The following is a 72,089-nucleotide window of genomic DNA, read 5'->3' on the forward strand; positions in this document are numbered from 1 at the left end:
ACGCAAGTATTAACACCATGGGACAATGCAGCCGTCATAACGCTCACGAAGGAGACGCGTTCTGTCTCCTAGAGATGAACGTACTTTGGTGCAAAAAGTGCAAATCAATCCCAGAACAACAGCAAAGGACCTTGTGAAGATGCTGGAGTAAACAGGTACAAAAGTATCTATCTCCACAGAAAAAAGAGTCCTATATTGACATAACCTGAAAGGTTCGGTTTACACCACTCCAGCTTGGCATTGCGTATGGGGATCTTAGGCTTGTGTGCGGCTGCTCAGCCATGGAAATCCATTTCATGAAGCTCCCAACGAACAGCTCTTATGCTGATGTTGCTTCCAGAGGCAGCGCTACGTGCTTCAGCACTCGGCGGTCCCGTTCTGTGAGATTGTGTGACCTTTTACTTCGCGGCTAAGCAGTTGTTGCTCCTTGACGTTTCCACTTCACAATAACAACAGTTACAGTTGACCGGGGTTGCACTAGCAGGGCAGAAATTTTGCGATCTGACTTGTTGGAAAGGTGGCATCCTATGACAATGCCACGTTGAAAGTCATTGATCTCTTCAGTACGGCCGTTCTTCTGCCAATGTTTGTCTATGGAGATTGCATAGCAGTTTTCTCAATTTTACAGGTGTTGCTGAAATTGCCGAATCCACTAATTTGAAGAGGTGTCCACGTACACTACCGTTGAAAAGTTTGGGGTCACTTAGAAATGTCCTTGTTTTTGAAAGAAAATCACATTTTTGGTCCATTAAATTGACAACAAATTGATCAGAAATACAATGTAGACTTTGTTAATGTTGTAAATGACTATTGTAGCTGGAAACGGCAGATTTTTTATGGAATATCTACAGAGGCCCATTATCAGCAACCATCACTCCTGTGTTCCAATGGCACGTTGTGTTAGCTAATCCAAGTGTATCAATTTTAAAAGGCTAATTGATCATTAGAAAACGCTTTTGCAATTATGTTAACACAGCTGAAAACTGTTGTCCTGATTAAAGAAGCAATAAAACTGGCCTTCTTTAGACTAGTTGAGTATCTGTAGCATCAGCATTTGGGGGTTCGATTACAGGCTCAAAATGGCCAGAAACAAATTTCTTCTGAAACTCTACAGTCTATTCTTGTTTTGAGAAATGAAGGCTATTCCATGCGAGAAATTGCCAAGAAATGGAAGATCTGCTACAACGCTGTTTACGACTCCCTTCACAGAACAGCGCAAACTGGCTCTAACCAGAATAGAAAGAGGAGTTGGAGGCCCCGGTGCACAAATGAGCAAGAGGACAAGTACATTAGAGTGTCTAGTTTGAGAAACAGACGCCTTAAAAGTCCTCAACTGGCAGCTTCATTAAATATTACCCGCAAAACACCAGTCTCAACGTCAACAGTGAAGAGGCAACTCCCAGATGCCGACCTTCTTCTTTGTTCTTTTGCCCATCTTAATCTTTTCTTTTTATTGGCTAGTCTGAGATATGGCTTTTTCTTTACAACTCTGCCTAGAAGGCCAGCATCCCGGAGTCGCCTCTTCACTGTTGAATGAAAGTTAACTGGCTAGCGCATCATTCTTTGACATTATGTTAGCTAGCTATCCCCAGTTCACTTTTTAGGTCTGCATGCTGCTTGTTGCGTTCTACTTGGTGCACTCGTTCGTGAGCTGGCTGCTTGTTCTAAATACTATAATCTAATCTTTTCAAAACAGTGGTATCATCTGTAGCAGTGATCATTTGGTTTTTGACATGGAAAAGTGAAATAGGTGTAGGGCCTATTTATGGTGTTGTTTAAATGCACAGATCGCTTTATATATCTTCTCAAAGAAATTACCGGTAATTTGAAAACTTTGCATCATATTTCTGTCATGCTGCTTTGTTGACAACTCCAACCACCTCGCCCCCCTGGGTATTCAGCCAATCAGTAACAGTCACTGTTAACATGTCATGTCCCTCTCTCAGGTTGTTTGAATGTTTATTTACTTACCATTTTCCCAGGGCAAAACATTTTTCTTGAGGTAATAAAAACTAGTTCCCTCAGTGCCTAAGTTTGAATTGGATTTACTTAATTTCACAGGACCATTTTACAATTCATCATCTTCCAATATGCCCGCCATGCGGAAGGTGCATTCAGGGTTAATTGTTGTTAATTGACAGAAAAATGTAGCGTGCCAAATTCAAATATATTACTATAACAAATCAATCTTTCATGAAATCACACATGAAAGACACCAAATTAAAGCTACACATGTTGTGAATCCAGCCAACATGTATGATTTCAAAAAGGATTTACGGGGAAAGCACACCAAACAATTATGTTAGCTCAGTACATAGCCACAGAAAAACACAGCCATTTTCCCAGCAAAAGAAAGTAGTCACAAAAAGCAGAAATAGAGATAAAATTAATCACTAACCTTTGATGATCTTCATCAGATGACACTCATCATGTTACACAATACATTTATGTTTTGTTCGATAATGTGCAATTTTATATCCACAAATCTCGGTTTACATTAGCGCCATGTTCAGAAATGCCTCAAATATCCGGAGAAATTGCAGAGAGCCACGTCAAATAACAGAAATACTCATCATAAACTTTGATGAAAGATACATGTTTTACATATAATTAAAGATACACTTGCTCTTAATGCAACCGCTGTGTCAGATTTCCAAAAAACTTTACGTAAAAAGCACACCATGCAATAATCTGAGACGGCGCTCAGATAGAAACAACATTTCTCCGCCATGTTGGAGTCAACAGAAATACCAAATTACATCATAAATATTCCATTACCTTTGATTATCTTCATCAGAATGCACTCCCAGGAATCCTAGTTCCACAATAAATCGTTGTTTTGTTCGATAATGTCCATTACTTATGTCTAAGTATTTACTTTTGCTACCATGTTTAGTGCACATGTCCAAACGCTCGCGCAGATGCAGGCAAACTCGGACGAAAACTTCAAAAAGTTATATAACAGGTCGAATAAACTGGTCAAACTAAGTAGAGAATCAATCTTCAGGATGTTGTTATCATATATATCCAATAACGTTCCAACCGGAGCATTCCTTCATGTCTGTAGAAGTTATGGAACGCAAGGCAATATCATGAGGAAAGTGCGTGACCAGGAACTGGCATTCTGCCAGACCAATGACTGAAACACCTCCCATCTGGCCCCACATCACACTAGGGGCTGTTCCACGTTCTACAGACTGTTGACATCTAGTGGAAGGCGTAGGAAGTGCAAACAGATCCATATCTTACAGCGAATTGAATCGGCGATGAGTTGAACATTGACCAGTCTCAGAATTCTCACTTCCTGTTTGGATTTTTTCTCAGGTTTTTGCCTGCCATATGAGTTCTGTTATACTCACAGACATCATTCAAACAGTTTTAGAAACATCAGAGTGTTTTATATCAAATAGTAATAATAATATGCATATATTAGCATCTGGGACAGAGTAGGAGGCAGTTCACTATGGGCACGCTATTCATCCAAAAGTGAAAATGCTGCCCCCTATCATAAAGAAGTTAATGGAGAATAAAAAAACATGTATTCAAATGTGATTTTGATTATTCAATGGCGGAAAAACAAATGTACGACATTGAAAGCTTATAACACACCTTCTGGCACTCCCACTGAGAGGATCAATGATGACTCATGTGGATAGTGTACTGGAAATGATGGTATCAAAGTTCAGTAGAATGTTTTATCTAATAATTAGCATTTCATTGTCCTATGGATTTGTTAATTCATTTAATTGATACGTTTTCTGAAACTGGTCCATCTTTTGCATATTTTGGTATATAAACTGATGAAAATGAACTGGAAATGTATGGGAATCTTCTGTACTTTTGTTTGATGCATGATACAGTTTTGTTGTAAAAGGGCAGCATACATTGCTTGGATCAAATCCCCGAGCTGACGAGGTAAAAATCTGTCGTTCTGCCCCTGAGCATGGCAGTTAACCCACTATTCCCCGAACGCCGTTGGGTTAAATACGGAAGACACATTTCAATTGAATGAATTCAGTTGTACAACTGACTAGGTATAACATGATGCAGCCACCACTATGCTTGAAAATATGAAGAGTGGTACTCAGTAATGTGATGTATGGGATTTGCCCCAAACATAACACTTTGTATTTAGGATAAAAAGTGAATTGCGGCCTCCCGGGTGGTGCAGTGGTCTAGGGCACTGCATCGCAGTGCTAGCTGCGCCACTCCGGGTTAGGGAGGGTTTGGCCGGTAGGGATATCCTTGTCTCATCGCGCTCCAGCGACTCCTGTGGCGGGCCGGGCGCAGTGCGCGCTAACCGAGGGGGCCAGGTGCATGGTGTTTCCTCCGACACATTGGTGCGGCTGGCTTCCGGGTTGGAGACGCGCTGTGTTAAGAAGCAGTGCGGCTTGGTTGGGTTGTGCTTCGGAGGACGCATGGCTTTCAACCTTCGTCTCTCCCGAGCCCGTACGGGAGTTGTAGCGATGAGACAAGATAGCAATTACTAGCGATTCGATACCACGAAAATTGGGGAGAAAAGGGGATAAAATTATTATTTTTTTAAATAAAACAAAGTGAATTGCTTTGCCACATTTATTTAAGCATTACTTTAGTGCCTTGTTGCAAACAGGATGCTTGTTTTGGAATATTTTTTATTCTTTACAGGCTTCCTTCTTTTCACTATGTCAATTAGGTTAATATTGTGGAGTAACTACAATGTTGTTGATCCATCCTCAGTTTTCACAACCAAAGTCACCATTGGGTTCATGGTGAAATCCCTGAGCGCTGTCCTTCCACTCCTGCAACTGAGTTAGGAAGGACGCCTGTATCTTTTGTAGAGACTGTGTGTATTGATACACCATACAAAGTGTAATTAATAACTTTACCATGCTTAAAGAGATATTCAGGGTCTGCTTATTTTAATAGGTGCCCTTCTTTGTGAGGCATTGAAAAACCTCCCTGGTCTTTGTGGTTGAATCTGTGTTTGAAATTCACCGCTCGACTGGGGGACCTTACAGATAATTGCATGTGTGGGGTACAGAGATGAGGTAGTCATTCAAAAAATGTCAAACGCTATTGCACACAGAGTGAGTCCATGCAACTTATTATGTGACTTTTTTAAACTTATTGACTCAAGACATTTCAGCTTTTCATTTGTAATTAATTTGTAAAGACTTCTAAAAACAATGACAAAAAATCATAATTTACTCCATTTCAAATGCACATGCTCCATTAGCGTTGCTACAAAATCTGAATGAAAACGGTTGATGGTGGGGTAGAAAGGAATCAGGACATCTATGATGATTATTCTTCTTATTCTGATCCTCAGCCTGAACCTACACCTCCGAGGCCTAGGTGCAAATAGGCCAGAATGGTGTGCACTGAGCAGGTGCCCGCGCTACTACCAAATGAAACAGTGAGACAGGAAAGAGGAAGGGATGGCACCGTTTAGATAGAATAAACCAGTGACAATGCTACGGGCTGGTTATCAGCACAAAATGTAATCACAGAGAGCAGGACCCTACATCTCAAGCAAAAAAAACATCAGCAAGGCACTCACCAGCTTTCGTTGTTTATGTAACATGGACATGCTACAGCATTCAGGGACTCACTGACTGAGATCTGGCTGTTGATGAGCTGGAAGCATTAATTTCAATCCTGTATGTCCTTGCAGCATTCGGTGGAAAGAGCATGTATATGGAGAGCTTCTTGTCAGACCTGTATGGGATACTTTTCTTTGGAGAAACCATGTCATGGGATTGCTTCAGAGAGATCATGCATTACCTCCATTTGATGACAACAGACACATTCGCCAAGGTATCCGGCTTATAAATATTTGACTATTTTTGACTGCTGTCATATCGACACTTATATTCATTATAATGCCGTTATTGCTTTTGAGCTGATTTTCACTATTTATCAAGCACACTTGGCGCTTATAATGATGTTTAGTAGATGTTTTCATGACCTTGCATCTTGCTGACCGTGCGTCTTGGTGGTTGGGGTATTTGTTTTTATTTTATCGTTAAAAAAAGAAGCTGTTACTGTGTTCCAACAAAGGCACTCCACAAATAAAATTGATTGAACACTTGGATTTTTTGTGTTTTTTTGTTAAAGCCTACAGTAACATAAACTAATAAATGCTATTGTGCTTTTTGAAATAAAAATGGTATTCTAATGTTACCTTAGAAATTCATAAACACAAACTATTATTTTTGTGATAGCATATATGAAATGTATTAATTATTTTATGGGTTGAAAACGAAGTCCCTAAAAACAGACACCCCTTTATTATTATTATTTCTTTAAACCAATTTGTTTATGTATTTGTCTTTTGTGCATTTCTCTGGACATGCTAGACTGACTAGAAATTGACTTGACTATAGGCAGACAAACAAATAGATGCTAGGAGTCATCAAAAAGAGGAGGGGAGAGTGTAATGGGTTGAAAACAAAGTCACAAAAAACAGACACCCCTTTATTATTATTATTTTTTTAAACCAATTGGTTTATGTATTTGTCTTAATTAATCTAAATTGTATATTTTACATACTTTAGCATTAGCAGTCCATCAGGCCAATAGGTTGGTGCTGTGATAGTAGGAGAAACAGCAACTTCTGGCCAAGCGCGCACACCATTCTTTAGAATAAAGAAAGTGACATAACTTTGCAGATATTAACTTCTCGGTTATTTTTACTATTTCAGGTATGTAACATAACTTCTAAACTTTCTAATATCGAAAGAATATGTAATAACATGTTATCTTTTACCGCCTCTCAACCCCGTATCCGGGATCACCCCCCACCCCCCCCCACACTGATTAGCATCGCTAGCATAGCTTCACAAGTAAATAGTAGCATCTAAATATCATTAAATCACAAGTCCAAGACACCAGATGAAAGATACAGATCTTGTGAATAAACCCATCATTTCTGTTTTTTAAAATGTTTTACAGGGAAGACACAATATGTAAATCTATTAGCTAACCACGTTAGCAAAATACACCATCTTTCTTTGTCCACCATTTTCTCTCTCCACCACTAGCTATCACCAATTCGGCTAAACTAAGATATTGATAGCCACAAACCAAGAGAAAAACTCATCAGATGACAGTCTGATAACATATTTATGGTATAGGATAGGTGTTGTTAGAAAAAAGTGCATATTTCAGGTAGAAATCACAGTTTACAATTGCACCGACCATCACAAATCGACTAGAATTACTAGATAGAGCAACGTGTATGACCAATTTACTCATCATAAAACATTTCATAAAAATAGACAAAGCATAGCAATGGAAAGACACAGTTCTTGTGATTTCAGACCATATTTCAGATTTTCTAAGCGTTTTTCAGCGAAAACACAATAAATCGATAAGTTAGCATACCACATGTGCAAACGTTAGTAGAGCATGAATTCAAGGCAAAGGGAGCTATAACGTTATCATCGCCAAAATATATTAATTTTCACTAACCTTCTCAGAATTCTTCCGATGACACTCCTGTAACATCATTTTACAACATACATATACAGTTTGTTCGAAAATGTGCATATTTAGCCATACAAAACCGTGGTTATACAATGGAAATAGTCACAACTCAAGCATCAAAATGAGGGAAGTCAGCTTTCAGAGTGATCTAGTTTAATCGAAAGCTAATCATATACTTGACTAAAAAATACAGAGTTGACAGGAATCGAAAGACAAATTAGTTCTTAATGCAACCGCTGACTTACATTTTTAAAATTATCCTTACTTTTCAATACAGGGTTCGCCAAGTGAAGCTATACCAAACAAAATGGCGAAATATGCGTTTAAAATATTTCGACAGAACAACGATTTATCATATTAAATATTGCTTACTTTGAGCTGTTCTTCCATCAGATTCTTGGGCAATGTATCCTTTCTATGTTATAAATTTCTTTTGGTCGATAGATGTCCTCTGTCCTTCGAAATGTCCACTACCAACGACCGAGACCCCCGAAACGTTCCCAAAGCTAAAAAGTGCACGACAAAGAAATTCCTCAGAATCGCACTAAACGGATATAAATTGCTATAAAACGGTTCAAATTAACTACATTATGATGTTTTTAACAACTATAACGAGTAAAAACATGACCAGAGAAATATTACTGGTTAAACAACGATTTGGAATGAGGCAAGTCCGATGTCCATCCCGCTTGTGACGCGCGAACAAAAGAGAGTGTACTCCCACGTTTTGTGGTTTTATATGGGCTGGGATTGTGCAATCGATTCCATTCAAAACGTGATGACGTACAGACACCCAGAGGAAGACGTAGGCAGTGTCGGTTTCTTCATAGCATTCACTGTCGCCTTAAAAACAGACTCCAGATCAGAGGTAAAAATTTCTGAAATCTGACCCCTGTCATGAAAAGTGCTGTAGATATTGTTCTGTACCACTCAGAGACAAAATTCCAACGGCTATAGAAACTATAAAGTGTTTTCTATCCAATAATAACAATAATATGCATATTGTACGATCAAGAATTTAGCACGAGGCAGTTTAATTTGGAGACCCAAATATGCTAATGCGGAACAGCACCCCCTATAGTTCCAAGAGTTAATTAACAAATTTGTCAAGGTATTATCACATTAGGAAAGGTTTTGTGTTGTTTTTGCATCGAACTGAGTGAGAGAAGAATGTGATTTACAATGAGCGAGAGTATATGTTAGCTTGGTGCTAGATGAGGAAAAAACGATTTACAAGTCACAGAGACTATGTTCACTGAGTAGCTTACTTGTACTGGATTTTGTCTAGGAGACTTTATTCTCAGTTTGTTTTACATGTTATTGGTTTTGTGTAAAATTGTGCTCACGAGCTGGTAAACTGGCCGCACACGCTCAGCATGGAGCATAGACTTTTAGTGCAGACAGTGAGTGTGCATGAGAGAGGGACAATTTTACGGAGGTGCTACGATCTTAAAGCTGAATGTATTGTTGTCAGTTTTCTATATTGGTAGCGGTATATAGAAAAACATTAAGTTATGTTTCTATTCTATGAATGTGAAATACACTGCTCAAAAAAATAAAGGGAACACTAAAATAACACATGCTAGATCTGAATGAATGAAATATTCTTATTAAATACTTTTTTCTTTACATAGTTGAATGTGCTGACAACAAAATCACACAAAAATGATCAATGGAAATCAAATTTATCAACCCATGGAGGTCTGGATTTGTAGTCACACTCAAAACTAAAGTGGAAAACCACACTACAGGCTGATCCAACTTTGATGTAATGTCCTTAAAACAAGTCAAAATGAGGCTCAGTAGTGTGTGTGGCCTCCACGTGCCTGTATGACCTCCCTACAACGCCTGGGCATGCTCCTGATGAGGTGGCGGATGGTCTCCTGAGGGATCTCCTCCCAGACCTGGACTAAAGCATCCGCCAACTCCTGGACAGTCTGTGGTGCAACGTGGCGTTGGTGGATGGAGCGAGACATGATGTCCCAGATGTGCTCAATTGGATTCAGGTCTGGGGAACGGGCGGGCCAGTCCATAGCATCAATGCCTTCCTCTTGCAGGAACTGCTGACACACTCCAGCCACATGAGGTCTAGCATTGTCTTGCATTAGGAGGAACCCAGAGCCAACCGCACCAGCATATGGTCTCACAAGGGGTCTGAGGATCTCATCTCGGTACCTAATGGCAGTCAGGCTACCTCTGGCGAGCACATGGAGGGCTGTGCGGCCCCCCAAAGAAATGCCACCCCACACCATGACTGACCCACCGCCAAACCGGTCATGCTGGAGGATGTTGCAGGCAGCAGAACGTTCTCCACGGCGTCTCCAGACTCATGTGCTCAGTGTGAACCTGCTTTCATCTGTGAAGAGCACAGGGCGCCAGTGGCGAATTTGCCAATCTTGGTGTTCTCTGGCAAATGCCAAACGTCCTGCACGGTGTTGGGCTGTAAGCACAACCCCCACCTGTGGACGTCGGGCCCTCATACCACCCTCATGGAGTCTGTTTCTGACCGTTTGAGCAGACACATGCACATTTGTGGCCTGCTGGAGGTCATTTTGCAGGGCTCTGGCAGTGCTCCACCTGCTCCTCCTTGCACAAAGGCGGAGGTAGCGGTCCTGCTGCTGGGTTGTTGCCCTCCTACGGCCTCCTCCACGTCTCCTGATGTACTGGCCTGTCTCCTGGTAGCGCCTCCATGCTCTGGACACTACGCTGACAGACACAGCAAACCTTCTTGCCACAGCTCGCATTGATGTGCCATCCTGGATGAGCTGCACTACCTGAGCCACTTGTGTGGGTTGTAGACTCCGTCTCATGCTACCACTAGAGTGAAAGCACCGCCAGCATTCAAAAGTGACCAAAACATCAGCCAGGAAGCATAGGAACTGAGAAGTGGTCTGTGGTCACCACCTGCAGAACCAGTCCTTTATTGGGGGTGTCTTGCTAATTGCCTATAATTTCCACCTTTTGTCTATTCCATTTGCACAACAGCATGTGAAATTTATTGTCAATCAGTGTTGCTTCCTAAGTGGACAGTTTGACTTGGAGTTACATTGTGTTGTTTAAGTGTTCCCTTTATTTTTTGAGCAGTGTACATTTTGGTTTTCATGTGAAATCATACAGTAAGACAGGGTTCTTGTGGAATTGTTTTAAATTCTGCTTTAGGTAAAGTGCATTCATATTGTGTAATTTAAAGTGTGCACTTGTTTGATGTGAATGTTTTAAAAGTACGAACAAGAAAATAGACAATTTAACAAGAGAAAAAAAAACATTCTTCAGAATAAAGAAAGCGCTAAAACTTTGCAGACGTAAACTTGTGTCGGTTCTTTTTACTATTACAGGCCACCTCAGCTACAGACTGAGGCTGGTAACAATTACACTTTTAGAATGTTGCAGTCAAAATGACTGCTCGTTAGCTTGAAGGGGGGATCCCTCGAGGCCCGTCGGTTCTAGTCTTAAACAGGAAAATAGTCAGAAAATAAAAAACTTCCGTACCAGCTATAATGTCAAGTTTATATAATAAGAATAAACTCATACAATGCAATGACAATGATACTTGAAGTGCTGGTACTGCTTGATCTGTGGCAGCGGCTTGAAGTATGGAGTCAGGTGTTGTTGCCGGCCATGTCCTTCACCAGCACCGTACCGTCTACCAGTCCAACCAGCTGTGGGATGTTGACCCCTGTCACAGTGCTGCCCTTTACCACGCCAGCAATCTCTGACAAGGTTTTCACTCTGGCCTTTCTGAAGTGCTGCTTGATGAGGCCGAAACACCAGTCGGGTACAAGCTTCTAAAAGTGTCTGAAACCCTATTGGAGGGATGTGACACCTTTCTTCCACGAGAAATTCCATAATTGAGTGTTTTGTTGATGGTGGTGGAAAACGCTGTCTCAGGCACTTCTCCAGAATCTCCCATATGTGTTTAATTGGGTTGAAAACTGGTGACTGGGACACTGAGACACATTTCTCAATTTCCGCCTGACACACCCTAGGCTCCTTTGAGACCCCTCTTTCAAAGTCACTGATCTTTTTTCTGGCTATGGTTGCCAAAATAATGGGCAATTGGGTATTTTTATACATGACCCTAAGCATGATGGGATGTTAAAACTACTTAATTAACTCAGGAACCACACCTGTGTGGAAGCACCTGCTTTCAATATACTTTGTATCCCTCATTTACTCAAGTATCCCTCATTTACTCATTTACTCAAGTGTTTCCATTATTTTGGCAGTTACCTGTATATTGGCATGGATGTTCTCAGAATAAAGCAAAGACTTCATAAATAAACACCAAATCATAAGGAATTTTCATGGTCATGCACACTGACTCCGTACTGCTCAACGGTGCTTATTACAGTTGATATCACATGAGATTTTTACAAACATCTATACAAACCTCAACTTTGGACTAGGCCCCTTTTTTCTCAATTTCCGCCTGACTGATATTCCCAAAGTAAACTGCCTGTTGCTCAGGCCTTGAAGCCAGGATATGCATATAATTGGTAGCATTGGAAACAAAACATTTTGAAGTTTATGGAAATGTTATAATAATGTAGGAGAATATAACACAATAGATAAGGTGGGAGAAAATCAACAAACAATGTTTTTGAGAGAGAACATGGTCTTACAATGGAAAGTATAGGGGCATACTGAATTCTAGCTCCCAGGATGCAATTCCTATGTCTTCCATAGGGTGTCAGCAGTCTATGTTCAAGGTTTCAGGCTTCTAACTTCCAAAATGAATAAGAAATATCAGTTTTAGTACAGGGACTCAGTCTTGAAATTCCTGTTTGGGAGCGCCCTGAAGACAAGACGCACCTGCTAAAATCGGTTTCCCATTGAACATACTTTTTTCCATAAGAAATATTATAGTTTGATTACAGTTTAGGGTATCTGAGGAGTAAATATAAATGTATTTTGACTTGTTGAAACAAAGTTTAGGGGTAGATTTTCGGATTATTTTCTCTGCACGTTGAACGAGTGGATTACTCAAATCGATGGTGCCATCTAAACAGACTTGTTGGGATATAAAGAAGGATTTTACCTAACAAAACGACACTACATGTTATAGCTGGGACCCTTTGGATGACAAATCAGAGGAAGATTTTCAAAAAGTAAGTGAATATTTAATCGCTATTTGTGAATTTATGAAACCTGTGCCGGTGGAGAAATATTTTGATGTGGGGCATCGTCCTCAAACAATTGCATGGCATGCTTTCGCAGTAATAGCTACTGTAAATCGGACAGTGCAGTTAGATTAACAAGAATTTAAGCTTTCAACTGATATAAGACACTTGTATGTACCTAAATGTTTAATATGTATAATTTGTATGATTATTTAATTGAATTGCGCACCCTTCAGTTTCACCGGAAGTTGTCCCGCTTGCGGGACGCCTAGCCCTAAGGGATCAGACCCTTTTTTTTAATTTTTGCCTAAAATTACATACCCAAATCTAACTGCCTGAAGCTCAGGACCTGAAGCAAGGATATGCATATTATTGACACAATTTGAAAGGAAACACTTTGAAGTTTGTGTAAATATGAAATTAATGTAGGAGAATATAACACAAACATAAAAACATGCATTTTCTACTCTTTTCTTTTTGGTTCCATCTTTGAAATGCAAGAGAAAGGCAATACATTGATAGGATCCTATTTGTAATTTAGATGTTGTCCACAAGATGGCAGAAGTGTGTGTGCAAAGTTTCAGACTGATCCAGTGAATAATTACATCACTACACAGTATTTTGTATAAAGTCTGCCAGGAGTTTGCCCAAATGTGCCAAATTGGTCAATTTGTACATTTTCAAGTACATAACTATAGACAACATACAAAAATGCTATGGTAATAAAAAATGTAAGTTTGTCATACATGATGGATCATTAGCTTCCCTACAGAAAATACACTAACCTTCACACATCTAGATGGCCGTGCAGGGTGGGTGTGGAGCCAGAGACAGCAGTGGGGTCAAACTGTAGAACCCAGTTCCTACATTTGAATATAACAAAACTACACTACATTTTATCTCTGGGTCCCTCAGGATGACAAATCAGAGCAAGATTACAGAATGTAAGGTCATTATGTACCTTCAGAAGTGAATGTATCAAACCAGTTGCCGTGATAAAAGTGTTTTGTTGTTGTGAACTATCCCTTTTTGCTGTAACAGCTACTGTAAATTGGACACTGCAGTTAGATTAACAATAATTTAAGCTTTCTTCCCATATAAGACATGTCTATGTCCCGGAAAGTTGGCTGTTGTTTACAACGTTTTCCAGTCACATTATCGCATTTTGAGCTGGTTTAGGGCCACCGATCCCGTAGAGGATAACTTGATACTCTCATACTTTTCTTTTAACCTTTCTGGCGCAGGCGTTCCACTAGCGACCCACCTCGACAACATCCGGTAAAATTGCAGAGCGCCAAATTCAAAATACAGATATAGTCATAATAAACATTCATAAAAAATACAAGTGTTATACATCGGCTTAAAGATTAACTTCTTGTTAATCCAGCTGCTTTGTCAGATTTCAAAAAGGCTTTACGGCGAAAGCATACCATGTGATTATCTGAGGACAGCGCCCCGCTTACAAAAGCATACAAACATTTTACAACCAAGTAAAGGAATTACAGAAGTCAGAAATAGCTATAAAATGTATCACTTACCTTTTAAGATCTTCATATGGTTGCAGTCACAAGAGTCCCAGCTACACAATAAATGTTTGTTTTGTTCGATAAAGTCCCTCTTTATATCCCAAAAACTCTGTTTTGTTAGCGCGTTATGTTCAGTAATCCACTGGCTCAAAGGCGGTCAAAACATGCAGACGAATACATCCTAATAGTACCGGTAAAGTTCGTCAAAACATGTCAAACGATGTTTATAATTAACCTCTCTGGGATATGTGGGATGCATCTTTCAACATGATAATAAATGGCCCTTTGTCGCAAGGATCTGTACACAATTCCTGGAAGCTGAAATGTCCCAGTTCTTCCATGGCCTGCATACTCACCAGCATGTCACCCATTGAGCATGTTTGGGATGCTCTGAATCGACGTGCATGACAGTGTGTTCCAGTTCCCACCAATATCCAGCAACTTCGCACAGCCATTGAAGAGGAGTGGGACAACATTCCACAGGCCACAATCGACAGCCTGATCAACTCTATGGGAAGGAGATGTGTTACGCTACATGAGGCAAAATGGTGGTCACACCAGATAGGGACTCTTTTTTCTGATCTGTGCCCTACCTTTTTTAAGGTATCTGGAACCAACATATGCATATCTGTATTCCCAGTCATGTGAAATCCATAGATTATTGCCGAATTAATGTATTTCAATTGACTGATTTCCTTATATGAACTGTAACTCTGTAAAATCTTTAAAATTGTTTCATGTAACATATTTTTATTCAGTGTACAATACTTTACATCTACTTTCCCAACATGCAAGTGGATCTGTATTGTAGATCATGTGCTATTTACAGAACAGATGGTGGCTTTGCTCTAACCCACCTTTGATTGGAATGCATAGAATCCGCCCAACGTCAGCCTCCAATTTTTCAAAGAACAGTCTGAAACTCCTTGATTCATTAGATTGTACTGTCAGCCGGTCAGTCTTCCTGCCCTCCCTCTGGACCCAGATTCACAGATACAAAAAGTGAATAGATAAATACCCTCTTGCTTGTAATATATGACTCTTGGTTTGATTATGTGTCTGTGGGTTCAATGCCTGGTCAGGCTGTAATGTCCCACCTGTCATCTCCCTATTCAAGCTCATCCTACAGTGCATGACAGTTAATCCACAGGGATGGGCCACAGAGGCAGAAGAACAAACTAGCCTTAGCATTGGAATTCGGCTGGGCTGAGAGGATAGTCTCCTTATTTGCATTACAGTCAGTGCTTGGGCAATTTACATCATGAAACATCCTCAAGCTAGAAGTTTCTTTCAAGAGAGGCAGAGAAAGCGTTGAGAGGTCTTGTGAGGTGGCTCATAACTTGTACTTAACCATCAGTGACTGGCTATTCCTTTCAATAGGAATGGTACTACAATCCTAAGGCATTTACCTACCCTTGACTGGAAATTAATATTTATGGTGGCTGCTCAAGCACTGATTTATGTTGTTTTTCTTGCAACAGCTAAAAATAATGCGTTAGCTCCACCATAGGCAGGTCTCTCCTCCCCTTGCTTCAGAGATGGATTTGCATACAAGAACACACACACACACACACACACACACACACACGTACAAACACATGTCTATACAGAAAAACACATGATGTAGACAAAAACAGCACATTAACAGAAACCGCAGAAGAGATACATGTAATCTGGTGAAGGAGGGTGAGTTAATGAGTTGCTTGTTAGCTGATATATTTTCAGAGGTTCGGGGAGAAAAAGGTCTAAGAGGACGTGCCATGACAAGGTGTGAGGCGAGCAAAATAAAGGTAATAGGCACTTTGTCACCAAGCAGACCTCAGAGTGGGGCCCAGCCTCTGTGGCCTATTTAACAAATAAGAGCAAGGAGAAAAGTGTTTGCTTCAGTGTAATCAGTGGTTATACAGCGTTGAGTCAGGCTGATTTGGCAAGGGGAAGGTAGTAAGAGAGCACAGATGAATGGGAGCACAATTAGGGTACAAGGAGGGATGAATTCTCGCCTACTGTACCAGAATAAATGTGAATGAAATTAATAATGTGATAATAACCTACCACATTAGGGACCCATCCAGGAAATCTACTTGAAATTCCCACCCAGGACATCTACTTGAAACGGTGCCTGAGAAAGTCCTGCATCATCAAACCCCACACACCCCAGCCACGTGGTGTTCACTCCCTTACTGTCGGGCAGACGGTATCGGAGCATGAGTTCTAAAACCAATGGGCTCAGAGACAGTTTCTATCTACAAGCCATCAGACTGCTGAACACTTGAACTGGACTGACCACCTGCACTGACTCTCCTCACCTTAGCAAGCAAGCAAGCAAGCACACACACACACACACACACCCACACACACACACACACAGTGACTTCAGAAAGTATTCGCACCCCTTGACTTTTTCCACATTTTATTGTGTTACAAAGTGGGATTCAAATGGGTTTAATTGTCATTTTCAGTCAATGTCAAAATAAAGCGCTAATACATATTGGTTAGATAAGTATTCACCCACTGACACAAAAGAGCTTCGAAACACTTTGGCAGCAATTACAACTGTAAGTCTTTCTTTCTAAGTGCTTTCTACACCTGGTTTGTACAGTATTTGCCTATTATTCTTTTTACAATTCTTCAGGCTCTGTCAAGTTGGTTGTTGATCGTTGCTAGAAAGCCATTTTCAACTCTTGCCATAGATTTTCCTGAAAATTTAAGTCAGAACTGTAACTTGGCCACTCAGGAACATTTAATGTCTTCTTGGTAAGCAACACCAGTGTAGATTTGACCATGTGTTTTAGGTTATTGTCCTGCTGAAAGGTGAATTTGTCTCCCAGTGACTGTTAGAAAGCAGACTGAACCAGGTTTTCCTCTAGGATTTTGCCTGTGCTGAGCTCTATTCCGTTTCTTTGTCTTAAAAAACTCCCAAGTCCTTGCCGATGACAAGAATACCCATAACATGATGCAGCCACCACCATGCTTGAAAATATAAAGACTAGTACTCAGTGATGTGTTAGATTTCCCCCAAAATTAACACTTTGTATTCAGGACAAAATGTTAATTTCTTTGCCACATTATTTGCAGTATTACTTAAGTGCCTTGTTGCAAACAGGATGCATGTTTAGAATATTGTTTATTCTGTACAGGCTTCCTTCTTGTCACTGTCATTTAGGTTAGTGTTCTGGAGTAACTACAATGTTGTTGATCCATCCTAAGTTCTCTCATATGACAACCATTATACTCTGTTTTAAAATCACCATTGGCCTCACGGTGAATCCCTGAGCAGTTTCCTTCCTCTCCGGCAACTGAGTTAGGAAGGATGCCTGTATCTTTGTGGTGACTGGGTGTGTTGATACACCATCCAAAGTGTAATTAATAACTTCACCATGCTTAAAAGGATGTTCCGCGGCAGCTTTTTTTTATTTTATTTTTTTACACATCTACCAATCGGTGCCTTTCTTTGCGAGGCACTGAAAAACTTCTCTGGTCTTTGTGGTTGAATCTGTGCTTGAAATTCACTGCTTGACTGAGGTACCTTACAGATAATTGCATATGTGGGGTACAGAGATGGGGTACTCATTCAAAATTCATGAGTCAGATTCCATGCAACTTATTATGTGATTTGTAAAGCACATTTTTACTTCTGAACTTATTTAGGCTTGCCATAACAAAGGGGTTGTAAACGTATTGATTGACTTATTAATTTCAAAAATGTTCTACAAACAAAATTCCACTTGACACAAAATCTCAATTGAATCAATTGTAAATTCAGGCTGTAACAAAACAAAATGTGGAAACATTAAAAGGGTGTGAATACTTTCATGCTACACACATCACAATTGCTGCTACCAGACTCCTATTTACCATTGCTAATACTGCACAATTTTAACACTTGCCCCCCATTCCCTCCTTTCCCTCATACATGTGTAAATATTGTACTATAAATTGTCACCCTCCTGTATTATACTTATGCTAAAAATTTGATTCTAGTCTACTGAGTCATTTATTTTATGTTCGTATTCTTATTTTTTATTATTTCCTATTGTTGCTGCATTGTCAAGAAAGAACCTGCAAGTAAGCATTTTGTTTGACGGTGTATATCATGTGTATCGTGTACATATGAGTAATAAAACTTGAAACTTAAAACTAGATATTCGGAGGCAAGCATAATTCTGGTAACATATCTGGACACATAATAATGTATATAATAATGTATATCAAATGAAAGTCAAAGAGAAATCCATACACCAGTAAGGATACAATGTCATTAAAGCATTACGATACAATTCCGTCTCCCACCATTCATATTGTATTTGACTTCATAGTGGCTCAGCCCCCAGGCATGTAACATTAACTCCCTATAGTTGAATAATTGTCACAGTAGGTGAGCTTCGAGCTACATTAGGACAAAGTTATCAGGTTGCCGTCTTCCAGTGTGATCATTACCAAAGGAGGGATATGCCCACGTTTTCCGCTCTCTCTCTTCCCCATCTCTCTTCCCTTCCACAAGACAAGAGACATATGGAAGTGAGACGACGTGGATTATAGATAACATATAGGAAGACCTCTGCTCTTCGCAATACTAGCTAGAATTTACTGCTGGTGGCAACTGTGTGTAGTAATGAAATGAAATGTCTAATTCTGAAAAGAATGCAGTGTCTTTGCAGAGATGGGAAGGCAATTTAAATTACCAAGCGAAGGACAGAAGCCATTTTAATATGCAAATGAGAAGACAAGTGTATTTATCAAGTACATTTTCTCTGACCGAAGGTTGTCTTTTCTGCATCGTAGGGGGGAAGTTGCAAGAGGATTTTCCATTTAAAAACCGGGATATGAGTTAGAAATCTTGTTAAAAGTTATTGGCACCAACATATCTCTCCGGTGAAGAAAATGGCTATGAAATGACCTCGCTTTTGATTTAGAAGGGGAAGCAGCTCGGTTACAAGCTCAATTCTAGGCAATCACACATAACACAATAAGAATCCAGTGTGGCTCCCTCCTTCTTCATTACAATTTTTTTCATTTGCTCAGAAACAAAGACATCTCACAGGAAGAGATAAAGACTGATGCCAGTCAAACTACTGAATACTCCCACATGGAAAAAATACTATAGTATATTATGGTATAAATACTGTAGTATTCACTGTAGTGTTGTGTGGACTAAAGTCTGAAAAAGCACTACTGTGAATACAGTATTATTTATTGTAGTATACTGTAGTATTTACAGTTAACTATAGTATAAATACTGTAGTAAAATACATTTGTAGTATACTGCACAAAAATGTAAATGCAACATGCAACAATTTCAAAGATTTTACTGAGTTGCAGTTCCTATAAGGAAATCTGTCAACTGAAATAAATAAATTAGGCCCTAATCTATGGATATCACATTACTGGGAATACAAATATGCATCTGTTGGTCACAGATACCTTAAAATAAAAAGGTAGGGCGTGGATCAGAAAACCAGTCAGTATCTGGTGTGACCACCAATTGCCTCATGCAGTGCGACACATTTCCATCGCATAGAGTTGTTTAGGCTGTTGATTGTGGCCTGTGGAATGTTGTCCCACTCCTCTTCAATGGCTGTGTAAAGTTGCTGGATATTGTCAGGAAGTGGAACACGCTGTCTTACACATGTCTGGTGAGTATGCAGGCCATGGAAGAACTGATTAATGTTCAGCTTCCAGGAATTGTGTACAGATTCTTGCGAATTGCAATTGTTTCCGTTGTCCATATCTTATGTCTGCCCATACCATAACACCCCACTGCCACCATTGGGAACTATGTTCATAATGTTGACATCAGCAAACTGCTCGTCCACACAACGCCATACACGTGGTCTGCGGTTGTGAGGCTGGTTGATGTACTGCTTGTGGACTAAGGAAAAGGAGGACCGAGCACGCCCCCATTCTCATCGATGGGGCTGTAGTGGAGCAGGTTAAGAGCTTCAAGTTCCTTGGTGTCCATATCACCAACAAACTAACATGGTCCAAGCACACCAAGAAAGTCGTGAAGAAGGCACGACAAAACCAAATCCTTTTATGTCTCTATTTGGTTTGGTCAGGGTGTGATTTGGGGTGGGTATTCTATGTTCTATTATTTGTATTTCTATGTTTTGGCCGGGTAGGGTTCTCAATCAGGGACAGCTGATTGAGAACCATACTTAGGTAGCCCTTTTCCCCACCTGTCTTTGTGGGAAGTTGACTTTGTGTGGCACATAGCCTTAAGCTTCACGGTTTGTTTTGTATTGTTTATTGTTTTGTCGGCGTCATTTCTAATAAAAATAAAATGTACGCTTACAACGCTGCACCTTGGTCCACTTCATTCAACAGCCGTGACACCACCCTAGTCATAGACTGTTCTCTCTGCTACCATATTGCAAGCGGTACCGGAGCGCCAAGTTTAGGCCCAAGAGGCTTCTAAACAGCTTCTAACCCCAAGCCATAAAACTCCTGAACATCTAATCAAATGCCTACCGAGACTATTTGCATTGCCCCCCCCCCCCCCCCACACACACACACACTTTTACGTTGCTGCTACTCTCTGTTATTATTTATGCATAGTCACTTTAATAACTCTACCTACATGTACATATTACCTCAATTACCTCGACTAAACGGTGCCCCTGCACATTGACTTGGTACCGGTACCCCCTGTATATAGCCTGCTATTGTTATTTTACTGCTGCTCTTTAATTGTATTTCTTATTCTTATTTTTTGGGGGGTATATTTTTTTACTGCAATGTTGGTTAAGGGCTTGTAGGTAAGCATTTCACAGTAAGGTATACAAATACCTGTTGTATTCGGCGCATGTGACAAATACAATTTTACCAAATTCTCTAAAATGACGTTGTTCACGTAATAAAGATGATGAACCCAAACCACGCCGCATTTTGGTCCGATTCTTACAACAACGACCGTGACAGTTTGGTCATTTGGTACTGCCACAGAATGAATTGTGAGCAAGGCCTCAAAAAAGCTTTATACAAAAAACAATAAAGAACCAGCGAACGTGAAGCTTTGCAGTGCTCAAGGCAACTATACACAAACAAACAAGATCCCACAAAAACCCAGTGGGAAAAGGCTGCCTTAAATATGATCCCCAATCAGAGACAACGATAGACAGCTGCCTCTGATTGGGAACCATACCAGGCCAACATAGAAATAACAAAACTAGAGTACCCACCCTAGTCACACCCCGACCTAACCCAATTTGAGAATAAAAGGCTCTCTAAGGTCAGGGCGTGACACAAACAATATACTGTATGTGAGGCTCTTGATCATATCTTTGATCATGACACTGGTGAGGAGGAGGGAGTCCTTGTTAAACTTTGACACAAAGTAGTCTTTGATAAATAGCACAATATGTTTCATCTGAGTATTTGTTATAGTCAAAATAATCCATACATTATGCTTTTTTTACTCAAACGAGTTGTATGAGCTAAGGTCAATGAGGCCTACAGGCCATAAATAGCAAATAGAAGTTCACAATAACTTAACTTGATAAAAAGATCTAACACAACATTAGCTGATAATATATGGATTATTATGGATTTATAATCAGCTATAATGGGGCGGTCATTTTGGACTGGGAACATAGAATTAATTAACATTAATTAACAAACACAACAGGAGGGTTAAGTATGTTGTTAGTTTTTTTGAGTAAATTTCAATTCACCCCAGAATTTTTTTTTACAGTATAGTATTGACTTTAGGTTTTTCCAGTCAAGTTCTTCCACACTGATATCGACAAACCATTTCTGTATGGATCTCGCTTTGTGCACGGGGGAATTGTCATGCTGAAACAGGAAAGGGCCTTCCCCAAACTGTTGCCACAAAGTTGGAAGCACAGAATCATCTAGAATGTCATTGTATGCTGTAGTGTTAAGATTTCCCTTCACCGGAACTAAGGGAGGGGCCTAGCGTGAACCATGAATAACAGCTTCCTCATCCACCAAACTTTACAGTTGGCACTATGCATTCGGGCAGGTAGCATTCTCCTGGCAACTGCCAAACCCAGATGTTGAGTTTATATTTTTGTTCAGTGTAGCTTCATTATGGCCAATGAAAGATATTGTTTTTATTAAAATCAATTATAGAAATAGAAAGATGAACTCCAGTCCTCCTTCTCCTATTCACGCTCTCCCTCTCAAGCTGAACAGGACATCAGTAGGCCTAGTCCGCATGCACAGATATTGCATTTTTTTAACAAATTGACTCGCCTCCTGAAGTGCCACCGTACACAGCACAGTCATTGGTTAGGCAGCACAAAAGGGTTAACATCAGCAAGAGCAGGGTAGGTCAGAGCTCATGATTGTGAAAACCTAGCAATTGCAGTGTGTAAAGCAGTGTAGTCTATTTTATATACACCATCCCAAAAGCACAAAAACATCTCGGGAAGGAACTACATTTTCTTAGAAATAAAACTCTGCTTCTCCGAGCATGCTCTTCGTATAGCCTAAAGCCATATCCTGGATTCTACACGCGGCAGTGTCATTGGAAAGTGGGATTTCACTGATTTGTGTAGGAGTAGCTGGGCCTAAAACCTCTGGGCAAGCATCCATGACTGAGGGCATTACCAGCTTTTCAACTATAGTGAAAGGAGCCTGGCACTTGGAAATGTTATTAGAGAGTAAGTATGACAACTTCAGTATAACCTATTTGTCTGTGAAATTATTGTGCAGCATTTTTGTTTGGTTGGTCATCTCTTTTTTGTAAAAAAAATTATCGTCAGGTTTATTCTTGAAATGTGGATGCTGTTATTTGAAACACGTGTGTTTGTGTGTTTGGTGTAGCTATACTCAGGCATGGCAGCACAATTTGTTTACTGCGGCATGCATAGTTCAGCGCATTGCGCAAGTAGGCCTAAGGCAAGTATTTATTCAAGTCAAATATGCCGAAGACCACAAAAAAAAACTAATCATATTCAAGACAAATATGCTGCAGATCGGCAAGCATTCCTCCAAGGACTGGTGCCAGTCCACAGACTGGGGTTTGAGAAAGGCTGGTGTAGGCTATGGATAATTATATTGTAGCATGGTCTCATTGACTAGACGTAACATAGTACATGTAAATCTAGGACAGGGATATTAGTATGGTATGTTATGTTTGGTATGGTTACATAAGACAAATGGTTACTTAAGGTAAAAAACAAAAGTACAGTGGTTGGTTGGGCTAATGATGTCTAGCAACCAACGTTAGCATTTTAACTAATTAGCAACTTTATCTACTTACTACTTTTTCCTACTTTGCAACTACTTATCATGTTAGCTAACCCTTTCCCTAACCTTAACCCTTTTAGCTAACCCATTCACTAACTCTAACCTTAACCCTTTAACCTAACTCCTAAACTTAACCCTGACCTTAATCCCTAGCTAACGTTAGCCACTTAGCTAGAATTCGTAACATATTTTACATTTTGCAAATTCGGAACATGTAATCGGAATTGTAATTTGTAACGTAACATACGAAATGAGTGATGGACATCCACAAATAATACATACCATACGAAACGTAACATATCATACTAAAACTGAGTGTGTCGGATTTACGTACGGAATAATACGAAGTGCTCTGAGACCAGGTTGTTTATTCAGACAACACTAGGTGCACTTGATATTGCACCCAGCAGTTAATCAGGGATGAGGGATATCGGGGACACATGAAATACTATAATAAGCAACTAATTTTCAAACCCTGAGCAATATGATATTTAATTGATTACAAAAAAAATACTAAACCCTCCCCCTGACTAAAATTGAAAATGCATGACCCTCTCCCATTTTCCTCCGGGTAACTATTGTGTAAATTTCGACCTCTCCCTAATAGAGATAGATTTATTAAGTTAAAATGTTTTGTAGGCACTCTTGTCTATCATAATCACCGAACTGAAACAGTTGTTTTATATCATCAGAGCAGCACAGTAGACAGGTCTTAAGTATTTTCAGACACAAAGTAGATGTTTTTCTTGCACACAGTGAGGCATAAAGTCTGCCTCTACCAAACCCAATTACTATTTTTAATTAGCTCTATGCATCTTTGTCTGTTTTGTTGCCTCTCTGACATGCTTGTATCATTCTGCTGAAGTTATTCTACATCGGAAATGTTCCCAATTAGTCCTTGCTGTTTTGACTGGAGACTAGTTTTCATATTTCACTTTCGGGTTCTACATTTCAACACAATCAGCAGGAGTTCACCATCCCCGACCATTTGATCTGCAGCTCTGAGAGAGTGAGGTTCCCAGTGGTCATGCTGGCTGGAGTTGAGGGGAAGACTTAAGTAGAGCACTGACCACAGCAACACGAAATAGGAATCTGAGAAATGTCCATTCTCTCTAGTGGTTAGGAGTGTGAGATTGATGGTTATAGCCTCATCCCTAATTCCTTATAATAATTAACCTGTCCCTTTAATACCATCTGTGAGAATGTTGTTCATTGACTACAGCTCAGCGTTCAACACCATTGTGCCCTCCAAGCTCATCATCAAGCTTAGGACCCTGGGACTGAACACCTCCCTCTGCAACTGAATCCCTGGACTTCCTGACTGGCTGAGCCCAAGTGGTGAGTGTAGGCAACATCACCTCCGCCACGCTGACCATGAACACGTGGGCCCCACAGGGGTGTTTGCTTTGTCCCCTCCTGTACTCGCTGTTCACCCACGACTGCGTGGGCACGCACGACTACAAAACCATGGTGGTAGGCCTGATCACCGGAGATGATGAGATAGCCTACAGGGATGAGGTCAGTGACCTGGCAGTGTTGTGCCCGGGACAACAACCTCCACCTCAACATCAGAAAGACCCCATCATAGCACTGAGACTGCACTTGTGAAGGTGGTAAATGACCTTTTAATGGCGTCAGACCGAGGCTCTGCATCTGTCCTCGTGCTACTAGACCTTAGTGCTGCCTTTGACACCATCGATCACCACATTCTTTTGGAGAGACTGGAAACCCAAATTGGTCTACACGGACAAGTTCTGGCCTGGTTTAGATCTTACCTGTCGGAAAGATATCAGTTTGTCTCTGTGAATGGTTTGTCCTCTGACAAATCCACTGTACATTTCGGTGTTCCTCAAGATTCCGTTTTAGGACCACTATTGTTTTCACTATATATTTTACCTCTTGGGGATGTTATTCGAAAACATAATATTAACTTTCACTGCTATGCGGATGACACACAGCTGTACATTTCAATGAAACATGGTGAAGCCCCAAAATTGCCCTCGCTAGAAGCCTGTGTTTCAGACATATGGAAGTGGATGGCTGAAAACTTTCTACTTTTAAACTCGGACAAAACAGAGATGCTTGTTCTAGGTCCCAAGAAACAAAGAGATCTTCTGTTAAATCTGACAATTCATCTTGATGGTTGTAAAGTCGTCTCAAATAAAACTGTGAAGGACCTCGGCGTTACTCTTGACCCTGATCTCTCTTTTGACGAACATATCAAGACTGTTTCAAGGACAGCTTTTTTCCATCTACGTAACATTGCAAAAATCAGAAATTTTCTGTCCAAAAATGATGCAGAAAAATTAATCCATGCATTTGTTACTTCTAGGTTAGACTACTGCAATGCTCTACTTTCCGGCTACCCGGATAAAGCACTAAATAAACTTCAGTTAGTGCTAAATACGGCTGCTAGAATCCTGACTAGAACCAAGAAATTTGATTATATTACTCCAGTGCTAGCTTCCCTACACTGGCTTCCTGTTAAGGCAAGGGCTGATTTCAAGGTTTTACTGTTAACCTATAAAGCGTTACATGGGCTTGCTCCTACCTATCTTTCCGAGTTGGTCCTGCCGTACATACCTATACGTACGCTACGGTCACAAGACGCAGGCCTCCTAATTGTCCCTAGAATTTCTAAGCAAACAGCGGGAGGCAGGGCTTTCTCCTATAGATCTCCATTTTTATGGAACAGTCTGCCTACCCATGTGAGAGGGGGGCTAGGGTCAGTTGGTTATACCTGGAGTACTTCTCCTGTCTTATCCAGTGTCCTGTGTGAATTTAAGTATGCTCTCTCTAATTCTCTCGTTCTCTCTTTCTTTCTCTCTCTCTGAGAACCTGAGCCCTAGGACCATACGTCAGGACTACCGGGCATGATGACTCCTTGCTGTCCCCAGTCCGCCTGGCCTTGCTGCTATTCCAGTTTCAACTGTTCTGCCTGCGGTTACGGAACCCCTACCTGTCCCAGACCTGCTGTTTTCAACTCTTAATGATCGGCTATGAAAAGCCAACTGACATTTATTCCTGATTATTATTTGACCATGCTTGTCATTTATGAACATTTTGAAAATCTTGGCTCTCTCTAATTTTCTCCTTCTCTCTTTCTTTCTCTCGGAGGACCTGAGCCCTAGGACCATACGTCGGGACTACCGGGCGTGGTGACTCCTTGCTGTCCCCAGTCCACCTGGCCTTGCTGCTATTCCAGTTTCAACTGTTCTGCCTGCGGTTATGGAACCGCCACCTGTCCCAGACCTGCTGTTTTCAACTCTTAATGATCGGCTATGAAAAGCCAACTGACATTTATTCATGATTATTATTTGACCATGCTTGTCACTTATGAACATTTTTGAACATCTTGGCATAGTTCTGTTATAATCTCCACCCGGCACAGCCAGAAGAGGACTGGCCACCCCTCATAGCCTGGTTCCTCTCTAGGTTTCTTCCTAGGTTTTGGCCTTTCTAGGGAGTTTTTCCTAGCCACCGTGCTTCTACACCTGCATTACTAGCTGTTTGGGGTTTTAGGCTGGGTTTCTGTACAGCACTTCGAGATATTAGCTGATGTACGAAGGGCTATATAAAATAAACTTGATTGATTGAACTTGATTGACCAAGGAGTCGATCGTGGACTACAGGAAACGGGGGCGAGCACGCCGCCATCCACATCGACGGGGATGCAGTGGAGTGGGTTGAGAGATTCAAGTTCCTCGTTGTCCACATCACTAGGCCTTAAAATGGTCTACACACAGGTGCACAGTTGTGACTAAGGAGTGAAGAAGGATGAAAAGGTTTGGAATGGGCCCTCAAATCCTCAAAATGTTGTGCAGCTGCACCCTTGAGAGCATCTTGACTGGCTGCATCACTGCTTGGTATGGCAACGGCAATGGCGAGCTCCCTGCCATCCAGGACCTTTATATCAGGCGGTGTGAAAGGAAGGCCCAAAAATTGTTAAAGACTCCAGCCATAGACTGTTTTCTCTGCTACCACATGGGAAATCCTGAACAGCTTTGACCTCCAAGCCATAAGACTGCTAAATAGCTAACAAAATGGCTACACGGACTATCTGAGTTGACCCTTGTATTTTATTTTTGCACACTCACCGGACTCTACACACTCAAGTACACTGACACTCCAACACACACGCACACACACACACACACACTTCATTTGCTCTCACACACAACATGCATACACATTTATACTGACTCTAAAAACCTGCAAACACACTCACACACAATCATCATATACACTGCTGCTACTCTGTTTATCATATATCCTGATGCCTGTCACTTTAACCATTTACATATCTACTTAAATCACTCCAGTATCCCTGCACATTGTAAATATGGTATTGGAACTGACCCTGTATATAGCTTACTTACTTCTCCTGTTCTTCGTAAATCTTAATTTTATTTATTGTGTGTTTCTGTTCTATCTTGTGTTATTTTTAGTACTACATTGATATTGATTACTGCATTTTTGGGGTTTAGAATTTTCTTAGAACTTGCACAAGTGACATTAAAACTTGACACCATCAGATTTTAAAGAATCATTATTCACACCAAGGCTAGCACTCATAGAACCTGCATAGAAGAGGGACATGTTCTGCTATGAGCTGGCAGTCTAGTGTATGCTGCCGCTGTCTGTTTCCTTTAGAGTGAATTGCCCATATGGGTATATGGCTCGTTTTTTTTAGTACCTCATGCTCGCTCTTTGGCCTGCCACAGTACTTTCCATAGGGCCAAATTGCATTCCAAAAACTATTTTTACAGCTGAATTGAATTTGTTAAGGCTGGTCGAGAGTGCGACAGCATGTAAGATTAATGTGTCAGGTAGGAACCTCCATGCAAGCCAATCAATATTTTATGGGGGTGTATATTAAGTGTTCCTCAATGGGCGCTGGAGTATGGCTCCTACTTAGATCAATGGCCGCTGGAGTATGGATCCTACTTAGATCAATGGGTGCTGGAGTATGGGCGCTGGAGTAATACTTAGAGCAATCGGCGCAGGAGTATGGATCCTACTGAGATCAGAATCAGCTTCTCTTACTACTCTCCCGTATTCCTGGTCTCTATTGCAAAATAGATATCATCTCAATGACACTAACCTAGATAGAATGGTTACAGAATTATCACGTGGAAAGTAAATGCAATGCAGACATGGCCACTATCTGTCCAGCTTTCAGAAATCTACTACCACATGGGTAATTATAACTTGGCAAAAGACAGCAATGATGTAAGCAAAAGCCCTGTCAAATATGTTGCATTCAAGCAGTAATTGTGGTAATATCTGATGACTCTAAAGCTCATTCTTCCTTCTATGTTAAACTCAGGGTTTTTCTAACCTTCTGATAACCTTACATTGGAGACTTCTCACACATAACACTGCCAAAACCAATGCATGCCACTAAATTTAATATTTCACTGATATCATATATGTTTCAAGTACCATACACGCTATCTTTTTGTGAATATATAAGATGTGGTATGACAGGATAAGAAAATACTTGCACGTTTGTGAGCTCAGGGATTTTACTAGGAACAAAAGCACATAGGTGTATATACATATTTCAGACTTAACAATATGTACAGTATGACATGGGACAATCTAAAGCATAGCATAAGTAAATACATACAGTACATTCGGAAAGTATTCAGACCCCTTCCCTTTTTTCACATTTTGTTACCTTAAGTTAAAATTGATTAAATAAATGTTTTCCTTATCAATACCCCATAATAACAAAGCAAAAACACGTTTTTAGATTTCTTTGCACATTTATTAAATATAAAAAACTGAAATACCTTATTTACATAAGTATTCAGACCCTTTGCTATGAGACTCGAAACTGAGCTCAGGTGCATCCTGTTTCCATTGATCATCCTTACTTAAGATAGATGTTTCTACAACTTGATTGGAGTCCACCTGTGGTAAATTCAATTGACTGACATGATTTGGAAAGGCGCACACATGTCTATATAAGGTCCCACAGTTGACGTTGCATGTCAGAGCAAAAACCAAGCCATGAGGTTGAAGGAATTGTCCTTAGAGCTCCGAGACAGGATTATGTCGAGGAACAAACATTTTCTGCAGCATTTAAGGTCCCCAAAAACACAGTGGCCTCCATTATTCTTAAATGGAAGAAGTTTAGAACCACCAAGACTCTTGCTAGAGCTGGCAGCCCACACAAGCTGACCAATCGGGGGAGAAAGGCCTTGGTCCGGGAGGTGACCAAGAACCTGATGGTCACTCTGATAGAGCTCCGGAGTTCCCCTGTGGAGATGGGAGAACCTTCCAGATTGACAACCATCTCTGCAGTACTTCACCAATCATGCCTTTACGGTAAATTAGCCAGACGGAAGACTAGTCAGGATCAAGGGAAAGATGAACGGAGCAAAGTACAGACAGATCCTTGTTGAAAACCTGCTCCAGAGTGCTTAGGAACTCAGACTGGGGCGAAGGTCCACCTTCCAACAGGACAACAACCCTATGCACACAGCCAAGACAACGCAAGAGTGGCTTCCGGACAAGTCTCTGAATGTCCTTGAGTGGCCCAGCCAGAGCGCGGACCTGAACCCGATCGAACATCTCTGGAGAGACCTCAAAAATAGCTGTGTAGCGACACTCCCTATTGAACCTGACAGAGCTTGAGAGGATCTGCAGAGAAGAATGGGAGAAACTCCGCAAATACAGGTGTGTCAGGCTTGTAGCGTCATACCCAAGAAGATTCGAGGCTGTAATCACAGCCAAAGGAGCTTCCATAAAGTACTGAGAAAATGGTCTGAATGCTTACGTAAATGTGATATTTCCGTTTTTATACAATTCCAGGCATTTCTAAAAAGCTGTTTTTGCTTTGTCATTATAGGGTATTGTGTATAGATTGATGAGGGGAAAAAAACAATTTAATCAGTTTTAGAACAAGGCTGTAACACAACAACATTTGGAACAAGTCAAGGGGTCTGTGTACTTTACAAATGCACTGTACATACAGTACCAGTCAAAAGTTTTAGAAAACCTACTCATTCAAGGGTTTTTCTTAATGTTTACTATTTTCTACATTGTAGAATAATAGTGAAGACATCACAACTATGAAATAACACATATGGAATCATGTAGTAACCAGAAAAGTGTTAAACAAATCAAAATATATTTCATATTTGAGATTCTTTATAGTGCCTTGATGGCGGCTTTGCACACTCTTGGCATTGTCTCAACCAGCTTCACCTGGAATGCTTTTCCAACCGTCTTGAAGGAGTTCCCACATATACTGAGCACTTGTTGGTGGATTTTCCTTCACTCTGCGGTCCAACTCATCCCAAACCTTCTCAATTGGGTTGAGGTCGGGCGACTGTGGAGGCCAGGTCATCCGATGCAGCACTCCATCACTCTCCTTCTTGGTCAAATAGCCCTTACACAGCCTGGAGATGTGTTGGGTCATTGTCCTGTTGAAAAACAAATGATAATCCCACTAAGCGCAAACCAGATGGGACGGTGTATCGCTGCAGAATGCTGTGGTAGCCATGCTGGTTAAGTGTGCCTTGAATTCTAAATACATCACTGACAGTGTCACCAGCAAAGCACCCCCACACCATCACACCTCCTCATACATGCTTCACGGTGAGAACCACACATGCGGAGATCATACATTCACCTACTCTGCGTCTCACAAAGACACGGTGGTTGGAACCAAAAATCTCAAATTTGGACTCATCAGACCAAAGGACAGATTTCCACCGTTCTAATGTCCATTGCTCATGTTTCTTAACCCAAGCAAGTCTCTTCTTCTTTTTGGTGTCCTTCAGTAGTGGTTTCTTTGCAAAAATTCCTGATTCATGCAGTCTCCTCTGAATTGTTGATGTGGGGATGTATCTTTTACTTGAACTATGTGAAGCATTTATTTGGGCTGCAATATCCGAGGCTGCTACCTCTAATTAACTTATCATCTGCAGCAGAGTTTACTCTGGGTCTTCCTTTCCTGTGGTGGTCCTCATGCGAGCCAGTTTCATCACAGCGCTTGATGGTTGTTGTGACTGCACTTAAAGAAACTTGCAATGCATTCCATGTGGTTTAGAGAATGCCAAGACTGCAAATTGTGTCATCAAGGCAAAGGGTGGCTTCTTTGATGAATTTCAAATGTAAATATATTTTGATGTCTTCACTATTATTCTACATTGTAGAAAATAGTAAAAATAGAGAGAAACCCTTGAATGAGTAGGTGTCCAAACTTTTGACTGGTACTGTACATTTCAGTCTTCCTGACTGTTTGAATTTTTTTTACAGTTAGTATGTCAACTTCTGTGAACATCTCTGTCTATAAAATAAAGTTAATACGTGAAATAAGGCTATATTATTTAATAGTTCCCTAAAAGTGAATGAATAAATGGACATTTACAGTGTAAATGCTCACTTCTCACTGGAGTTCCTTTAGTTTAAAAAGAGATTCATATTGTCTGTGAATCTGCAACAAGGATGCATTGTGAGTATTCTACTTGTTTATTAAGAGTGATATAACCATACATTTTAAAATGTGTGTTTTATGATCCCCTGACATTGACCGATTTGAAGCTCATTTTAAAAGATGAGATAGTAAACAGAGGTTTACAATTGACCTGTATTGACTTGGCTGTTAAAGAAATATGCACCGCATCAGTCAAAGCAGAATTAATGAAGTTGTTCATTTAACTGGAGTTATGTTTTAACAAATATGGGCATAGCTTCACTGAATGTACTCGAGTGGAGGGTGATGGTGACAACAAATATGACAAAACAGTTATTGTATTGATAAGGGTATTAACCATAGTGATACCAACAAATACAATAGTTTTAGGTAGTGTGTAACAATGTGTAGGCAACTTACGCTATACATAGACTATACCTATCAATGCAACTTATTTTTGTAAAGTTACACCAGTGTAATTTATGAATGTACTTATTATTTGTGTTGTTGTTAGAAAGGTTTTCAGATAGCCTATAAAGCACAGTAGCATTTAGCAGCCATGTTGAGTCTTCTCCTCACAGCATCCATTCGCAATCTTGTTTGAGTGAGCCAGGAGCAAGAGAGAAGCCTCATCCATTTCACATTCTAATTTCTCTCATAATGGCATGAAAATATGCTCTTGCCTTTGCTCTTGTGTTTTTTTTCAGAGCCCCGGAGGGACATCTTCAAAAATAAAGGCATAAGCAATTCCATCTGGCATATTGATACGAAAAGACAGAATCTCAGGGTTATTATAAAGGCTGCTCTATGCCTTGTTGCAGGCTAAACATCTCTCAAGCTGCCTTATGAGATTCATTAAACAAATGAGTTAACATTTAACAAATGGCATTTTGATCTCATCCCAGCAATAACCAATGTAAGTAATCATTTTAGATGTATGTGGGGCAGTAACGGTTGCCAGCGCTGCTCTCTGCTGTTTTAATGAGACTGTCCACTTTTCCCTTTCATCCCTAAACAATTATCTGCTTTGCCTGAGGAACACAGAGAATAATTGCTTTGTGTCTGTATGTTTTACAATCCTGTATTCCTCAAATATTGTGGGTAATTTATCTAAAGAGCTTACAATGTTTTCTGAGTAGGTGTACAGTCTGAAATGTTTAAATTAGCCTCTCCAATGATACAACTGGATTGTTTGGTAGGGACACTTTATATTGAGTCTACTATGTCAGTGTGTACACTAAGAGTATATGCACGTGAAAGTAGAGTATGGGAAGGCTTGAAGAACTTGAAGAAACTTTGAAAGTTCTTGAAATGTTCCAGATTGACTGACCTTCATGGCTTAAAGTAATGATGGACTGTCATTTCTCTTTGCGTATTTGAGCTTTTCTTGCCATAATATGGACTTGGTCTTTTACCAAATAGGGCTATCTTCTGTGTACCACCCCTATCTTGTCACAACACGGCTGATTGGCTCACTTTATACAAGGCACACCTGTTAATTGAAATTTATTCCAGGTGACTACCTCATGAAGCTGATTGAGAGAATGCCAAGAGTGTGCAAATCTGTCATCAAGGCAAAGGGTGGCTACTTTTAAGAATCTCAAATATAAAATATTTTTTGATTTGTTTAAAACTTTTTTGGCTACTACATGATTCCATATGTGTTTTTTCATAGTTTTTATGTCTTCACTATTATTCTACAATGTAGAAAATAGTAAAAATTAAGAAAAACCCTTGAATGAGTAGGTGTGTCCAAACCTTTGACTGGTACTGTATGTCTCTCAAAGTTAATATCCTTCTCAATTAAAGGATTCAAAACTCATATAAAGTTGGTGGGAAGGAACACTTGGCTGGCATGCTGGGGGGTAAACCTTAGAATAGACATTCAAGTTACAGACTTAGAGACTATGACTCATAGCCTCATAGTTGTGTCACCCTCAGGATAGCAGCAGTGGCGTCAAACTAAATAAAAACCGAAGCAGCCATTATGATTCAGGGTAATAATGAAAGGCAGATAATCAGGCATACATCTGTTCATTGCCATGTTGTTGCCATGGCGCACTAGGGTAGAACGGTATTGTCACGTTCCTGACCTGTTTTCTGTTGTTTTGTATGTGTGTGATGGTCAGGGCGTGAGTTTTGGGTGGGCAGTCTATGTTTTCCGTTTCTATGTTGGTTTTGGGTTGCCTGGTATGGCTCTTGATTAGAGGCAGGTGTTTTGCGTTTTCCTCTAATTGAGAGTCATATTAAGGTAGGTTGGTCTCACTGTTTGTTTGTGGGTGATTGTCGCTGTGTCTGTGTATTTTGCACCACACGGTACTGTCTCGTCTCGGTCGTTCCTGTCTGTTCATGTGTTTCCTCGTTTCATGTAAGTTCATAGTTTAGGTCTGTCTAGTTCGTTTTGTTATTTTGTTTATCATTCAAGTGTATTTCGTTTCGTGTTTTTCCGTCTTGTCAAATAAACATTATGTATTCATCACCCGCTGCGCCTTGGTCTACTCACTCACCGAAAGAGAGCCGTTACAGAATCACCCACCAAACCCAGATCAAGCAGCGGGTTAACGGACAGCAACGACAGCAGCAGTGGGAAAAGGAGGATTGGACATGGGAAGAGATCCTGGACGGTAAAGGACCCTGGGCAGAGCCAGTGGAGTGCCGCCGCCCCAAAGCGGAGCTGGAGGCAGCGAAAGCGGAGAGGCGACGTTATGAGGAGGCAGCACGGAAGCAAGGCTGGAAGCCCGCAAGTACTACCCTAAAATTTCTTGGGGGGGGGCTAAGAGGTAGTGGGCCGAGGGCAGGTAGGAGACCTGCGCCCACTTCCCAGGCTAACCGTGGAGAGCGGGAGTACGGGCAGACGCCGTGTTACGCAGTAGAGCGCACGGTGTCTCCTGTACGGGTGCATAGCCCAGTGCGGGTTATTCCACCTCCCTGCACTGGTAGGGCTAGATTGGGCATTGAGCCAAATGTCATGAAGCCGGCCCTACATATCTGGCCACCAGTACGTCTCCTTGGGCCGGCTTACATGGCACCAGCCTTACGCATGGTGTCCCCGGTTCGCCAACACAGCCCAGTGCGGGTTATTCCACCTCCCCGCACTGGACGGGCTACGGGGAGCATGCAACCAGGTAAGGTTGGGCAGGCTCAGTGCTCAAGGGAGCCAGTACGCCTACACGGTCCGGTATTTCCGGTGCTACCTTCCCGCCCCAGCCCAGTACCACCAGTGCCTACACCACGCACCAGGCTTCCAGTGCATCTCCAGAGCCCTGTTCCTCCTCCCCGCCCTCGCCCTGAGGTGCGTGCCCTCAGCCCGGTACCTCCAGTTCCGGCACCACGCATCAGGCCTATTGTGCGTCTCAGCCGGCCAGAGTCTGCCGTCTGCCCAGCGGTGCCTGAACTGCCCGTCTGCCCAGCGGTGCCTGAACTGCCCGGCTGCCCAACGCCGTCTGAGCCATCCGTCTGCCCAGCGCCGTCTGAGCCATCCGTCTGCCCAGCGCCGTCTGAGCCATCCGTCTGCCCAGCGCCGTCTGAGCCGTCCGTCTGCCCAACGCCGTCTGAGCCGTCCGTCTGCCCAACGCCGTCTGAGCCGTCCGTCTGCCCAACGCCGTCTGAGCCGTCCGTCTGCCCAGCGCCGTCTGAGCCGTCCGTCTGCCCAGCGCCGTCTGAGCCGTCCGTCTGCCCAGCGCCGTCTGAGCCGTCCGTCTGCCCAGCGCCGTCTGAGCCGTCCGTCTGCCCAGCGCCGTCTGAGCCGTCCGTCTGCCCAGCGCCGTCTGAGCCGTCCGTCTGCCCAGCGCCGTCTGAGCCGTCCGTCTGCCCAGCGCCGTCTGAGCCGTCCGTCTGCCCAGCGCCGTCTGAGCCGTCCGTCTGCCCAGCGCCGTCTGAGCCGTCCGTCTGCCCAGCGCCGTCTGAGCCGTCCGTCTGCCAAGCGCCGTCTGAGCCGTCCGTCTGCCAAGCGCCGTCTGAGCCGTCCGTCAGTCAGGAGCCGCCAGAGACGCCAGCCAGTCAGGAGCCGCCAGAGACGCCAGCCAGTCAGGAGCCGCCAGAGACGCCAGCCAGTCAGGAGCCGCCAGAGACGCCAGCCAGTCAGGAGCCGCCAGAGACGCCAGCCAGTCAGGAGCCGCCAGAGACGCCAGCCAGTCAGGAGCCGCCAGAGACGCCAGCCAGTCAGGAGCCGCCAGAGACGCCAGCCAGTCAGGAGCCGCCAGAGACGCCAGCCAGTCAGGAGCCGCCAGAGACGCCAGCCAGTCAGGAGCCGCCAGAGACGCCAGCCAGTCAGGAGCCGCCAGAGACGCCAGCCAGTCAGGAGCCGCCAGAGACGCCAGCCAGTCAGGAGCCGCCAGAGACGCCAGCCAGTCAGGAGCCGCCAGAGACGCCAGCCAGTCAGGAGCCGCCAGAGACGCCAGCCAGTCAGGAGCCGCCAGAGACGCCAGCCAGTCAGGAGCCGCCAGAGACGCCAGCCAGTCAGGAGCCGCCAGAGACGCCAGCCAGTCAGGAGCCGCCAGAGACGCCAGCCAGTCAGGAGCCGCCAGAGACGCCAGCCAGTCAGGAGCCGCCAGAGACGCCAGCCAGTCAGGAGCCGTCAGAGCTGCCCTACAGTCATGAGCTGCCCTACAGTCATGAGCTGCCCTACAGTCATGAGCTGCCTTACAGTCATGAGCTGCCTTACAGTCATGAGCTGCCTTACAGTCATGAGCTGCCTTACAGTCATGAGCTGCCCTACAGTCAGGAGCTGCCCTACAGTCAGGAGCTGCCCTACAGTCAGGAGCTGCCCTACAGTCAGGAGCTGCCACCCAGTCCGGAGCTGCCGGAGCCCCTCAGCCCGGAGCTGCCGGAGCCCCTCAGCCCGGAGCTGCCGGAGCCCCTCAGCCCGGACCTGCCGGAGCCCCTCAGCCAGGACCTGCCGGAGCCCCTCAGCCAGGACCTGCCGGAGCCCCTCAGCCAGGACCTGCCGGAGCCCCTCAGCCAGGACCTGCCGGAGCCCCTCAGCCAGGACCTGCCGGAGTCCCTCAGCCAGGACCTGCCGGAGTCCCTCAGCCAGGACCTGCCGGAGTCCCTCAGCCAGGACCTGCCGGAGTCCCTCAGCCAGGACCTGCCGGAGTCCCTCAGCCAGGACCTGCCGGAGTCCCTCAGCCAGGACCTGCCGGAGTCCCTCAGCCAGGACCTGCCGGAGTCCCTCAGCCAGGACCTGCCAGAGTCCCTCAGCCAGGACCTGCCAGAGTCCCTCAGCCAGGACCTGCCAGAGTCCCTCAGCCAGGACCTGCCAGAGTCCCTCAGCCAGGACCTGCCAGAGTCCCTCAGCCAGGACCTGCCAGAGTCCCTCAGCCAGGACCTGCCAGAGTCCCTCAGCCAGGACCTGCCAGAGTCCCTCAGCCAGGACCTGCCAGAGTCCCTCAGCCAGGACCTGCCGCCCCTTATCCCGGTGCTGCCCCTTATCCCGGTGCTGCCCCTTATCCCGGTGCTGGCCCTTATCCCGGTGCTGCCCCTTCATTTAGGTGGTTTTAGTTGGAGGGTGGTCATTGGGAGGGGGATACAGAAGCGGGGAGTGACTATGGTGGTGTGGGGACAGCGTCCGGAGCCTGAGCCACCACCGTGGTCAGATGCCCACCCAGACCCTCCCCTGGACTTTGTGCTGGTGCGCCCGGCGTTCGCACCTTGAGGGGGGGGTTCTGTCACGTTCCTGACCTGTTTTCTGTTGTTTTGTATGTGTGTGATGGTCAGGGCGTGAGTTTTGGGTGGGCAGTCTATGTTTTCCGTTTCTATGTTGGTTTTGGGTTGCCTGGTATGGCTCTTGATTAGAGGCAGGTGTTTTGCGTTTTCCTCTAATTGAGAGTCATATTAAGGTAGGTTGGTCTCACTGTTTGTTTGTGGGTGATTGTCGCTGTGTCTGTGTATTTTGCACCACACGGTACTGTCTCATCTCGTTCGTTCGGTCGTTCCTGTCTGTTCATGTGTTTCCTCGTTTCATGTAAGTTCATAGTTTAGGTCTGTCTAGTTCGTTTTGTTATTTTGTTTATCATTCAAGTGTATTTCGTTTCGTGTTTTTCCGTCTTGTCAAATAAACATTATGTATTCATCACCCGCTGCGCCTTGGTCTACTCACTCACCGAAAGAGAGCCGTTACAGGTATGCCATATTTGACTATACACTATATAGTACCTGTATTGATGCATGTACCGGTTTGGGTTTTTCCTTTACCTTCTATAACGGTATTTCAATGTTTGTTTTTTAAAATGTGATGTGCAACTCAAACTGATATAATTTCCGATTTTAAAGTTTACTCTGTTTGCTACCTGAGTCGTCTTTCTCCCTCTTTCTGCATGCCACACCCTGCACCGTCACTCAAGGAGAGAGCATTTGCTCGACCACAGAGTCACAAACATTTTCTTGCCGTTCACTCTGCACTACGCATTGTCAGATAGATGTAGAAAGAGGTTTCTGAAAACGATGCTGCTTTCCACAAGCATTCTATGACTAAAATAAATCTTGTTAGCCTTTAATGCTACTCACTAGTTAGTACATTTAGCAAGCTAGCTAGCCAGCTAAGAGTCAGAGCAAAGGTAGATAGCTGATACAGCCTGGTATCTTAAATCAGAAAGGAATAGGTGAAACATGAATATGTTTCCTAGATGGCTAGCTACATGAGGTAAGAAAAAAATGTAATGTAACATATAATTAGTGTCCCCTGGAAACATTGACCAACACTTTGGATCCTACCCTGTCAATAATTCCTCCCTGTCTCATTCATTCGTCATGCCAAACAACAATGCATTCAAGGTGCTGCCCACTATATTCCAACTATTAGAATAATAATTTCATTTTTATGATTCCAACAGTTCACCAATTAACTAGGCCTAGATTGTTTGCCCATAGCATGCAGAGCAGGACTGGCACAGAGTGGAAATGATAACAAAAGTGAAGAAAATGCAGAAAATAATTTTTTGTTTGAAGTTGGATAGAACAGTATAAAACAATCAGAATGAAGAAAGTGCCATTGAAATCACTTATAATGTATCTGTTGCCACCCTAGGGTCATGAACTACTCATAAAGCACATTGAGAACTTTTATTAATCAAAAACTGTCATACCGTCAAAAATGTTAAAAATATTGTGATATGATTGCCAGCTACTAGAATTGCCAATGCTGTTTTGATTTGAACATGCGTCTTTGGGGTGCTCATGGATTTACTGAGATTTCCTAGGGCTAGTTTAGCACATGGACTGGCGACTGAGGAGCTGCAGGGAGGTGACTCGAGCGACGATGGTGAGGCAGTGGAAAGATTTGCACGGCAAGGCAGAGCCAGGCTACATGTTAAGTCGTCACAACCAATGCGGTTTGGACCGTGAAGGATGCTGGCTGACTAGTTCTGTGAGCTATCCTCAAAAAGAGAGCAACCACTGTCATCTGGAAGAATATTTAAATGTGTTATTGTTTTGGTCTTTGCATACTTGTCTATTTTTGGCTGGCCATTTGATGTTTACGACTAATCAGCTTTTAGATGTGAATCTGTAACATGTTTGATGTTTTTGAAGAGGACCACAATGGAAATAAGTTGACTTTTTTGTGTTATCCTCAACACCTTTTTTTATGCATTGTATACACATTTGTGGTTGCATTGTGTTTTTCAATAGTCAAATAAAATCAATAATTCAATCAATCTTGCTGGCAAGCATCATACCTTTTTATCATCTGTTGGCTCTATGGCAGCGTATAGCAAGGGAGGAGAGAGAGAAGGCTGGAGAACACGGCCATCAGGGACAGCTACTGGAAGGATGATTGAAGTGCACCGTTGTGTCCAGACCTAAAAGAGAGTGAGCTTGCCGAGCCCATTGACTCAGTACCGGTACCCCCTGTATATAGCCTCGTTATTGTTATTACATTTATTCCATTTTTTACTTTAGTTTATTTAGCCAATATTTTCTTAACTCTATTTCTTGAGCTGCATTGCTGGTTAAGGGCTTGTAAATAAGCATTTCACGATAAGGTCAACACCTTTTGTATCTGGCGCATGTGACAAATACAATTTGATTTGATTTGTGTAGGAGGTTAGTGTTTCTGTCTACAACGTGCTGCACTGAGTATGCTAGGTTTTATTCAGGTTAGGGATGCTTTCAGATCTACTGCCTGAACTAAGATATCAATGGTGGTCCAACTTTACAGTTGCACAACACAGGCTAGCAACTTCAAAGTAACCTACTACTTGCGGTATTCATTTCGGTGCCAGTAGGTAGGTCGTGCATGCGACAAGGACGAGTGCGACGAGTGCAGCAACCTTTATACAGTGCCTTCGGAAAGTATTCATACCCCTTGACCTTTTCAAAATTTTGTATGGTTATAGCCTTACTATAAAATTGATTATAGTTTTTTCCTCATCAATATACACACAATAACCCTTAATGACAAAGCAAAAACAGGTTTTTAGACATTTTTGAAAATATTACATTTACATAAGTACTTTGTTGAAGCACCTTTGGCAGCTATTACAGTCTCGAGTCTTCTTGGGTATGACGCTACAAGCTTGGCACACCTGTATTTGAGGAGTTTCTCCCATTCTCTCTGCAGATCCTCTCGAGCTCTGTCAGGTTGGATGGAGAGCATTGCTGGGCCACTCACATACATTCAGAGACTTGTCCCGAAGCCACTCCTGCACCGTCTTGGCTGTATGCAGAGGGTCGTTGTCCTGTTGGAAGGTGAACCTTCGCCCCAGCCTGAGGTCCAGAGCACTCTGGAGCAGGTTTCCAACAAGGTTCTTTCTGTACTTTGCTCTGTTCATCTTTCCCTCGATCCTGACAAATCTCCCAGTCCCTACCGCTGAAAAACATCCCCACAGCATGATGCTGCCACCACCATGCTTCACAGTAGGGATGGTGCCAGGTTTGCTCCAGATGTGATGCTTGGCATTCAGGCCAAAGAATTCAATCTTGGTTTCATCAGACCAGAGAATCTTGTTTCTCATGGTCTGCGAGTCTTTAGGTGCCTTTTGGCAAACTCCAAGCGGGCTGTCATGTGCCTTTTACTGAGGAATGGCTTCCGTCTGGCCACTCTACCGTAAAGGCATGATTGGTGGAGTGCTGCAGAGATGGTTGTCCTTCTGGAAGGTTCTCTCATCTCCACAGAAGAACTCTAGAGCTCTGTCAGAGTGGCCATCGGGTTCTTGGTTACCTCCCTGACCAAGGCCCTTCTCCCCCAATTGCTCAGTTTGGCTGGGCGGCCAGCTCTAGGAAGAGTCTTGGTGGTTCCAAACTTCTTCAATTTATGAATGATGGAGGCCTCTGTGTTCTTGAACCTTCAATGCTGCAGAAATGTTTTGGTAGTCTTCCCCAGATCTGTGTCTCGACACAATGCTGTCTCAGCTCTACGGACAATTCCTTTTTCCTCATGGCTTGGTTTTGCTTTGACATGCACTGTCAACTGTGGGACTTTATATAGACAGGTGTTTTTTGTTTTAATACATTTCGAAACATTTCTAAAACCTGTTTTCGCTTTGTCATTATGGGGTATTATGTGTAGATTGCTGAGGAAATGTTTTTATTTAATCAATTTTAGATTAAGGCTGTAACGTAATAAAATGTGGAAAAGGTCAAGGGGTCTGAATACTTTCTGAAGGCACTGTATATGATCTATAGCAGCAACGCACTACGAGCACGGGGAGCAGACTTTTTTCAAGAGTCATGAGTATCTGAAAAATGATCTATTTTAAAAAGTAATTTGCCACCAATGAAAAGGGCACTTTTTTCATAGGAGGGCAAAAGGGCAGATTATCCAGCACTGCTAGGGCTCTATCTGTGCACATTCCTGAATACAGTTCTCTCCTAAATAAAATAAAATGTTCAAGGAAGACACCCTGCCTTGAACACCAGGACCAAGGGCAAATACCCAGAGTACAGCCTCTTACTCTATCGCATGGAACAACAAAGGGCCAGACCACATCCCCTACCGCTGGAAGGACAAGGAAGAGTTACAGCCCTGCAAGAAGAGACTGGAAACCAGGACAAAATAGGCTCCCCTACTGTTCTGTCACCTCCCTTTTGTGAAGATATCTTCATCCTTTCTGAAAATGATAAGAATTGGCTATTCTACCATAGTTTGTCATATTTTCTCCCGTTATATCAGATATAAGCACAGATTTACAGTAAATCGTCTTCCTTGCTTGTTAGTTTTTGCTATTGATTTATGTGGAGAGATCCATCTTGATGCAAGGGATTTGAATGTAGAAATCCACTAGGGAGTATTGTGCATTTGCTATCTGATCCTACTTTCCATTGCAACCTATTGAAGATTCAAGATTCAAAGCCTCATGTTTGTTTTTGTCTGCATTCTCCTCAAGCACTGGCCACTCTGATTAGCATGAACCATGCTGACGTACAGTATACCTGCTCTACTGTAAACTACCATTGCATAACATAGTGATGTTGCTAACACCTGTGTTACATTATTGAAATAACATTGTTTAACACAGCAACTGGATAGCGAGAGTGTTTTTATTGACATGTGCCAGGAGGGAACTTAACATTGATCTGGGATTATGCTTCTTTTGGCCGATGTCACCCAGCTCACGCTTATTAAGCTTTTAATATGGCATTTGATTGACGAGCTAATCTGCCAATCAGCTCAGTTAAACATTCGCGCCAGCCACAATACTAGCTCTTTTGAATATCTAATCGGTCTGTGGTGCTGATTTGGATAGGCGGCCAATGGCTCGGGCCCCTTTGATGTAGTGGCCCGGCAGAAGGGCACTATTTAAAGCAGGATCAGTGATCACAGAACCCTTTCCCTTTCTTGTGCTTTCCATCCTTTTGGGTTCTGGGAAGGGAGAGAGATGAGACGAGAATATTTAAGAGCATCCAAAGCATCCCAAGCTTGAGGTCTGCTTTGTGAGTGAGTGTGTGTGTGTGTGTGCTTGCTACTGTGTTTTCTGTTTTCTAAATGTTTATACGTGACTGAATTTTTATGAGCGTGCAGGTGAACTCGAGTTTGATTTTGTGTATGTATGTGTGTGTGATTCTGTGTATTTTTTGTATGCTTGTTTTATCAGTGAACACCAAGTTACATCAACAAAGATGCACCAGCAGAAATACGACATCTCTATCACACCGTGACCTTGCAGCCTGTGGCTGATTGTTTATCATTCACTTGGAAAATGTGTTATGTGATGTGACTAATAAATTAACATTTGAAAAGATTATCATATTTCAACATGGCATGCACAATATATAAAGAGAATCTAGTCTTTAACCACGAAGTCAGAAGTATGGCTGTGAAATAATTCTCAATGGTGTACAATGCATCATCCCTGCAAACAATAATGAGTCATTAGGACGTCCCCGGGACCTCACAAAATTGTCACCTAAAGTCTTCAGGACGTTGTGTCATGGTCCCCTGGAGGTTTTGTTTAGTTCCCGGCTGGTCCCGAGGACGTTCCCGGTTTGCCCCGGGTACGTCCCTGAGGACGTTTTTAGGACTTTCTTGGGATGTTGTGTCATGGTCCCTTGAAGGTTCTTGGGTCGCTGTGTCATGGTCCCCTGGAGACTTTTGTCTAGTTCCCGGTTTGTCCCGGGGACGTCACCTGATGGTCACAAAGAAACGTTGTCCCTCCCCATAAAATAAGTTCTACTCAGGGGACGCGCACCGTAGTTTCATTTCACATCACCCTTTGCTACTGTTGCCAAGGGGGGGGCGGGGAATTATGTAAGATATCTTTGAATAGATAGGGTTTCAGATGTTTTCTGAAGACGGGCAGGGACTCTGCTGTCCTAGCTTCAAAGGGAAGCTGGTTCCAACATTGGGGTGCCAGGACAGAGAAGCGCTTGGACTGGCCTGTGCAGGAGCTGCCCTCCAATGGGGGTGGGAGGGCCAAGACACCAGAGGTGGCAGAATGGAGTACTCAGGTTGGGGTGTAGGGTTTGAGCATAGCCTGAAGGTTGGGAGGGGGAGTTCCTCTTGCTGCTCTGTAGGCAAGCAAGTACCATGGTCTTGAAGTGGATGCGAGCTTCAATTGGAAGCCAGTGGGGTGTGCAGAGGAGCGGGGTGACATTGGAAAACACCAGGCGGGCTGGAGCTTTCTGGATAAGTTGCAGTGGTTTGGTGGCACAAGCGGGGAACCCAGCCAACAGCGAGACAAAACCTCCAAGGGACCATGACACAACATCCCCAAGAACGTCCTAAGAATGTTCCCTTGGGACCATCACGCAGTGTCCAAACGACTAGTAAAATGAAAGTCCTGAGAACGTCCTAAAAAGTTCCTGACATTGTCCTCAGTGACTGCATGGGAACTTATTGGGATCTGCACAAAGGTCCCCCAGGGAACATTCCCTTGGGACCATCATGTCCTCCGAACGCCAGTGGGATAACGTTGCGCGAAACCCTTAAGGGAGCTATTGGGAACATTGCAGAATGTCCTTAGGATGTCTCCTGTTTGCAGTGATACATTAACACACACACAGCGGTGCTGGACTTAGATAAGAGGTGCTTCTGAAGATTGGAAGAAAGTCAACTTCTATCCTTCCAGAACTTTACCATCATTGAAATAAATTTGTATGTGACTTTTTCTCCCACATGCTAGTATGAATAAACCTAACACCTAGGCCTAACCACTCTCTACAGTAGCATGCCTAAGCCTAACCTTACCCTAACCCCTAATCCTAACCTTAACCTTTCGCTAGCGCTCAGATAATTCAGAGAATGTTTACATTTCTCAGGCTGTTGCAAATTGGACAAGGCTTACGTTTCTTGTGAGATCAAGTTGGAACAGCAGAGATGGATGTGGGATGAGGTTTTTATTTACTAATTGAGTTTGAAATGGTAGGCGACCTGGGGGACAGTATTGTCATGCGATGGAGATTTGTAAGTGAGAATGTATGGATCAACGTTATTTACCCCAGCAGTCACCTCCACAGGTAGAGAGCATCATGGAAGAGTGTGGCCACAATTGTATTTTTATTTATTTGTTTCGGAATCTTCCCGATGGATTTATAAAGAACACAGGGTCATCGTACCTCTCAATTCCGAGCAGAGGAGAAACACAATTAAAGGAGAATGGATAATACAAACGAGACAACCTTCATGTTGAGCACATCCATTTTTAAAATGGCCTCTCTCCTAGATGAGCACTTGATTGTTTTGCATTGTACACACAGCAATGCACTCAGACTAATACATCATAGTTGCATTCCAGAGCGAGTGTATTGACTGAAACTAATCATGAGATTGGTTAATCAGTAATACAGAAACACAGAGAAACAAAGCCGGCGTGACTTCCAAGGTCAAGATAGGCCTGCATTATTTGTTGCTGGCTCACCAATCCTTTATAGTGTGCAATGACCAATTCAGAGCTCTCTATTAAGAATGGATGAACTCATTTCATGTATTAAGGAGTCTGAATTGATTTTGAATTAACAGTGCTGATTTGATTCATGCTTTATGAAGCTTGAGTGTAATAAGAACAAAAAATGAATTTGTCTTGTCAGAAGAAGTGATTGAAAAATAGTAATCATAGCTCCACAGGCCACATATCCCATCAAACACTTAGATAGGTAAGACTGTGTGGACAGATCAATCAAAAATGTAAGTCTTAGGTAGGAAACCGCAATCTTTAACTTTGAAGCATTATCCCATTCGTTCCAGGAACATCTTCTGTGCACTTCTAGTGCAGCACAAAGTTAATTTGATGTCAGGTTGTAATTGTACCACCATGTGTGTCAATGTATTATTTTGATGTGTTTCGGTTATTGCCACAATAGTAATAGATATTCGACTTCAATGTTTATTTATTATTTATATATTATTTTCATAACACATTTTATTGACCAATGGTTTGTACAGTATTAACTGGGAAATAATGTATTCATTAAATAATGTATGCATGCAAAATACATTTTTCCATGACATATTGCTTCATTATCTACACTCTGTACATATTTTAAGAAGTGAAACCACATTTTAGAGCTCTGTGATAATTACAACACCTTCCCAAAACGTTGAGCACTATCAACATAAGAAATCCTGAGTTGCTAATAGTGTCATTACAATTCATAGCACAAAGCTTGTTAGCGCTAATGAAATTACCTGGTTGTGTCCTTGTCCTGTTGACTGATGACTGTTAAGTAATCACACAGAAGCTGTCTGTGCTTAAAAGGAATTACAATTAGGATATGTAACCCCACGATTGGGCTTAATGCGCCATAAATATTAATACTAGCATCCTCTTGTGTAGCTTTTTGAGCTCCTGAACCATAACAATTGGGGAGATTAGTAAAATCCCTGGTACTCTACGGGGGAAATAACATGCTATACATATTCATATTTCAAGTATGCCAATAGAAGTTAACAACAAATTAATTTCAAACGGTCAGATATCGGTCAATCAGCATGTCACAGGTGAATATAGCCAGTGGCAGTCGGGATGTTGTCTGCATAGTCAGAAGTCTATTAGGAATAGATGTTTTGTGGGTCCCACTGAGGTTTCAATTGAATAAATTAGCTGCACAAACACACTTGCATTACATTAGAACCAAACAAACTAGAACTAACATTGTAAAACTTTTCCATGTAAATGTAAAGTATTATACTGGCACCAGAGTTCCCAACTTAATATTGTATTTTTTCTTTATAGCAGAGATGCTGTAATATATTTTATAGTACTTTTTTACTTAACATAAAATCATGTGTAAATTTACAGGGATGCTGTAAGGAAAATAGTACTGTGAATATATTTTACAGCATCTCTGCAGTATTAAGCTGGGAACTCTGGTGCCAAGATAATACTGTAAATTTATGGAAATTCTCCCTGAACTCTAAATATGAAAAAAAATTCAGATTTGTACATAACATACCAATTTGAATAAATGTAACATTAAGAACAAATTAACAACAGATTTGACAATAGAAGTAACAACAGTTAACGCATATGTAACCAAATAAGAGCATCATTACAGACGCACAAATATCATACCCACAAGACATGCTAATCCCTCACCATTACAATAACAGGGGAGGTTAGCATTTATGGGGGAGGGGAGGGTATGATATTTATGCCTCTAACTTTCTCACTCATCATTATTCACAATTCATTCAGGATTATCTGTAATCATGGTAGCATCCACATTCATGTAGAAGTGTTAAGAAGCATATTCTATTCTTATATACAATAAAAGTGACTCTATAATGACACAATACATTATTTACCATTTTCTATTGAACAACAAAACACAACCAAAACAAACAGCAAATGTATCAAACACATGTGTAGAGTCACAAGCTTGATGCTATGAATATGGGCCCAAATACTTAAAGCTGCAATATGTAACTTTTTTGTTACGTTCAAAAGCTCCAATAAATCACTAGTGGTCATCCAATGTGAAGCATAAGTAACAATAGTGCGCCTTAGCCGGCCTGAGAACCGCTGTATTCACTATTATCCATTAGCTATTTTGCTGTACATAGCTAGCCTGGCTTGCTGACATTTCTGACGAGTCAAAAACTGTACCCTGTTTCTGGTGCATGTATTTCATGACACTTGTTTGCTACAAGTGGCAACTTTGCTTGAAAGTTTCATCATTACTATCGAAACGTTCTCAACTGCGCATCTCGTATTCTTGATCTGAATGCCCCGTCTTTAGTCAGCAGTTGTACAACACAACATTCTAAAACTAGCTAGTTTTATCTCTGGTCTAGGTCAGGGATGGTCAACTCCAGTCCTTGATTGGTGAAACTTGCCTCAGCCCCAGCTAACACATAACTCCAATAATCAACTAATCATGGTCTTCAATTTAGAATGCAATTACTTGAATCAGGTGTGATAGTTCATTCTATAGACATCTAATGGAGACTTTAGCAAGCCTCGAAGGTGAAGTATCGACGCACTGAAGACTGCAAAGGACTACACCGACATCCCAGGACTTCTTAGAGCAGTGGTGAGAAGACTGGACGCTCAAATTGGGACTACCAAGCAGAATGATCCTGAGATCCGATGACCCAAGAATTCCTGAAGTGCCACAGCCTACAATGGCTGAGCTGCTACAACTTTGAGACATCGCAACGCAACACAGGGTGCAGTAAACACACCTTTGAGCTGGGAAGGACCAGAGCTTTCCCTGCTGTCAGACATGGTGCTTCCCAGGAAGTGTGAAAACCTACAGAGTACTTCAAATTGTTGTTGAATGAGGTGGACCAACAATCAAACCTATATATCTTAACTTCTTATGGCTGAAGGGGCAGTATTGAGTAGCTTGGATGAAAGGTGCACAGAGGTGCCCAGAGTAAACGGCCTGCTCCTATGTCATAGTTGCTAATAGTAGTATTGGATAGAAAACACTCTGAAGTTTCTAAAACTGTTTGAATTATGTCTGTGAGTATAACAGAACTCATATGGCAGGCAAAAGTCTGAGAGGTTCCACTTTCTGTTTGGATTTTTTCTGGGGGGTGGCAGATTTTAAACCAAGCTCAAGCTCTCATTGAAATTACAGCAAGATATGGATGAGTTTTCACTTCCTACGGCTTCCACTAGATGTCAACAGTCAATAGAACTTTGTCTGATGACTCTGTTGTGAAGGGGGGCCGAAGGAGAAAGGAATGAGTAATCACTGCCATGAGGTGCCCACGCATTGAACTGGCGCGTTCACGTGAGAGGGAGCTCCGTTCCATCGGTCAACTGAAGTCAATGTAATTCTCCGGTTGGAACGTTATTCAAGACGTATGTTAACAACATTCTAAAGATTGATTCAGTACATCGTTTGACATGTTTCTACTGACTGTTACGGAACTTATTTAGCAAGCACACTTGCCAAGTGGCGCGAATCTCTCCATCGTCAACAAACTCAGAGAACGGAACACGGCAAAACTCCCGAAAAAATTTCAATAATCTGATTAAACTATATTGAAAAAACATACTTTACGATGATGTTGTCACATGTATCCAATAAAATCAAAGCCTGAGATATTAGTCGTCCATAACGACAGCTTATCAGAAGGCAAATCCAGGTCCCTTCTCGCGCTCTCCAGAAAACAGGAAACTGGTGATACGTCATGCCAAGAGCTATTATTCGACCCCAGATCAAGTTACACACTCAATTTCTTCTCTCACTGCTTGTCGACATCTATTGGAAGACGTATGAAGTGCATCTAAACTAATAAATATCAAGGACTTTAATAGGCAGGCCCTAGAACAGTGCATCGATTTCAGATTTTCCACTTCCTGTCAGGAAGTTTGCTGCAAAAGGAGTTCTGTTTTACTCACAGATATAATTCAAACGGTTTTAAAAACTAGAGAGTGTTTTCTATCCAATAGTAATAATAATATGCATATTGTACGAGCAAGAATTGAGTACGAGGCCGTTTAAATTGGGCACGATTTTCCCCCAAAGTGAAAACAGCGCCCTCTGTCCTCAACAGGTTAACAGGTCAAAACTCACCATGCCGCAGGGCCAGACGGATTACCAGGACTTGTACTCCGAGCATGCACTGGACAAGTGGCAAGTGTCTTCACTGACATTTTCAAGCAGACCACCACAGTCATTGTGCCTACGAACACTAAGGTAAGCTGCCTAAATGACTACCGACCCGTAGCACTCACGTCTGTAGCCATGAAGTGATTTGAAAAGGGACACCTACGTGAGAACGCTAATCATTGACTACAGCTATCACGACTCAGGATATGACCCAGATGCAGACACAGGAGGCAGATAGTACAGTTCTCAGATAATTTATTGTAAACACGGGCAGGGAAAGGGCAGGTTGAGGACATGCGGGGGTTTGTGAGTCAGTCTGCTACAGGATGGCAGGCAGGCTCGGGGTCAAGGCAGGCAGAGGTTCGTAATTAGGTTAGAATCAGGCAGGTACAGGACGACAGGCAGGCTCGGTGTCAGGGCAGGCAGAATAGTCAGAACCGGGAAAACTAGGAAACAGAACTTGAGAAAAAGGAAGATGGGGAAGCACGCTGGTAAGACCTGACAAGACGAACTGGCAACAGACAAACAGAAAACACAGGTATAAATACACAGGGGATAATGGGAAGATGAGCGACACCTGGAGAGGGGTGGAAACAAGCAGAAAGACAGGTGAAACAGATTAGGGTGTGACAACTTCTCAGCGTTCAACACCATAGTGCCCTCAAAGCTCATCTCTAAGCTAAAGACCCTGGGACAAAACATATCCCTCTGCAACTGGATCCTGGATTTCCTGACAGGCCGCCCCCAGGTGGTAAGGGTAGGTAACAACACATCTGCCACGCTGATCCCCTCCTGTACTCCCTGTTCACCCATGACTGCATGGTTAAGCACGACTCCAACACCATCATTAAGTTTGCAGACGAGCCAACAGTGGTAGGCCTGATCACCGACAATGATGAGACAGCCTATAGGGAGGAGGTCAGAGACCTGGCAGTGTGGTGCCAGGATAACAACCTCTCCCTCAACGTGATCAAAGGAGACAAAGGAGATGATTGTGGACTACAGAAAAAGGAGGACCGAGCACGCCCCCATTCTCATCGACAGGGCTGTAGTGGAGCAGGTTGAGAGCTTCGAGTTCCTTGGTGTCCACATCACCAACACACTTTCATGGTCCAAACACACCAAGACAGTCGTGAAGAGAGCAAAACAATGCCTTTTCCCCCTCAGGAGACTGAAAAGATGTGGCGTGGGTCCTCAGATCCTCAAAAAAGTATAAATCTGCACCATCAAGAGTGTCCTGACTGATTGCATCACCGCCTGGTATGGCAACTGCTCGGCCTCCGACCGCAAGGCACTAGAGAGGGTAGGCCCAGTACATCACTGGGGCCAAGCTTCCTGACATCCAGAACCACTATACCAGGCGGTGTCAGAGGAAGGCCCAACAAAATGCCAAAGAATCCAGCCACCCTAGTCATAGGCTGTTCTCTCTGCTACCGCATGGCAAGCGGTACCGGAGTGCCAAGTCTAGGTCCAAAAGGATTCTTAACAGCTTCTACCCCTAAGCCTTAAGACTCTTGAACAGCTAATCCAATGGCTACCTGGACTATTTGCCTTGTCCTCACCCCATCCCCCATTTTTACATGGATGTTACAATCTGTTTATTAGCCATGCATAGTATCTTTACCTCTACCTAAATGTACATATTACCTCAATTAACCAGTGCCCCCGCACATTGACTCTGTACCGGTACTCCCTGTATATTGCCTAGCTACTGGTACTTTGTTGTTCCTTAATTTTTTTATACTTTATTCATTTTAGTAAATCATTTCTTAACACTTTTTTTTCTTAACAGCCTTTTTGGTTAAGGGTTTGTAAGTAAGCATTTCACTGTAACTACATCTGTTGTATTTGGCGCATGTGACAAATAAAATTAGATTTTTGATTTGATTAGAACAGTTTCACGCCGATCGGGCAAAGGGTGCCTTTTTCAGATCAAGAGCAACATCTATTGAAGAGGGGGAAACAAACACCAGTTATTTCTTTGCACTTGATAAGAGAAACTATAAAATAAAATCTATACCGACACTCAAAATGAATGATGTATTATGCAAAGATCCAATTACAATATCAACATTTGTCAATTCATTTTATGAAAACATTTACAACTCACAATTTCAGGAAGATGGTTGTGAAAGCTACATTTGCCACATTCAGAATTCTGTCCCTGTAATTGAGGATGATTTCCACTCAGTTTGCAAATCACCTGTGTCACTCGAAGAAATTAGAGAGGCTCTGAATTGAAAAAAGGGAATTCACCTGGGCCTGTCAGTTGAATTCTATAGGTAATTTTGGGAGTTACTAGAAGACCTTATTTTTAATATGTTTCAAAATTGCATTGGAAATGAAATGTCTCCACTATGAAACAGGGCCTTATTTCACTGATTCCGAAGCCTGATAAACACCCTTTTCTCATTGACAATTGGAGAACAATTACTTTATTAAATATTTTTTTCAAATTGATTGCTCTAGTTTATGCCAAAAGATTAAAGAAATAATTAGATGCCATTTTAAATTAGACTCAATCTGTCACACCCTGATCTGTTTCACCTGTCTTTGTGCTTGTTTCAACCCCCCTCCAGGTGTCACCCATCTTCCTCATTATCCCCAGTGTATTTATACCTGTGTTCTTTGTTTGTCTGTTGCCAGTTCATTTTGTTTCGTCAAGCCAACCAGCGTTTTCCCCGTGCGCCTGTCTTTCTCTAGTTCCTGTCTTTCTCTAGTTCTTGACCATTCTGCCTGCCATTCTGTACCTTGTCACACCACCCTCAGATTACTGACCTCTGCCTGCCCTGACCCTGAGCATGCCGGTCGTTCTGTACCTTTCGGACTCTGCTCTGGATTACTGACCTCTGCCTGCCTTTTGCCTGCCCCCATGTTTTTAGTAATAAACATTTGTTACTTCGAAACTGTCTGCATCTGGGTCTTCTCCTGAGCCTTGACACAAACAGGATTTATGAAGGGCCGTCACATAAGTTCCAACATTTGTTTAGTCTTGTACCTTTTTAGATTATTCAGATGCAATTGACTCAGATTGTCACGCCTTGACCTTAGAGAGCCGTTTAATTTCTCTATTTGGTTAGGTCAGGGTGTGATTAGGGTGGGCATTCTATGTTTCCTATTTCTTTGTTTTTGGCCAAGTGTGGTTCCCAATCAGAGGCAGCTGTCTATTGTTGTCTCTGATTGGGAATCATACTTAAGTAGCCTTTTTCCCACCTGTGTTTTGTGGGTAGTTTTTTTCTGTTTAGTCTCTGTTACCTGACAGAACTGTTCGCTTTCGTTTTGTTACTTTGTTCGAGTGTTTTTTGATGAGAAATAAAAATCATGACCACTTTTCACGCTGTGCTTTGGTCCACTCCTTCCGACGACAGGCATTACACAGATGCTTGGACTTCTGTAAAGCCTTTGACACAATTTAACATTAATTTATCTTTTGATCTCTTAAACTTTTTGGTTTTGGTGAAAAGTTTATCGAAGTCATTCGCATATTTTACAAAGATAAATAGTTCTGTCAAACTAAACCTTAATACATCCCAAATATTCAGTATCAACAGAAGTGTACGACAGGGTGTCACGCCCTGGCCTTAGTATTCTTTGTTTTCTTTATTATTTTAGTTAGGTCAGGGTGTGACATGGTTAGTTTGTGTGTTTTGTCTAGTTTAGGGTGTGTATTGTTTAGGGGGTGTTGAATAGTGTATGGGGTTGTGTTCAGGAGAGAGTTCTAGGAAAGTCTATGGTTGCCTGGTTTGGTTCTCAATCAGAGACAGATGTCATTAATTGTCTCTGATTGGGAGCCATATTTAAGGCAGCCATAGGCTTTAGGTGATTGTGGGAGATTGTCTACGTTGAACGTAAGTAGCTTGTGTGTGCACTTTCGTTTGTAGCTTCACGGTTGTTTGTTGTTTTGTATAGTTTGTATAAGTGTTTCGTTTCGTGTTCGTCTTCGTCGTAAAATAAAAGAAGATGTATTCATATCACGCTGCGCCTTGGTCCATTCATTCACCTCAAGACGACCGTGACAGAATCTCCCACCACACATGGATCAAGCAGCGTGAGCGGAACCAACAACAGCGGCAAAGTAACCAGGACTCGTGGACATGGGAGGATGTATTGGACGGCAAGGGTTGCTACACATGGGAGGAGATCCGAGCTGGAAGAGATCGCCTTCCATGGGAACAGCTGGAGGCGATAAGGAGAGCAGAGGCAACCGGAGAGAGGAACCGAAGTTACGAGGGTACGAGACTAGCAAGGAAGCCTGTGAGTAAACCCCAAAAATTCCTTGGGGGGGGGGCTAAGAGGTAGTGGGCCGAGGGCAGGTAGGAGACCTGCGCCCACTTCCCAGGCTAACCGTGGAGAGCGGGAGTACGGGCAGACACCGTGTTACGCAGTAGAGCGCACGGTGTCTCCTGTACGTGTGCATAGCCCGGTGCGGGTTATTCCACCTCCCCGCACTGGCAGGGCTAGATTGAGTATTGAGCCGGATGTCATGAAGCCGGCCCTACATATCTGGCCACCAGTGCGTCTCCTCGGGCCGGTTTACATGGCACCAGCCTTACGCATGGTGTCCCCGGTTCGCCTACATAGCCCGGTGCGGGTTATTCCACCTCCCCGCACTGGTCGGGCGACGGGGAGCATTCAACCAGGTACGGTTGGGCAGGCTCAATGCTCAAGGTAGCCAGTACGCCTGCACGGTCCGGTATTTCCGGCGCCACCTCCCCGCTCCAGGTCAGTACCACCAGTGCCTACACCACGCACCAGGCTTCCAGTGCGTCTCCAGAGCCCTGTTCCTCCTCCACGCACTCTCCCTATGGTGCGTGTCTCCAGTCCAGTACCACCAGTTCCGGCACCACGCACTAAGCCTCCTGTGCGTCTCCAACGCCCTGTACGCACTGTTCCTTCTCCCCGTAATCGCCCTGATGTGCGTGCCCTCAGCCCGGTACCACCAGTGCCGGTACCACGCACCAGGCCTATAGTACGCCTTGAGAGTCCAGTGTGCCCTGTTGTTGTTCCCCGCACTAGCCTGAAGGTGCATGTCCTTAGCCCGGTACCTCCAGTTCCGGCACCACGCACCAGGCCTACAGTGCGTCTCAGCCGGCCTGAACTGCACGTCTGCCCAACGGCGCCTGAACTGCCCGTCTGCCCTACGCCGTCTGAACTGTCCGTCTGCCAAGTGCCGCATGAGCTGCCCGTCTGTATTGAGCCTTCAAAGCCGCCCGTCTGCCATGAGCCTGCAAAGCCGCCCGTCTGCCATGAGCCTGCAAAGCCGCCCGTCTGCCATGAGCCTACAGAGCCGTCCGCCAGACAGGAGCCGCTAGAGCCTTCCGCCAGACAGGAGCCGCTAGAGCCTTCCGCCAGACAGGATCAGCCAGAGCCTTCCGCCAGACAGGATCAGCCAGAGCCTTCCGCCAGACAGGATCAGCCAGAGCCTTCCGCCAGACCGGATCAGCCAGAGCCTTCCGCCAGACCGGATCAGCCAGAGCCTTCCGCCAGACCGGATCAGCCAGAGCCGTCAGCGAGCCATGACCAGCCAGAGCCGTCAGCGAGCCATGACCAGCCAGAGCCGTCAGCGAGCCATGACCAGCCAGAGCCGTCAGCGAGCCATGACCAGCCAGAGCCGTCAGCGAGCCATGACCAGCCAGAGCCGTCATCCAGCCATGACCAGCCAGAGCCAGCCAGCCAGGATCCGCCAGAGCCAGCCAGCCAGGATCCGCCAGAGCCAGCCAGCCAGGATCCGCCAGAGCCAGCCAGCCAGGATCCGCCAGAGCCAGCCAGCCAGGATCCGCCAGAGCCAGCCAGCGCCAGAGCCAGCCAGCCAGGATCCGCCAGCCAGCCAGGGTCAGCCAGCCAGTCCGGTGTTGTCCCTCAGTCCGGAGCTGCCGTCCCTCAGTCCGGAGCTGCCCCTTATCCTGGTGCTGCCCCTTATCCCGGTGCTGCCCCTTATCCCGGTGCTGCCCCGTAGTCCGGTGCTGCCACTTAGTCCGGTGCTGCCCCTTAATCCAGTGGGGTTAATTTGGAGGGTGGCCATTTGGAGGAGGATACGAAAGCGGGTAGTGACTATGGTGGGGTGGGGACCACGACCAGCGCCAGAGCCGCCACCGTGGACAGACGCCCACCCAGACCCTCCCCTAGACTTTATGCTGGTGCGTTCGGAGTTCGCACCTTGAGGGGGGGGTTATGTCACGCCCTGGCCTTAGTATTCTTTGTTTTCTTTATTATTTTAGTTAGGTCAGGGTGTGACATGGGAAGTTTGTGTGTTTTGTCTAGTTTAGGGTGTGTGTATTGTTTAGGGGGTGTTGAATAGTGTATGGGGTTGTGTTCAGGAGAGAGTTCTAGGAAAGTCTATGGTTGCCTGGTTTGGTTCTCAATCAGAGACAGATGTCATTAATTGTCTCTGATTGGGAGCCATATTTAAGGCAGCCATAGGCTTTAGGTGATTGTGGGAGATTGTCTATGTTGAACGTAAGTAGCTTGTGTGTGCACTTTCGTTTGTAGCTTCACGGTTGTTTATTGTTTTGTATAGTTTGTATAAGTGTTTCGTTTCGTGTTCGTCTTCGTCGTAAAATAAAAGAAGATGTATTCATATCACGCTGCGCCTTGGTCCATTCATTCACCTCAAGACGACCGTGACACAGGGATGCTCAATTTATTCATTTTGGTAGTGGAACTTCTATCTCTAGATAATCTGAATAATGCAAATCTTTAGTTTATCAATTTTAAAACAGAGAAATCATAATTTCCCAAAATGCTGACGATACCAATTTCTTTTTGAAGACAAATACCACGTCACCCATGCCCTTAATGCTATCACTGCATTCTCTAATGCATTGTTTATAAATGTGAAATGTTCATATGACTCTGATGGTAAAGGACTGTTACATATTTAGGAATACATATATCAAAAAAACACTTAGACATGAATTTCTCTCCTAAAATTAAGAAAAGCAAGAATATATTTAATAATTGGCTAAAAACGGATCTATCTATACTTAGGAGATTGCGTCTGTCCAAGGCAGAGGGACTGTCTTGCTTTGTGTACCCCTCATTATCTTTATTTGTAAATCCCTCTACCTGTAAAGAGATGAGCAAGATGTTTCAAGACTTCATCTGGAAAAATAAGTCTCACAAGCAAAATGTCTGGAAGTGTTGGATTTTGTTGACATAAACACTTTCAAGATCAATTGGTTGAAAAGATGTATGGTCATACAGAATCCATTTGATTCCAAACAATGTGTTTAAGTTGGGAGGTCTTCAATTTTTACTGAAAATGTAATTATATTCCTGAAAGATTACCTGCTAAATTGAATAGATTTCACCAATAAGCTTTTATGTCATATGTTTCCTGCACAACTTTTCACCACAAAGCTATTTTGTGGAATAATTCAGACATAACTGTAAGGAAAAATTCATTGTTCTACCCTAGCTGGCATGAGGAATATTGACTTTGTTTTTGATGTTTTCAACAACAGAGGTAATATTCTTTCATTTGAACCATTTATAAGATTGAATGAGTTTCCAATACCTTTCAGAGAGTTTATTTCTGTGATCAAAGCCATTCCCAGTGGTCCAATTACCCTAATGATGATCACAGAGCTTATCCCGAACTCAGCTTGGAAGGCATGGGCTTACTTGAGAAATCTTGTAACAAATACGTAAGACAAATTTTCCATTCACAGAACCAATTTACACCTAGGGGAACATTTTTATTGAACATGCTTATTCCTGACATTGTGTGGAAAAAAATATATTAATTGATGCCTTAGAAATATTGTATACCAAACAAAAGATATCCATGTAATTCTGTTTTTCAATGTTGTTTTTCTGCAAAAAAGGTGAAAATCTTACACACATGTTCTATGAATGTAAATCTGTGATAGATTGTTTTTGATTGAATTGAATCATCTTGTTAAAACATTATCCATAGTGAATAACAAAAAGGATAACATCTTCCTGCACCTGCATTTTTTCATATTTTCATATTTTATAAAAATAAATTGTATGTATTTAGAATTTTCTTGTTTCTACCTGAGTTTTGCTTTGTTAGACATGTTTGATGTCTGCCACCACCATGCTTCACTGTGGGGATGGTGTTCTCGGGGTGATGGGAGGTGTTGGGTTTGTGGCAGACATTCCTTGATGGCCAAAAAGCTCAATTTAGTCTCATCTGACCAGAGCACCTTCTTCCATATGTTTGGGGAGTCTCCCACATGCCTTTTGGCAAACACCAAATGTGTTTGCTTATTTTCTTCTTTAACTTCTTAGCGCTAGGGGTTAGAATTTTTTATAAAAAAAAAAACGTACCCAACGTAAACGGACATTTTCTCTGGCCCAGATCGTAGAATATGCATATCATTTACAGATTAGGATAGAAAACACTCCCAAGTTTCCAAAACTGTCAAAATATTGTCTGTGAGAAAAATAATACTTATTCTGCAAGCGAAATCCAGAGACAAAGTAACCCGGAAGTGATATTTTTATTTTATTTTTTATCTTTGTTTCCTGGCCTGTCTAACCTCCATTTAAAGGGGTATCAACCAGATTCTTTTTCCAATGGCTTCCTCAGGCTGTGACCAGGCTTTAGACATAGTTTCAGGCTTTTTTTTGAAAAATGAGCGAGATGTTTCAAAAGAGGTCAGGTGTCCTCTCAATATTTCCTGTGCGCGGGGGAGGAGCTCACCATTTTCATTTTCTCTCTTAATGAATAGGTTATGCTCCGGTTGAAATATTAGCGATTATGTTTGTTAAAGACAACCTGAGGTTTGATTATAAAAAACATTTTAAATGTTTCTACGACCATTTCGGATACTTTTTGGGATTTGTCGACCGGAACATGGCTTTTGTTTTCTCAAAATAATGCGCATCCCAAATGGCGTTTTTTTTTGTGATAAAAGTAATATTAATCGAACAAAAAGAAGATATGTTGTGTAACTGGGAGTCTCGTGAGTGGAAACACCCGAAGATTATCAAAGGTAAGCGATTAATTTTATTGCTTTTCTTACTTTCGTAACCAAGCTAACCAAACTAATATAAGGCTAAGCTGTTATAGCATTGAAAGCTACACTCACAAAAGCTTGGATTTCTTTTGCTGTAAAATATATTTTAAAAATCTGACACGATAGGTGGATTAACAACAAGCTAAGCTGTGTTTTGGTATATTTCACTTGTGATTGCATGATTATAAATATTTTTAGTAATATTTTTTAATCTGATACGTTTGGAAATTTTCATCTTCCTTTCAGGACCGGAACGAGGCTGTAGTTTTCTCATCATAACGCGCAACCCAAATGGCGTTTTTTTGTGATAAAAGTAATATTTATCGAACAAAAAGTAGATTTGTTGTGTAACTGGGAGTCTCGTGAGTGGAAACGTCCAAAGATTATCTAAGGTAAGCGATTAATTTTATTGCTTTTCACACTTTCGTGACCATGCTAATTTGGGGCTAGCTGATGTAGCATTGAAAGCTACACTCACAAAAGCTTGGATTTCATTCGCTGTAAAATATATTTTCAAAATCTGACACCATAGGTGGATTGTATATTTCACTTGATTGCATGATTATATATATTTTTAGGAATATTTTTGAATATGGCGCCCTGCAATTCAGTGGTTGTTTAGGAAAGTGAACCCGTATTCGGTATCCGTAGCGCAGAGGTTTTAAGCAATGGCTTTTTTCTGGACACTCTTCCGTAAAGCCAGCTCTGTGAACTGTACGGCTTAAAGTGGTCCTATGGACAGATACGCCAATCTCCGGTGTGGAGCTTTGCAGCTCCTTCAGGGTTATCTTTGGTCTCTTTGTTGCCTCTCTGATTAATGCCCTCCTTGCCTGGTCCGTGAGTTTTGGTGGGTGGCCCTCTCTTGGCAGGTTTGTTGTGGTGCCATATTCTTTCAATTTTTGAATAATGGATGGTGCTCCGTGGGATGTTCAAAGTTTCTGATATTTCTTTATAACCCAACCCTGATCTGTACTTCCACACACAACTTTGTCCCTGACCTGTTTGGAGAGCTCTTTGGTCTTCATAGTGCCGGCTTGATGGTACCCCTTGCTTAGTGGTGTTGCAGAGTCTGTGGCCTTTCAGAACATGTGTATATATACTGAGATCATGTGACAGATCATGTGACAATTCGATTGCACACAGGTGGACTTTATGCAACTAATTATGTGACTTCTGAAGGTAATTGGCTGCACCAGATCTTATTTAGGGGCTTCATAGCAAAGGAGGGAATACATATGCACCCATCACTTTGTTGTACATTTTTTCGCATTTTATGAAACAAGTACTTTTTTTCATTTCACTTCACCAATTTGGACTATTTTGTGTATGTCCATTACATGAAATCCAAATAAATAGCCATTTAAATGACAGGTTGTAATGCAACAGAATAGGAAAAATGCCAAGGGGGTGAATACTTTTGCAAGGCACTGTACATGCTAGTCAAATAGTTTGCATCACAGAACCTTAATCTCCTTTTAAATAAATCACACATGGGAGTGTACTCTCATTGACATAAATTAACAAGATCTGTCTCGAATGCCTTGTTTCGTTAGTGTTCTCCTGCACACTCACAGTGTTTGGTGATCAATACCCACAGCCTTGCGCTGCATATGAACCAGATTATGAACTGCACAGAGGCCAATAATGAGGTGTTTTTGCTCTCTGCACCGGAACACTTCATGATCTGTTGGGAGAAAGCAAGGATGGATGATTTGGCACTAATAACATCTTGTTGATGTTTACAGAGAGGGCCTTGTTGCCTCAACGCATTTTGAATGCTCTGTGTGGCGGACGCTAGTGCACGCAGGCACATAGGCGCCTGGGCTTTTTTAATTGATGATATTAAGAATGAACAACATTTCAGGAGAGAGGACCAGAATTCAATGCAACCCTTTAACTAGTTGCCTTGAACGCAGATCCCGAGCAACTCAACAATCAGCAGCTGCTACTAATTGCCAATCAGCCGCCACGCCTGTTTGCAATACTAACTACTTGCCTTGACCGCAGTTCCTCAACAAGCGTCAGCTGCAACTGATTACTAATCAGTCTCCACACTTGTCCTTGCTCTCCTTAATCACCACTGCCAACATATTTAAGCCTGACCAAACTAACATTCCTCCTTTGTTCTGCAGTGAATGTTGTGTTGTATGACACTGTACCTTACTAGCCTTATTAAGTTTTGCATCCCTCCCCTTCTATCTAGTATCTCTTAGGTTCTTCCAAGGATCTCCTGAGGCGATTGCCATCACCACAGCAGCCTAACTACCATGGCCTGACAATGTCTACCTGAGACTACAAGCCAAATTCTACAGTCCACCCTCTGGATTCTTCATCTGCAGCCCTTGGTTTCATCCGGTCCATTCTGAATCCTCCTTCTCACATCCATTCCATTAACTCAATAAATATTCTCAACCCATTTCAATGTCTGATCCTTAAACTCGTGAATTGTGCCTATAACCTTTTTCTGCAATGGGCTAAATGAGGGTCACAGTGTTTTTTGATAGTCTAAACAAATTTACTTTGAAACAAAAGTATACACCTCACACACATGGCTATGGGCTTACAAAAAAGAAGACACATGTACCATGTTGAAATGTATTCAAATTTGAGTTTGCATCCCAAAATTATACTTTACATACATCACAGAAGACTGAAATAACAAAACTGTTTTAGAAACACTGGATGGATTTTCAGCATTTAAAACAAAAATATGAAAATATGAATAACATTCCACCCATGAGGCCGCTAGGTAGGTCATGTGACTGCAGGAAATGGCTACCTTTTGGAGTTTGAGGGGGAGAGAACCACAGAAAGTTCTAAGGCAGACATAACTTAAGCTCTAACTGGTTCTCTCTCTGCTCTAATGTTCTGGATGCTCATTTGCGCAGTCATCTGTGAGTCCTCTGGAAATCTATCAGTGCTTAATGACCCCTCTCCCCATCTTGTAGGCAGTGGCCCACCACCAGCCCATTTATTTTTATTCTAGGCTCTTAATGGCTTAGAACTGAAGCAGTGGAGAACAAGACTAAGAACATGACATTCTCTGTAAAAGGTTTTAAATGGATCCTTTAGAGGGTAGGATTAAATAGCATAGGATAAATAATTGTACACTGAAGATTTATCTCTGGGACAAAGTAGTGCATGTAATAGTCTTCCATTCAGTTCTACAGTATGCTATTTACCATCTGGTTTAGAAAAGACTGCATGACACATGCTCTCTTGGTAGCTATTCAATGTTCCCCCACAGCGTTAGGCCCTCACAACATGTATACTGCTATAACAGAGAGAAGTGCTGTCTAACTTAACACAAGGTCCTTTATTTGACCTTCATTATAATGGTGGCCTATGAATAAAGAGTGGCTTTAAGTGAGGACAATTTTTTTCTGCCAGAATCAAGCCTGCCTACAGGGAAGATGAGCCCCAAACCTAAACCTCCAGGTGGGTCTCCCTAGTGATCTCCATCTCCATCAGCCCATCTCCAGCTCTATAGGACTATTATTTCTCAGTGATCTGTGGTCTTACTCAGGGACAGTGGCAGGCAGAACTGAAGAGGACTTACTCCGACAACCCATAATGAATTAGGTTAAATAAAGTGGTGGAGTGAAAATAAAATACATTTCTGTCTCCACAAGGTTGCTAGTAATTTAAAGCAACACAGTGGCCTCTAAAATGGCACATGCCATTGCAAATACCTTCAACATTTGAAGAAATTGTGTCGAGACAACAAAAGTTATCTAGTGCTGCACTGTTCAAAGTCAATCACTGGGAGATAAATAATGAAGTTTTATTTTGCTCTGATCTCTACAAGTTTTACAAACACACTCTCCTAATCTTTGCTTGTCCTTGGGTCTAATCCCAATCAAGTGTCTTAGACAGTATTTTCTTGGCCAAAACATCTGAGTAGCTGTAGGAGAATGTTGCTTATGAGTCTTTTTCCTCATTACTTTCAAATCCACTTGGTTCGAGCCTGTTTTGAATTTATGGCAATGTAAATTTAATTATTCCCCCACTCAAATATATGTCTTGGAGGAAGGAGGCGAATATGAATCTACAAATGGATTTAAGATTTGCCAACAAATCCACCCCCAAAACCAACCCAGACCATATAGGAACATATTTTTAAGGCTAGATAAAGCAGTGTAATACTTCTGTAAAAGCACACAGGTGTAAAGATAGAGCTAAAATGACTATAATCAGGAGATTAACTGCTGCGTCATCACAACAAAAGTGGATGTTGTTTTTCCTACATTCTCCATGAGGGATCCATTTATTTTCTGCACCAAGCTTTCTCGCACCCTCCAAACATCTGTCATAGCCACCAGGGATCCTAAGTACTGTAAATGTATACACAGCATGCTCCCAGATTTCTTAACCCTTTACACTTGTGGGAATTGGCCTACATAGATAGGGATAAATTGAAATGTTTCTTACAGAAGACAGAAGAAAAGCAATTGGTAGCATTGGAAAGGGAACAGTTTGGAGAAAAATGGAAAAATTATTTAACCAAAGGTGAGTGAACAACAGTTCACTTGACACAAGACTAAATCCAAACATTATACTGTTGATGTTATGCACATTTTACATGTACTGTACTTTACTGCATTTGTTGATAACGAAATCTGAAAATACTCTGGATACATTCAGTAACATGATAAGACTATTCCTGAAAAATGTGGGGTAGGTGCAACATAAAAAAGGGTTTGAGTGAGATGACTATATAACTATAAAGGCCCTTTTTTTAGCACTCATGAGTTTTATTTTTCGGAATACAACCCTACATCCCCATCATAACTCAATTAGTGTTGTTGTTTACGCAATGCAAAAACTGTCCATCATAAATCGCAAACTGGGTCAGGTGGGCATGATTTGAAAGCTTGTTCTATTGCCAACATGACTAACTAAGTTATAAAAGACGATCTTACAGTGTTAGGCTTTCACAAGACAATTCAGAGAAACTTTGGTGCACATAGAAAGAACCACAAGGCACTACAGAGGGAAGTGCGAACGGCCCAGTACGTCACTGGGGCCAATTCCTGCCATTCAGGACCTCAATACAAGGTGGTGTCAGAGGAAGCCCCTAAAAATTGTCAAAGACTCCAGCCACCCTAGTCATAGACTGTTCTCTCTGCTACCGCACAGCAAGCGGTACTGGAGCGCCAAGTATAGGTCCAAGAGGCTTCTAAACAGCTTCTAGCTCCAAGCCATAAGACTCCTGAACACCAGGTCAAATGGCTACCCAGACTATTTACATTGACCCCCTCCACCTCTTTACACCACTGCTGCTCTCTGTTGTCATCTATGCATAGTCACTTTAATAACTCTACCTACATGTACGTACTATCTCAACTAACTGGTGCACCCGCACATTGTATCGGTACCCCCCTGTATTTTTATTTTTTTAAATATTTTTTTTCACCTTTATTTAACCAGGTAGGCTAGTTGAGAACAAGTTCTCATTTACAACTGCGACCTGGTCAAGATAAAGCAAAGCAGTGCGACAAACAACAACACAGAGTTACACATGGAATAAACAAGCGTACAGTCAATAACACAACAGAAAAAAAGAAAGTCTATATACAGTGTACGCAAATGGCCTGAGGCGGCAATAAATAGGCCATAGTAGCGAAGTTATTACAATTTAGCAAATTAACATTGGAGTGATAGATGTGCAAGTAGAAATACTGGTGTCAAATGAGCAGAAAAGTAAATAAAAACAATATGGGGATGACGTAGGTAAATCAAATGGGCTATGTACAGCTGCAGCGATCGGTTAGCTGCTCAGATAGCTGATGTTTAAAGTTAGTGAGGGAAATATAAGACTCCAGCTTCAGCGATTTTTGCAATTCGTTCCAGTCATTGGCAGCAGAGAACTGGAAGGAAAGGCGGCCAAAGGAGGTGTTGGCTTTGGGGATGACCAGTGAGATATACCTGCTGGAGTGCGTGCTACGGGTGGGTGTGGTTATGGTGACCAGTGAGCTGAGATAAGGCGGAGCTTTACCTAGCATAGACTTATAGATGACCTGGAGCCAGTGGGTCTGGCAACAAATATGTAGCCAGGGCCAGCCGACAAGAGCATACAGGTCGCAGTAGTGGGTGGTATATGGGGCTTTGGTGACAAAACGGATGGCACTGTGATAGACCGAGTACAGTGTTGGAGGCTATTTTGTAAATGACATCGCCGAAGTCGAGGATCGGCAGGCTAGTCAGTTTTACGAGGGTATGGTTGGCGGCGTGAGTGAAGGAGGCTTTGTTGCAAAATAGGAAGCCGATTCTAGATTTTATTTTGGATTGGAGATGTTTAATATGAGTCTGGAAGGAGAGTTTACAGTCTAGCCAGACACCTAGGTATTTGTAGTTGTATATAGTATATAGTCTCACTATTGTTATTTTTACTGCTGCTCTTTAATTACTTATTCTTATCCGTATTTTTTTAAACTGCATTGTTGGTTAAGGACTCGTAAGTAAGCATTTCACTGTAAGGTCTACTCGTGTTGTATTCGGCGCATGTGACAAATAACATTTTATTTTGTTTGATTTGAAATCATGAGCGCATTCGGATGCGTGTTCACCTACTTTTTCTTTAACATTTCAAGAAATAATGATTGATTACTTCAAAGGGTTACTAATGACACTTGATTTGGATATTTTCATGTCTGGGAAAAATTCGGGATTAAATGGGTTAATTAAGCCTGCTTTCGCTGTCATATCTATACTGGATAGGGAAGTAATACCATGATGGCGCCGGAAGGGAAGGCTGCCGTCTTATTGGCTCTTAAACTGTTTGGGCTGCAGGGGCAGTATTGAGTAGCCTGGATAAAAGGTGCCCATTTCAAACGGCCTCGTACTCAATTCTTGCTCATACAATATGCATATTATTATTACTATTGGATAGAAAACACTCTCTAGTTTCTAAAACCGTTTGAATTATATCTGTGAGTAAAACAGAACTCATTTTGCAGCAAACTTCCTGACAGGAAGTGGAAAATCTGAAATCGATGCTCTGTTCTAGGGCCTGCCTATAAATGTCCTTGATATATATCAGTATACATGCACTTCATACGTCTTCCACTAGATGTCGACAGGCAGTGAGAGAAGAAATGGAGTGTATAACTTGATCTGGGGTCGAATAAAAGCTCTTTGTATGACGTGTCACCAGTTTCCTGTTTTCTGGAGAGCGCGTGAAGGGACCTGGTTTTGCCTTCTGTAAAGCTGTCGTTATAGAAGACTAATATCTCCGGCTTTGATTTTATTTGATACATGTGACAATATCATCGTAAAGTATGTTTTTTCAATATAGTTTTATTAGATTATTGAAATTTATTCGGGACGTTAGGCGTGTTGCTTTGTCTGCGTATGTTCAGGAAGGAGAGCTTCGCGCCACTTTGCTAGCTTTCCGTGCTAATTGACTGGAGAAGAGGACATTCTAAATCCAAACAACGATTGTTCTGGACAAAGGACCCCTTGTACAACATTCTGATGGAAGATCATCAAAAGTAGGACCCATTTTATGATGTTATTTCATATATCTGTCGAACATGTTGTACTAGTAGTTTGCGGCCAGGTTTTGGGCACGCTCTCGCCATAACGTAATCTGCATATCGTAATGAAGTTATTTTTAGAATTCTAACACGGCGATTGCATTAAGAACTAGTGTATCTATCATTTCCTATACAACATGTATTTTTTAGTTATGTTTATGAATAGTTATTTGGTCAGAATATGTGAGTGTCAGAAAAATATCCGGACGTTGTGGGAAAAAGATGCTACGTTAGCACAATGTATAACCACTGATTTCAGCTCTAAATATGCACATTTTCGAACAAAACATAAGTGTATGTATAACCTGATGTTATAGGACTGTCATCTGATGAAGCTTATCAAGGTTAGTCAAAAATTATATATCTTTTGCTGGTATGTTACGATCGCTAACTTTTGCTGCTGGGGAATGGCTTGTGTTTCTGGCTATTGTGGTAAGCTAATATAATGCTATATTGTGTTTTCGCTGTAAAACACTTAAGAAATCGGAAATATTGGGTGGAATCACAAGATGCCTGTCTTTCATTTGCTGTACACCATGTATTTTTCAGAAATGTTTTATGATGAGTATTTAGGTATTTGACGTTGGTGTCTGTAATTACTCTGGCTGCTTCGGTGCCATTTCTGACGGTAGCTGTGATGGTAGCTGCAATGTAAACTGATTTATAGCTCAAATATGCACATTTTTCGAACAAAACATAGATTTATTGAATAACATGTTATGACTGTCATCTGATGAAGTTGTTTCTTGGTTAGTTTGGTTGGTTCTTGGTTAGTTAGGTTGGTTTTGTGCATGCTACCTGTGCTGTGAAAAATGTCTGTCCTTTTTTGTATTTGGTGGTGAGCTAACATAAATATACGTGGTGTTTTCGCTGTAAAACATTTTAAAAATCGGACATGTTGGCTGGATTCACAAGATGTTTATCTTTCAAATGCTGTATTGGACTTGTTAATGTGTGAAAGTTAAATATTTCTAAAAAATATATTTTGAATTTCGTGCCCTGCACTTGAGCTGGCTGTTGTCATAAGTGTACCGACCTCGGGCTTGCACCCAGAAGAAGTTTTTAAGGGCTTGTAAGTAAGCATTTCACTGTAAGGTCTACAGCTGTTGTATTCGGCGTATGTGACAAATACAATTTGATTGATATGAAATTGATAATAAAACTAACTAGCTCACAAAAGTTTATATTTTATAAATGATCTGTTATTACTCATATTGCACCAGACATCATGACCTTATGCAGATTATATGAAGACTATAACAGCATGAAGTATGCTTTGACAGAGGTTCAATAGGAAGGGTTGATAAGATAATTGTTTTTAAACGCTGTGCATCATGTAGGGTTTCACTGAACTCAGAGATTTATTATCAGGAACACGTTCTAATTACTCTATCCTGCTATGGCTCACAGTCATTTGCTATTTTTAAGCGCCATTAAAACAAGCTTAAATTCATGCTGTTCGCTAATTTTGTTTTAATTGCAGCGTTTGACGAAATGTATGATTACTTTTTTTCAGCTTTTAAGATGACCTTGTTGGTATAATTGGCCTCAGACTCTATATTGAACAATGTCTTCATGATTTTAGGATAATGCACATCTTATTGCCATTCTAAAATACTACTATCGTTACTATGACTACGATGTTACCAGTTTTCCATTGTTTGTTCTTAGACAACAGTTAAAGTAGTGTCAATTGCCACTCTTTTTTCCCAAACCAATATCCGATGTGTACTTGAGGTCTATTAGGTTAAAGTGTCAGGATTCCATTCCTTCTCTTCTCACTGGTCTCTGTAAGCAGCCTGGTAGATTGTCTGTCACTGCTTTTAAATAACACACCACGAAATTTCAAAAAACATTAATGGGCTTTTAAAGCCATCCTTCACCAATATACTCACAATTTCTATGATGAATACCGAAGATGAATTACAGCAGATGCTCTCTCTAGCAGCTCTTTAAGGGGCGGGTTATGGATTTGGGATGCAAGGTTGAACAAATGGCCTAATATTTAATCTTAGGCAGGGTAAAGAACTGATATGTATGACTCAGTTGGTAGAGCATGGCGTTTGTAACACCATGGTTGTGGATTGGATTCAAATGGGAGACCAGTACGAAAAAATATGCAAAAAGAGTGTCTGCTAAATGACCAATTTGTTTTAATGTTTTTCCCCTTTTATCCAGTGGCGTAGTGCAGTTTCGACCGGGCCCCTGCAAAGTCCGAGCAAGGCTAAATTTAGAACATTAAACATAATTCATAAAGCAAATATTATCCCTTAGGTCTAGCACAGCAAATACTTGAATTGTTTAAGCACATGTTGCAGAACAGTGATATAAAAAAAAAAGTATCTGAATATTGAGAAAAAAAATATTGACCATCAGTGATGGAGTTGGCAAGCCACTGATGAGGTTGACAACAGATATTCAAAACAGACATATTTTTGCCTCTACCAATAAAAGTTTAATACAAACATTTTTTAAATATGGAAAAGGATTCATTTGAAAATCCTCAATAAAAACAACCATTCTTTCAGATCTTTAAGCCCTCTCACTGAGTTGATGTTAGTCAACAATCTGTCCGTTTATTTGATACGCATTTTCTTCTTCATTTAAGTGGTATACACAGTAGCTATTCTTTTCTCAGTTGCTTTATGAAACTAAAACCTAATTAAATGTAACATATTTTAACCAAAATGTAAATTCTATCAGGCAGATGGACTTAAACATTTATGGTTGTGGTTATGGTGATTCCAATATTGTTGTAATCACCATGGTGACCCTGCTCATTCCTGATTAATTCAGGATTTTAGACAAATCTGATGGAGTTGACGAAATCTGCAGACACATATCTTAGGAATCACAGTTTGAGAGAAATATATTTTAAAGTGACAGAGGGCTATTGCCAGAAACTACTGTACATGAGAAAATGTTTCGTTTATTGAATTGAAATACTTTTTTTGGAGAGTTTGAAATTGGGATCATTTGCATAGAGCCAACATGAATAATATAAAAATTCCCCTAAATGTACATTTTAAGCTCAAATAATGTAACAAAATAAAAATGTCTAACTATAAAATGAAGTTTCCCTGCAAGGATTGTCCTGACTTTCAAGAATCTCTGAGCTAATTTCCTGCTCTTCTACACATTTTGCCTTGATGCTGAGAGACAATTTTGCAGTTTTAAAGCTACTTTCCTCATGGTAGCTGGGGGTCTGACCTCCAGGTGCCCGAGGTTGTATGTGCTATGCCAGTGCTTTATCTCACCCCTAACTGGTAAAAGAAAAGTCATTGAGGCAGCTAGGCAAAGCTAAGATGAAAAAAACACACAGCATCAAAACGTGCATTTGTTTATGGATGAGATTTGATTAAATACTTTACTCTTGGCAAGCTATTTCAACTGGGCAAGCTGCCAGTGTTGAAGAAACACTGGTAGAATGGAAATTCCATTAGCAGTATATTTTGGTGGTATCAATGCGGTAGACAGAAAGCAAGCAAAGCACCGAGAAGACACAAATTAGAAAAGAACTGAAAATCCTGACCTCAATCATTCAATCTACTAGAACAAGTTTCCCCATACTCGGGGAGAAAAACGATAAAGCCAATGAAACAGTGCTTGAGCACCTCTCTACTGCAAGATTTGTGGAGGAAGGAGGATTTATGTGTTAGAGAGCTGAATAAACTTTGCTGTCCGTACTGCGCTCTTCCAAAAGTTGTACAGTACAGTATCTTCAACCCTTGAGCTTTCAAATGTCTATTTTTTCTCCATTTGGCTTAATAAAGATTTGACTCCAAACAGTCAACATTTTCTGGTTAGAGTGTCTACGTTGGGTAGTTTTGGGGTAATCTCTGTTTGCTTGTAAAGGTGAGAGGTACTTTTGCCATTTGGAATTCTTGTTGATTTTTACCATCACATTACTTACTGATTACTGTGGATCAACAGATGCAGGTCTGTGCAATAACTATGTACAAGCAGGTCTTTCCCCACTGGGCATACACTGGTTGAATCATTGATGTTTCATCGAAATTTGTCAATGCATTGTGATGTGGAATCAATGTAGAAAATACATTGGATTTAAGATTAAATTAAAAAACTGTACTGTTTCCATCTAATTTCAACCAGTGCTGTAAACATTGAAATTAGCGTAAAACCTCCACTTAAATACATTCCCACTGGGCACACACTGGTTGAATCAACCCGTCAGAGTGGCATACATACACAATCCATCTCTCAATTTTCTCAAGGCTTAAAAAGCCTTTTTTAACTCCTTCTCCTTCCCTTCATCTACACTGATTGAAGTGGATTTAACAAGTGATATTGTCACGATCGTCTAATGGTGAGAGAGAGGACCAAGGCGCAGCGCGTGAAAAATACATCTTCTTTTTATTATAAGAAGGAAAACGAAACAAAACAACAAACAGACGACCGTGAAGCTATATAAATACAGATAGTGCTGACACAAACACTACACATAGACAATTACCCACAAAAACCTAGTGCCTATGGCTGCCTTAAATATGGCTCCCAATCAGAGACAATTAATGACATCTGTCTCTGATTGAGAACCCTTCAGGCAACCATAGACACAGCTAGACATCTATACTAAACATAAACCCAACTACTCTAATAAACCCCCTAACCTTACAACCACCCTAGACACTACAAAAACACATACATTCACCATGTCACACCCTGACCTAACTAAAATAATAATGAAAACAAAAATAACTAAGGCCAGGGTGTGACAGATATCAAAAAGGGATCATAGCTTTCACCTGGTCAGTCTGTCATGGAAGAGCAGATGTTCTTAATGTTTTGTACCCTCAGTGTATATAAAAGGTAAATGTTTTCTATTAATATCATTAATTTGGCATCCTATTTTTAGGGCTAATGGTAACGATTTCTAAACTTCCAAAGATCCAATCAACCATGGACGAATGATAGTATACCTAGCTTCACATTGAAATGATGGTGTCCTTTGGGAAAATCAGATGTCAATGTAGCGTACACATACCCAACCTCACTCCAAATGTACTTTCATAGAGAGCTTGTGTAAGAGGACTTACTTTCAATTATTCAATGTTATTTAGGTAGTCGACGCAAATGAATATGGAAGCTGATCAATATCTAAATGTGTTGACATGATAGTTTTGCTGAATCGAACAAAGCTTCTTTCCAAAGCTAAGCAGGGTACATAGAGGTAGGCATCTGTATTGCAGAATTGTTCAGACTGAAAGTGTCACGTTCCTAATAAGGCGCAGCGTGTGTTGAGTTCCACATCTTTATTTGCAGTGAAACTTCCAGAAAAAAACAATAAACCAACAACGAAACGTAACCTCAGTGGTGCAACCAGCACAAACAACATCCCACAACCCAGGTGGGGACAATGGAGAACTTAAGTATGATCCCCAATTAGAGACAACGATAATCAGCTGCCTCTAATTGGGAACCATACCAAGTACACCAACATAGAAATAGGAAAAATAGAACACCCCCCTAGTCACGCCCTGACCTACAACACCATATTGCGTTAAGAGGGCACGACAAAGCCCATTCCCCCTCAGGTAACTGAAAAACTTGGCATTGGTCCTCAGATCCTCAAAAGGTTCTACAGCTGCACTATTGAGAGCCTTCTGACTGGTTGCATCACTGTCTGGTATTGCATCTGCTCGGCCTCCGACCGCAAGGCACTACAGAGGGTAGTGCGTACGGCCCAGTACATCACTGCGGCCAAGCTTCCTGCCATCCAGGACCTCTATACCAGGCAGTGTCAGAGGAAGGTCATAACAATTGTGAAAGACTCCAGCCACCCTAGTCATAGACTGTTCTCTCTGCTACTGCACGGCAAGCAGTACCGGAGCACCAAGTCTAGGTCCAAAAGGCTCCTTAACAGCTTCTACCCCAAGCCATAAGACTCCTGAACAGCTAATCAATGGGCTATCCAGACCATTCTTTTACGCTGCTGCTACTCACAGTTTATCTGTGCATAGTCACTTTAACTCTACCTACCTGTACATATTACCTCAATTACCTCGATTAACCGTAGCCCCTGCACATTGACTCTGTACTGTTACCCTCTGTATATAGCCTCGCTATCGTTATTTTCCTGCTGCTGTTTAAATGTTTGTTACCTTAATTTTCTATTTTTACTTATGTATTTTTTACTTAACATTTATTTTTCTTAAAACTGCATTGTTGGTTAAGGGCTTGTAAGTAAGCATTTCACTGTAAGGTCTACACCTGTTGTATTCGGCGCATGTGACAAATACAATTTGATTTGATTCGATTTTCTGACACATAAGATTGTCAAAACCCACATTTATTCAAATGTTTTTTCCCTGACAAGAAGTTTCCTTTCGTTTGTTTCTTGAATC

The sequence above is a fragment of the Salvelinus namaycush genome, chromosome 31, assembly GCF_016432855.1.
Source record: "Salvelinus namaycush isolate Seneca chromosome 31, SaNama_1.0, whole genome shotgun sequence".
NCBI lineage: Eukaryota > Metazoa > Chordata > Actinopteri > Salmoniformes > Salmonidae > Salvelinus > Salvelinus namaycush.